This window comes from Embiotoca jacksoni, unplaced genomic scaffold, assembly GCF_022577435.1.
Source record: "Embiotoca jacksoni isolate LCO1_2020_lvr unplaced genomic scaffold, fEmbJac1.0.p SCAF_13, whole genome shotgun sequence".
NCBI lineage: Eukaryota > Metazoa > Chordata > Actinopteri > Embiotocidae > Embiotoca > Embiotoca jacksoni.
The window spans coordinates 15,035,373-15,107,461 of NW_027185263.1; the positions used below are offsets into that span (position 1 = coordinate 15,035,373).

A 72,089-nucleotide genomic window follows, 5' to 3' on the forward strand; every position below is an offset into this window, starting at 1 on the left:
AGCTGTCTGCACAGGCTTTGTAATGGCCGGCGTGTTGCGCATGTAGCCGCCACACAACGTGTGTTTTTTACGCTTCAAGTCTATTTTCCTCTGTTTTACACGTGTACCCCCAGTGACTGTTAGATACTGAGTGCTGCCACAGTAATACTGCGCCTCAACACATCCTGTGTAGATACTGATGGAAGACTGAAGCTCCTGCCAGGCCACTGATGTGCTTGCTTTCACTACGCCGCCTGGGTAGAAATGTTAAAGCCTGAAGTGACTGCAACCCAGAAGGGGTGAATGAGCAATTACTGTGGAAATATGGCATATGGAGAGTGGGGAAAATGCCCACCCAAGGACAAACAGTGAAACATGTTTCAAGCTGAATCGTTAAATTTTCAGAAGTATGCCATTATAAACAAAAGGTCCACGCTGTGAACGAGAAAGACTCGGGAGAAGATGCTGAAGGACTGACCCACTGCTTTCTGTGACTACTTGTGTCTGAGGTTTTGACAGTGGCCAAGATATATGCACTGAAAATCAGGGATGAATAAGCAGACGTTTCCAGCAGTTTTCCCTGGTGATCTATGAAACTCTGGCTGCATGAATCTGAGTTTTTGAGATTGTCATTGCTACACTGCAGTGCCAAAGTGGAAATGCTGAGCTGTGGTGTTAACTGCTTATTCCGCCATTTCTTGTATCATATAAAAAATAAATTTAAAAAAAAAACACCATGTGGACCAGCTAGCAAGGTTAAAAACTTAATTTCCATTGGAGGGAGTCTTTAAAACACTCATCAGCAATCAGAGAAGCTGAAGAAGGACAACGCTGGCTCAAGCAACTCACTGTTTCTGGCCCACTCCATCCACAATGTTATAAAACAACTTCATCAACCGTCGCCCTGTCAGTCCTGGAGGGTCACGTGTGCTCCCACTGCACTCTTAGAAGGCTCTTACCTCCTTCCTTATCAAGGGTTCAAATAATCCTACCAGCCCATCAACAAGCGACACACTAGCATCCTATATCACAATAGTTACCAACAGGCCAAAGCAATCGATAAAAGTCACAGAGAACAGACGATTGCCTAATTCATATTAAACATCTCGATCTGTACGACTCCTCTAAAAGCTGCAAAAAAGATACACTTTGTTTTTGTTTTTTTAACTGCAAATAATGAGCAAAGTGAAGTATCACGATTACAGTTTCCTTCACTTCTCTCACAGGAAGCCTGGAAAGGCAACTGATGTCTAACAACATTTTAAAACTTAAAACGGCATCTTTCTGGTGACCTTTAGAGATGACGTGCCTTCCAGCAGTTTACCATTCTCCTGAACTAAAATAAAGCTCTTTTAAAGAATTTGGCATCTTGTTTTCTAAAATCACGACTGATCCTGGCAGCAGGGAAATTCAATATTTATTTCGACAATTAGCACCAATTCAAAGACAAACGGTGTATTCACTTGTTAGAACTATTTGGCACTGAACTCCAGTTTTGTGTCGTTTTATTTGTCACAAGGTCCGGAGTTGATTTGTTTAAATTTATTTCAGTTCTTGATGTTTGAGATAAATACCCATGTTGCAAAGAGCACTTCTCAGAAGATAACCTCAAATCATTCCTTTCTTCCACAGTCGAAAAGTCAGCAACACTGTTGTTTCCTTGAATTTGAAACCGTATTAAGTGCACATCATAAACTAAATGATATATATGGTTATAATACTGTTGACCAATGATTCATTTTGCAAAAACAAAGAGAGACCTGCACACTCGCAGAAGCATCGTTACTTTGCATATTTTGAAAAATAAATCCAGTCCCACGAAGACACATTAAGCATCAGAACCAGATGTTTCAACTTAGTCCAGACATCCACTGATATGATCAATCTGAGAAAATAAAGGGCAGAAACTCCAAGTCCCAACACGACTTTATCTGCACTGTTTGTGATGACAAAACATCCGCCGTATATCTGCAGACCAGCTGGCGTTAGTCTGTCATGCAGGGACACTAAATAAAGTAGAATCCAAACAAAGTTCACTTGAACTCCACGGTTTCATATCTTGTCAAAAAAAAAAAAAAAAAAAAAAACATCAACACTCGTATGGGTGTACGGGGTCTTTTTTCAGTCTTTCCTTCTTGTAAACTTCTTCTAGACACAAATGCCCCGTAAACTGTGGCAGGTGGAACTATTCCCATCACAGTTTACAGGTATGCCATATAGTCCACAGACTATTGTGTATGAAAGGTGCTTTACAAATTCAATTCACTAAAGTATGTCACCTGTTTTAGACAATGCTGTAATAATTTAAGCTGCATTGATTTATAAAATTGTCATTTGTAACCATCTCTCAACCTACAAACCTTTTTACTGTCGACACTCCCAATATTTCTCAAGATGCTTTCTGCATCGAGACCATGAATTTATGTTACTTTACTAATGTATCGTATTTGCTCTACTTGTTATTAATACAGACTAATACGAATTAATCAATTTTAAAAACCTAGGCAAGCATTACAATTATTTCTCAAACAAAAATAGCACACGTTTTCTATCTTCAGTCACAAAAATGTACTTGGCTTGGCAAACTCTATTGCGAGCCAATCTTGTCCATTAAGATCCAACTGGGATGACAGAAAACGCTCTCCGGTGAGAACTCATTTGATTATTGAAAATCAAACTCCATAATCAAAGAAATGAATTTAAACCCAGGCGGCATCCACCCCTATTCCCAGTAGTATTATGGTCCACACAAACAACGGCATAAACAAAGGGTCATGCTGTGCATCTAGACAACAACAAAGGCCACGGGGGTCACGGCAATATACCTGTCAATCACACGACAGGCTGTCCAGTCCAGAATGGGTTTAATAAAGCCCACTGACTCCTGTACTGAATGGGATATGACTCCAGTGGAGCATCTGTTCTGGATTACCAGGCTTTGCTCCAAGAGTGTATTTAACTTGGGGCTTTGCTGGATAAAACATTTTAGTGAAAACATACCTTAAAATCTTCAAAATATCCCTAACTACAGAAAAAAAAAAAAAAAAAAAAAAAAAAATATATATATATATATATAAAAACAGGAAGATGAATCTGTGAACATTTATTGACAAATAATTAATCTATTCACTCATTAAGAAATGAATGGATTAATCAATTCGAAGATATTACCAGAGAAGAGTTCCATCATGTTTTGTCTGATAAAGTGTGACAGAGGGATGTCAAGGTTCAGCAGAACTACAGTATGTGTGCCGACTGCCTACAGTTTTCTTTTTTTAATCACCAGTGACTCATAACCCAACTCCTTATTGCTGCTAGCTGTTTAAGTCATTGTACAAAATGTCCCCTTTATTTCATTTGGATGATTTTCCGAACTTGCTGTGATTTGATTTGTAAAGAGTGGTGTCGTAACTAATCACAAATCACAGCAAATCTGAGTCAGCCATTAGCAGAGTAACAGACACCCCAGCTGCTTTTCAGGGTGGATGATCACCACATGAGATGCTGCTTGGAGTGTTGTTCAGCAAATTATAATCCATGTCAGCACTTTTTGGCTGCAAACAATGTCATATGTGACAAATACTGTGTTGGTGAAAACATAACTTCTGCAGTTCAACACCTCTTGCGATTCAAGATGAAAGTAAAGACACCCTGGTACAAAGAGGTTATAAAGGAGGCCAGACGTTCTGAATCCACCATTAGAGGCACAATTTCTGAACATGATGCATTTCAATAGTGATGCCCTCTCACCTCAAAGACAACGTCACTGCATTGATGTTCAGGTACAAGGTCATTTTTCCGAGTTTAAAAGATGTTGGATTTTTTTTGCTTTGCATATCTTCAAAAGTAAAGCCGCAGTGCGTTTGTTGGCAATATGTTTCTGTTTTGTGTTGCCCTGAAATGTCTTTACAACTGCTGCTGAGTACATTCAGCCTTGCCTGAGCTTTTTGTTAGTCCAAAATTGCATTTTCAGATTTTTATTCAGAGCCGGAACAAAACTGATTCTTAGTCACAAATTATTTTGTCAGGTTGTTTTAGATTAATATTCCAATCATCTATATTACCATATCACTTTGTAAGGGACAGTCACCATGTCCTTAAAATTGTAAAATATAGCACCAAAGTATAAGTTCCTACCTCAGGACCTTGTTATTATCAGATGCAACGATTATAAAGAATCCAATTTAAAATCAACCATTAAGGAAGTGAATGCGGTACTGTCCCTTTATGATGAGGACTTAAAAAATAATTCTCCCTATAGTGAGTTTAGTGTGAGTAAGGACTGGCGTGTCTGGTATATTTGCAGGTGCTCTTTTGAGATTTGAGCTGCCTCTAATCAAGTCTAGCGTGTGACAACAGCTTGCAGTTTTCTATCTGAATTTACTAACACATGGGCAGCTTGCACATGACAATAAACACCTTGGGCTCTTTCTGAGTGATAAGAAAAATTTAAAAGAGATGGGCAAAATGCTCCAAATATGTTTACAGACAATCTGGGAGCACCTTTAATTTGCAAGAGTGAATTCAGTGTTCATAACTGTAGTTTTAAGTTCCAGTGACTTTAGGTGCAGGGTAGTCTGACTGCGAAACGATAACAGAATAAAGGCAAAGCTGACAGTGTAAATTTAGGAATAAGATGAAAAGTACACTTATGCAAGCCACCTTAAGTCAGTTTAATTGACAATAAATAATGCCTCAATGTATATTTTATGAGACAGCCATTCTGTCATATTATTACAAGCCAGTCTTACATTCATCTGCATCTATGCTGCATTAGCAGTTTACATTTAATGGCACAGTTTGGTAGTAAAGGAAATAATGGAACGTTCACAGAGTATAGTGCAGTAAAAACTAAGGGCGGAGCGCTCGGGGAGGTGGTTGGATTTATAGTCTCTTGTCCCTACAACTGACAAGTCAGTTTTGTATCCCTCTTAGACTAATTGTGAGCGTTAATGTTTTTCTGACAAAATGCATGCTCGGTGCATGTGCATACTCTGTCTCTTTGAGCATTCCCAGGAGCAATACAACCTGGAAGTGTGAGGCTGCGCTTCCATCTGCTGTCGGGGAGGCTTCTCTCAACGTACCGAATGTGGACAAATCGCATGTAAACATTGGAAAAGGCGAACAAGACTGAGATGAAAGACGGCTTCGAAGATGTGGTGTCGGTACACACCCATCCTGTTACTGTGTGTCTTTACTGAGAAGAAGCTTTTCATTTGGCCCTCTCGCCATAAAACTAAAAATTGGTGGGTAAAAGTTGCACTTGATGGCAAGATAAAAATAATTCTCTCAATCGAGTAAAAGTTAGCCAGAAACAAACTTTAAATCATAAATCCAGCTATTTTTCTATGAACAGCCAAGTCTGTCTGTTTTCACTAGGAAAGTAATACATTGTATATTGTACAAGACTGACAAACTGTTTCAGGAAGGAAGAGAAAACTCTGCCTCCCATGTGTCTTCAGGCAAGAGGAAAGCCAAACAGTGTGGGTACAAAATAATCATCATACGACGGAGACATTTCACACTGCTGGTACTGTTATCTTGCATAAGAAACACTCTATTGATCAAATCCACAAATAAGTCAATATGCAAGTCTATGCCCTTCTTTTCTATAATACTTTAAAACTTACCAAAAAGCTGAACTGAAACATTTTGCCTCAGCTCTACTTAAGAAAATGTTCACAGGAAAAGAATGTTATTTTTTTGTTGCCACGCAGTCCTGCATGACTTTTTATCTGCTTTGTGAGACATGAACAGTCACCAAGGCAGAGATATTATTAGCTTCCCAATTAGTAGCACTAGGATTATCACTGAACCAACAGTCAAACACATAGATTTTAATTATGTCTGAGGATGCTTGTTACCTTCTTACCTTAAAAAGAGAGGCTATGTTATTATTTTAAATTACCAAGAATATCCGGGCTACAGATTTGAATGTCTCCCCAAACCCTGGGACAATCAGAGGGAAGGTGGGTCTGCAGTAAACCATTTATAAGTGTACTAAAATGGCTTAGACAGTATACTATCAACGTATGGGTTGTTGTTTTTTTCGGGTCAAAACATCTTATTCATTTGCATCAGTACTTCAACGGAGTCAATCCAAGTATCTATCTGACTTAGAATTTGTCTCTCTGCATTTCAAATGTTGGAAATTCTCCAAGCCAGAGGCTTTGTTTCTGATATTGTTTTTGGCCATGACTTGAGTAGGATTTAAGATACAATGAAGAAATTTTGATATCCAGCCAAGAGATAATCATTAATATGAACTATATGCGAGGTCAAACTTACTGGAAGGGGAAACAAAAAAAAAATCACCATATATGAATACAAAAATCGGTAGAATTCAACAAGATCATTTTATATCATACAAGTTTATGACATGACATAAGTATACGGAAAATCTGGACAATATTCTATGCCCACAGTTTTACAAGGGCTCCAACAATTAAGGAGAAACTGGAAAGGATTTATCTCCGTTCAGCCTCAGCCTCATTTCTGCCAAACCCACGAGTAGCTAATTCGGCAATTGTGATAGAATGACTGGTGATGGCACACTAAATAAGCTCTGCTAATTGCAGCACATTTATACCAAACCGGAGGTTTGATTGTGGTTGCTGTACGTTGGTCACACACTCAAACTCTTATGCACCAAATATAAAAATGCAGTTTGATCCCAAAACTTTTAACTATCACACAGTACAAAACTTCAAAGATTCAGGTCACAAAAAGCCCAACTGACCTAAAGTTCAGCTTACTGAAGCAATTCCAAAACAAGTCGGGGGTGAGGGAATGAAAGGCTCGAAATTCTCCTCCAGCCGGTGACCTACTCGATAGAAACACTTAGAAAAAGCTGTTCTTCTGGGACAGAATACAGGAGTTTAGTTGAGCCTTTTTTTTCCTGATTTTAGTTCTGCTTGTAAATTTGGATATCTGACCATTTAGTAACTTCTTTTAAGCTACAAATGAAAAATATAGGTCGCATCTACAGGTAATTAGTGAAACTAAAGGAAAATAGTCATACACTGATTGACATCACTTTTTCCCCATAGAATAACTTTATGTAATCTACAACACAATATGTAGGAGACATGATGGTTATTTTAAAACATGCATCATGTGTCCTCTGAAAATGTTTCTTGCTCGGGCAGACCACTTTATAGTCTGAAAGTTTCAAATGTTTTTAAAGTTATTCATAATGCCATGTCCCTGTCCAACCACCTCATCTTTTCATAACTGTATAATGGAGACACTGTGATGGGACCTGCAGTTCAGCTCATTTCAGAGGAACACAGCTTGTGACAAAACAAATCCCACAGCACTTCTTTTCAAGGAAGCCCTATAAACAGATTTAGAGTGAGGGAGGGGGTGGGTGGCAGGGGGGACTGCCTGATTATTGCCTGATGGGATGTTAACAGGTAGACAAGCGATTTATTGTCCCGTGGAGGATTCATCGTGGACCCCACAAGATGGGAGATGCACGGTTTGTTACTGCTTTGAGCTACAAAGCAAAGCTGCCAATGTCGTTTTCTCCAACTGTACTTTGGAAAGACACAACGAATCAGTCATCACTGTCCCTTAGCTCAGTCCAGGCTGTCACAGTCTATGAGAGAGTAAATGAGTTATGGGGACATAAGCAAGAACAAGTATTGGGATAGTAATCATTACTGGCCATAGAACCATCTCTTGAAAGGGGCTCCAGGAGGCAGAACTGTGATGTGTTGCTCCACAGTCTCAGATTTATAGAGATAAAAAAAATAAACATTATATAACCTCCACACACTACAAATCTGAGGGGATGGAAGAGGAGGGAGAAAATTGTTGCTGCTTGCAATGTTATTTAAGTGAATGCAATGTGGTGCCACAACATCACCGCAGCACTATTTATTACTAGAGATGTTGGTGCATTAGTAAGAAAACAAAGGCAAAACAAAAAAAGTAACGCAAGATCATCTGCCATGTATGACCATCCTGTTTCAATCAACAGTGAAATAATCAGGACTTCAATGGAGGCTTAATTTACACAACATGGTCATATGGAAATTTGCTATGCACAGTATTTAATACCGTATGTAGTTCTGTCTGTCAGATCCTGATCCGAAACCCCCGCTGCTTGTACCCTAACCTGCTGATCACAGGAATCATGGTTAAAGAGAAGAATGGGCAATGGGCCCCAGCAAAGACATCCTCACCCTCTGGCAGTGCCTCGTGGAAACGCCGCAAAAGCTGTACAGATTCAAACGTATCAGGGATTATTAAGAGACCTGAGAACAAGGTCAAAGACTTGCAGAAGAACACAGAGCAAGTTAAACTTTACTTCCACTTCATCCCGGAGGCTCTGAAAATACTTAGGAGATAGTTGAGGCAGGCTCTGTTGAAAGCTCCCCCGCCGGCACGCAAAGCTTTACTTTTGATGTTAATTCCTTGAAAGCTGTTTCTTTAGCTGGGGATTAGTGCATGAAGAGCTGGGCTTACCATACTCTGGCTAATAAAGATGAAACATCTAACACAGGTACTTGTACATACACTCGCATGGGAACAGTGCCCATAAAGTTGCCTTAATTATAGAGAACTCATTTTGCTTCAGTAACTATGAGAATAGGATGACATTTGTGGTTTGAAAATACTGTGCTATTAAATGTTGAAAATCCTCTGTATTCTTTAGACACAAGTCTCGAGGTAAAATAATGAGTATATACGCACATCACTTCCTCAGCTCATGCGATCAAAGCTGCCTTCATGGTATGCTCTCAGTCCCACAGCTTACGTCTCCTCGTCATACCGCAGAAGAGTGACAATTATGAAGTGTGTCCATTACAGCTGCTGATTAGCCTCTGTGTCTGTTCTGGTTTGAGCGAATGTTGTAGCTAATGATTCCGTGGCACCGAGCGTAGGAAAGGCGACACCACAATTCATCTGCCTGGCCAAAATCTCCATGATTAATAGACGTTTCACGAGAACATTGGCCCCTTTGAATATTTGAAATGGTTCTCCCCATCAGAGAGTCCTCTGCTTTGACAGTTTAAGAAGTAAATTAATCAATCCCATCGCTGCATCTATCCTGCTTTCAAGCACAATGAATGGCTTTCCTTTCATCACTTGCTTGGCTATTTTCCAATAATTAATACCGGGATGATTAATTCCGCTGACCTTTATTTACTAAAATAACAATTATTATTTAACATCACAGGCTACATATTGACAAGGCGGCGATACGAGCTAATTACCTCTGTAAGCTTTATAACCGGTGCCGTGCATTAACTCTGTAAAAGGAATGAACGGTAAGATCAAATTAAATCCTGTTATCACAACTCAGCTTAGTGGAAGTTCATCAGCTGTTCGACCACACCTTTGTTCTACAGCAAGTGCAGCTGTTTACACATTCTCTGGTCATCCTTGCCATTTGTGACAACTTCTTGCACAAGGTATATTTTGATTATGGAAAAAACTATGACCCAGTTTGCCCTTATGGGAAATGTGTTAATACACTGTGGTCACGGTTGTCAACTTGCATACAGTTATATCATAAGGCGGCCAGGCACAATTATGTTAAAGCCAATGAGGTCTGTAAAAGGGTGGTAAATCTTATCTATCTAATCTATAATGATATGGCTGCAAAACACATTTGCACCACTTGTCATCATGCATATTTTGTCTGGCTAAAAAAAAAACAACAAAAAAAAAAAAAAACATTAACATCTGCATAAAATACCCTAATGGAAAATGGTCTCTCTGAAATCCCTGTCAAGTTGTAAATTAAAAAATGAATTAATTAAATCATTCATTTCTTTGTTTCATGGGACCAAATTGCCTCTCTGGCAAATATTACCTTAGAGTTTAATAGTTTATGTTGTAATTACTGATTGTCAACAATGTTGTCCTTGTGTAATTGTCACAACTTTGTCTCTCTGGGAAACAAATCTATCCATCAGGTATCGTTCACATTACACTGGCATTCTACATTCTGAGTTGGAGTGTTTCACAATGAAGAAAAGGTTTGGTTCACCTGTAAATAGATGATATTAGAGTCCATTTCCTTTGCGCTCCATAGAAAATACAAATCGCCAACCGTCTGTCACTGTAAATGGGTTCTGTGGTGCAATTTCACCATCAAAGTCAGGCACATTTGAATGGCTCGCTTAGTGCCCCAAGCAAAATTTTAAATATCCCCTCCAGACATGTTTTAAGATGTATATTAAATACTCTGCTTTGAATGCTAATGTGTGTTTCATACGTTTCATTCCAAATATTCAACTACCTTGTAAAAGTCCTGAAAATGTCATCTACTCCGTCTCACTCAATAAAATTTCCAGAGTTTACGAATATGCAAATCAATTTTATTTCCGAAGTTTACCTGCTGGACACTGTAAGGATTATCCTTGGTGTGTGCATGTGCGTGTGCGTGTGCGTGCACTAGAGGTTTATGTTTTTCTAATCATACTTGTATCAGTTGAATATTGGACCAAGCCCAACTTCCAAACTATTTGTGCGGTCACAAATCATGCTCGTAGTCTCGCCTCTAAGAATCAGATTCTCAATAAGCACAGAAACTTTCCTTCTTCAACAGATGAAAGTGAAAACCGCCTCCGAGCATTAAACTCTGCACAGACATCGTTCGGCAAAGTGAAGCTCAAAAGGAACAAGATGAAAACCACAAATTAAAGTGGAGGGGGACTTAAAGACTAAGCAACCCCAGTTCATTCTGTGGCTTCCAGCCTTTACCAGTCACTGCTAGTTAAATCCTCAAAACTATGACTGTCTTCAAACCTTACTTTAACGTTTACTGTGTAATTCATCTAAAAGACAAAATGTAGTGGATGTAGTGTAACAGAGATAGGGATAGCAAAGAGTGCATTATCTGTATTTTTACACACAGAGCCTGGAGGATGATATTTTCTCTGACCCCTCAGGACTCAAACACAAATGTCACCCATTAGGGTATCATGGCATACATCAATACACATAAAACACACACAAAAAACACAAACAAAACATACAGAAATGGGATAATGCAAGGAGCCGGTTAGATGATTAGATGCCGGGGGACGCCGAGGCAGTGGGTAGATAGTCCAAAATATAGCCAGTTATCTGGTACATAGTGGGAGAAGTCAAAACCTCAGTCTATTTTGATTTAGCCTAAAGTCTGTCCAATACCAGTAATCTTTCCTGCGTGTTCTACAGCACCGGATATAGACTTGTGTTGTTGTTTCTTTAAAACTTTCTGTTAAACTGAGAATTCCACCTCAGGAGTGTTTTTGCTAAATCCACATAAGAATGTGACTAAAATCTCACCTACAAAGATCTATATTTTTATACAGACAAATAATATTTTGAAGCATACGTTTCAAAGACATACCAGTGATTAATGGTTGCTGCAGGTGTGATATCGCAATACACAAAACCTTAAACAAAGACAAGCAGTTCATGAACTTCCTCAGAAAAGGTAAAAAAAAAAAAAAAAAAAAAAAAAAAATACCAACTGGCTTTGGCTTGTTTTCAAGAGAATATAAATCTAGTTTTATACTCCAAAGTAGTTTTAGTCTACATAATTTTTGGATTCTTGTAATTACTTTATTTTTCAATCGTATAAACCTCCTTGCTTAGAATTGCATCACATGAGAATTCAATTGTTACACGGAGGCAAAACAAGGGGGAGAATTGCATTACTCAGTGATGTCATCAGATAAGTTGGCAAGGAGCGGCACTATTAAAACAGTGGGGATGAACGTAGCTTGAGTTACTGAAACATGTCATCAGCACAAAGGTAGCAGGGATTCTATCTGCTCTTTTTCCATCAGGTGTCCAAGTAAATATGGAGCTATAAAAACTGATAAAGGCAGAACTTGTCTCAATAAAAGTCTGAACCCACAGACCAAATCCGGTGTGTGTAAAATATACATTCCTCTTAGGATTTTGCCCCGAGTGTGAATAATGTATAGTGACATGTAACATGATAACTGACGGTTTGAAGAGAGCAGCAGTAGCTTTAATGTTGAAAGACAGTGGCCAAATTCCACATACAAGTCCAAATGTGCAGAATTATTATCTATTCAATTTCTAAAGTTGAAATGTTCTTTAACAAAGGCATCGAACTTGAAGTTAACCAGAGTGTTTATTTATGACCATTGGAAATGCCAGCAATTTAGCTGCTGCAGTCCTACCCACTCCCAAACAAGTGTAATGACCTGGGTCGAAAACAGACCATTTTACAGTCATTAAATAATGCAATGAACAATTCCTTGTTGTGCTAGCAGCTTGAACCTTTGTGTTGAATCATTATGTCTGCATGTTTTCTGACGCAGATTAAAAACAAGAAGTATGTATTGTTTAGTATCGGGAGGGGGAGTTGTTGTGTTCTGCGTTAGTGTACAAGTGCTGCTTGCCGTTGTGAAAGTGTGTGTTTAATGTCTGGTTCAAAGAGCATGTTAATTCACCTGGCTTAATTAGCCTTGAATTACTGTAAAAGAATTACATAACATTATTGGACCATTTGACCTGCATCCATTAAAATGCTCGTTGATTTTATTGGACAGCACTCAGTGTCACATCGTGCATACACTGACTGTTAAAAGGGTGGCTTCCACTTGCCAAAAATTCACTGAGAGAGTGCGGCTTGTTGTTTGAGGATATAAAGGTGAACGCTTCGGGACTCGTCAAGCTGTTTGCCTTCGAGACCGGTCGGGCAAACATGAAAGGTGCGCACCTGACATGGACGTGTACCTGCTGCGCAATACAAAACGCCATTGTAGCTGTACGCGGGATAATCCCGTCACTTACCAATCCACCACGACTTCTGTCCTTCAGTCTTTCATCTGCAAAATTCCTACAACAAGCATCACATAGATAATTAATTTTAATGACAGTGCATACTTTGCATTACCTCATTAAGTAGCTACATTTGGTTTTATGCGAGAACTGAGTGCTGAAATGGCAGCTAAGTACCTTGTCAGTTAATTGCAATTGTGTTTTTTAAAGCAGCGCACAGATTTACTTGTTGGGGAGATTAATGTTTTCTTATCTAACCTGGTCCCCGAGCTGTTGCGTTGGAACCGAGATATTAATAGCATCACTGCTGATGAACTGTCAAATGCTCAGCATTCAGCGAATGGACATTTGATAACATGTTTGAGGCTAGGAGCCATGTTCTATTTAGAGAGCTGAGAGATAGTGTATGCACTCTATCATACCCAACAGTTGCATCGAACATTCATTTAGAGTTAGCACATGTTGTTGTTGTCATTACTGTGTGATGTGCGTTAGATTATGAGATTAATATCCTACAACCACACAATAAATCATCTTCTCTTTATGCCTCGGTGTGAATCCACCTTTGCGCGTGCACAGGTGGATTTCTCGAAGACTTAACACTCTTTGTTTGCAAATGAGACAACAGAAAGGCAGACAACACAAGTGAGCTAACCCTCTTTCCCAGCTTTAACACTGCTGTCACTGCAGTAGTGCCCAATCAGGATAAGTGCTTCATATCGATTTAGCAGTCTGTTTCAGCCCCTGCTTTTGATTTCCTCCATTAGGTCAACAGAGAAGGTGAACCTATTATCAGCATGCTTCATCTTGGTAACTAACATTTGTTTTTTTGCTTGTTGATACAAGTTGCTCCTGAACAGGATCGTGTGTGTGTGTGTGTGTGTGTGTGTGTGTGTGTGTGTGTGTGTGTGTGTGTGTGTGTGTGTGTGTGTGTGGATGATGGATGGATGGATGGATGGGTGGGTGGGTGGATGGATGGATGGATGGATGGATGGATGGATGGATGGATGGATGGATGGAGTTTATTGATCCTGCAATGGGACTTTTTTTTTTCCTTACAGCACAGAGAGCAAAGAGAGAACCAGCGATTGCTTCAGTCTTTCCAAATGTGACATTTAGATGTGCACTTCATCTATGAGAGTTATGAGCTGTACTCATCCGTCTCTGATATTTAGCTTTAAGTCTCTAAATACTAGAAAACGAAACGAAATAAGAGTGAGTAATTTGGAATGAGGACTGTTACGAAGAAGTCGAATTATAATCTCATCAAGGGCCTTTAGATAATCCTCTATACGTCAGTTCATGAAAAATCGAAGGCCCTGGATTTTGAACTTCTGTCAAATCCCAGGAACTCACTTTTTGCTATTACACTGGAAACGTTTTAAAAAAAAAATTCAGCCGACTTCAAACATTTAACAGTAACAGCATGTTTTGCAAACAACAATCACGCCGTGTGAAGTCATATTTTGATTGGAGGGATTTAAAATGTATGACACCTGAATATAAATGTAACAGCGGAGTGGATGAACATGCAAGTAAATGAGTCTGTAAATTGGCACATGCGTAGTAAAAGCCATACGGCATTTCCAGGTTCTGGGATAAGCTGATATTTTGAATATTAATTAGCATGTCAACACACTAATGGGCGACATTGTGTGCAGAAAACATTATGGTCAGCACGTCAAACAGCAGAAACAATCCCCGACTAAGCTTGTGTGGTATCATGGCGTTCAGGTGTTACTGCGGTATTTAGAAATCCCACAGGTTTGAACTTTAGCATCATCAAAAACATACGCTCGTATTTGTATTAGACAGACACGGAGACACTCCAGCAACACACCAGAGGTCAGCCATGATGCACACGAGTGGACGAAGAGGCCAGCAGCCGAGCAGACAAAGAAGGTGGCGGTCAGTGGGGGACACAAGAACTTCTTTTGGTTTGTTCAAAGCAGGAAACATCAAACCGGATTTGCACCGGGTGGCCCACGAATACCTCTACATGTGTGCTTTGTGAACAAATATTCAGGAAAGTGAGGAACAAAGTGATCCCACACCACTAAAGTTGGTAAATATACCTTAGTAAAAAAAAAACTAAAAAAAAAACGGGTTGATCGGGTCCACTGTACGTAACGAGGCGACCGGAAGAACTGTACAATGTTTGGGTAAGTAAAGTGAGCATCCCAAAAAAATATTGCTATGAATTCTGTTTTATTTCCCAAAGAGAAGACGGTTAAATCGAATCAATATTGGCCTATAAAACAGCACTAACACATGTTTTCTACATACTTCGCAAGTTGGTTGTTCCGAGCATCTAAAAAAAAAAAAACGTCAGTTCTGCTGTGGATTTAGATCGTCTTGTTTTTTCCTGTCATTCCGGATCGATTCCATGATGTCGCAGGACTCTTGTGTTCATCTTGTAACTGAGGGAAGCTCTGTACCTCTCTGGCTGTACGTTTAGGGATGTTCTCCTGCTGCAGATTGAATGTGGAACCAAATTAGACACCTACCTCACAACATCATATGATGGAAAAGAAGCTGAGCACCAGAAGTGCCTGAAACATCTGCACAGAATTGTACATCTGCTAAACCAAACGATGATCCATTACTTTTTGGCTGGTATGTACTTGTGGCCTCAGGACGTAATTAGAATGAATTATTCAGCATTTTTTATGTGATTAGTTCTATTTTTAGATCTTATTATTTTTCTTATTTCTTTTATATCTTATTCTGCCAACACTCCCACAAGACCACCTGAAACCGAAGATGATATATGGCTGCCCACAGGTCTGTGCCTATTCCTGGTTTTGGGTCGTGCATTCTGCAAAGAATAGGCTATTTGTGAACGCCATAAAAGATCAGTCTGGTCATTTTGCGCCGTTAATGGCATTTAACTTTATTCACAGTGCAGCAACATAATGTAGGTGAAAAGTTGATCGCAGCCAGCCTTGTCCAATTAATTACTACTAGACTGCACTGGAGGCAACTACAAAGCCAAAGATGTCAGACAATGACTTGTGCTTAGGAAATTCATTTATTTATACTGTGGTACAATGTTGGGAAAGTATTAAGGTATGAAAAAATAAGTACCAACCAAGCCTGTGCCTGACTTTTGTACCCATGTAGACATATTGTCAGAGAAATGTTCACTGATAAACCACCCGGTGAGCTTGTTCCAATAAATCCCCGGCTTTCTTTAAAAAAAAAAAAAAAAAAAAGGCCAACGGTTTTCTCTGTAACAAATACAGAGGATAAACATATCAGAACACATCCTGTCTAAGGATAAAGATCGACCATCAAGACTGTCCTGATATCCTCTGCAGTCTGCCACAGCTCCATTTCTTCTTGCTCCAGGGAAAAAACTGCAGTGTGTCATCCAGCTGAGAGGGTCATTGCTTGCCAGTTGCTCTCCACTGAGCAGTCGCCTAATGCCAGAGCACGGAGGAGGGCAGGGAGGATTTCCTCCGACACTGCCCACCCAGGCAATCAACTGTTGGAGGATTTGTGGGAGGTGGAATTAGTCCATCTCCACTGGCTCTGCCTGCCACCTCCACAGCCTCTTCCCAATACCTGTGTGCCTACTCAGCCAGCCCTCCAACCTGAACTACATCTCTCAACTGACTGCCTCCATGCAAACCCGACACGCTGAATGATCTTTTGCTGTTTATCCACCGAAACTAGTTACACTCCCGTGTTTGCTTTGCAGCGCTGTCACCTTCCGAGAAAGAAAAGCATACCTGCGGAATGTTTACAGTTTCAGTGACATTAGAGATCTAATTTAATATACTCCTTTTTTTTTTATTTTCATCTGAAGTCTGCAGTCTTAAGCCCGTCTCTCTCCTGTAGGTTTCTGTATCATCTACTCTTGTAGTTCCCAACCATTTTTTTTTTTGTCTGACGACGCCCACATCCCTGTCAGATGAGCTCAAGCAACCCTTCGCTGAGGCCACCTGTGAAGTTCCTTTGTCTTCATATGAATTCGGTTTGAAATGTATGACATATTAATTCTACAAAGTGGATCCTGCTAGAGATGGGAAAATAATGTCATACAAATAAAGATAATATATATATCAATATGCGACACCTGAATACAGACAAGCATTCTAGTTGAGCAGAGCTTCCCTGTGCGTGTGTTTGCATTAGGCGGCATAAATCATTTGAAAGAATAAACCCGTCTGTCAGCTTTAACTGGAAGATCATGCAACACCTACGTGCTTTATAACAAAGTGAGGAGTTTATCGTTTTATTCACCTGCACTTCAAAACCGAAGTCCTGCTGACAACTGGCAATGAAAACTCTCCTGGGGCGGCAGGCTGGCCCGGAGGACGGGATGCTGACTGAAGACTGAGAGGTTGCGGTTTTGATTTCTGGGAGCAGCAACCTGTAGGTGTACTATGTTCGGTACAAGACGGCGAGTGATATTGCATCTACATTACACACTATGAAGTCCCTTTGAACATGATGCTGAAGCCCAAACTGCTACAGCAGCGCAGAGGCAAACCTGCTTTCTGATTGTGTGCGTATCCATGAGGGATGTTCTTATTAATCAGAGTAGTGTAGATGATGTGATGTTCATTTCAAATAATATACTTCCTTGGCTTTCGTCCAGAAAAAAAGACAAAGTGCCACTTTTTCACTGGGAATTAAACAGCAAAGAGTGGTAATTAATTTAGATGGTATAGGCTTTACCTGAGGCATTGAACACTTACAAATTTAGATATTAATCCATTTTGGCATGTTTTGACATTGAGGGATTTCAGCTAATTAGAATTGGTTAGAGGAAGCAGAGAAGAGAATATAAAATGTTTGGGTGAGGGACGTTGTGTTGAATGGTACACGTTTACACTATCCAATGTTTCAAATATTTAGAATGACCCACTTTTTAATGACTAATCAGGAGTGTTACACGGCGCAAATGCCAGTCGCTGCAGGGCATTTTAGTTTTGACAAGTTTTGCCTGTCAAGCTTTTGAATCACGACAGAATGTTGAGAAATGGCACCGGGATGACATGGACATTAATGACAACTGACAAATAAATACATATTTTGGCATGCAGTTGCAAAACAAAACTGCTTTCTCACTTGCTTTCAAGATCTATAAATATATTCTCAAGCTGTTCACGTGTCAAAGTGTTTAAATTGACGACACTAAAAGAGGCGGCTTGTGCAATGTAATCTATTTGTTTCTAATTGTTAACTGAGCAGCAATAATAATAATAAGTCAACGTTATTAGTTTGCACCAAAGACACAGATAGTTACAAACAATAACCCCAAAAACAAGATTGCTGAATCATGAGCTCATCTGTTTGATATGTTGCAAATGTATTATTTCCTGAACCGAGTATTATGTATCAAACCCTGCTGGGAAAGCAGCGGAATATTACAGCCTCGGAGGATATTTCATCTGCAAGCTGGATCAGCTAATTGCTCACTTTTTCCTACATCGTTTTTAAAATCAAAAATTGCAAGTGGAATCAACAATCTAGCATGAGACTGCTTTTGGTTTTTGGTCCTCTAAAAAGAAGGGCTTGGCAGATATTTTTGGTATTTTCTATATCTGTGATAATGGTTAAAAAAAAAAAAAAAAAAAAAAAAAAAAAAAAAATTTAAAATAGGCCATTTACCGTATCATCCTTGTGAGAATACAGTTTTAGATACTGAAGGGGAAGGCTGATAATACTGTATACACCGTTATCCATATTCCATTAGAAAAAGATTAGAGAGATGCTGACCTCTACAGGTGTGATTTTGCCTTGCATTCTTGATAGATATCACTTCACATTATGACGCACATTAAGGGTCTTTTATCAAAACAAACTGCCATTATTTACAACTCACAAACAAGCCACTGTTACTGCACAACGTGTGTAGGCACGCATGCCCGTATAGATGCTTCACGATATGATATATAGTCATTACATTGAGCAAAATGATGAGCATGAGGCACTGCAGAAATGTGGTCTTGCTGAGGCACTGATAGATAATGAAATGTCTCACTGGAGCCAAAATGTAGTGGCAGAGCAACAGGGAGGCAGACAGCTAAACCAAATAACTGGGCTATCAGCCTCTACTGACAAACAGCCACAAGCCTGACTGAACTGGGAAAAATAGAGCAGCAGAGAAGACATGGTGGCAATGGAGCACAAAGTGGAGATGACAGCCTTTAGGACACAAGTGACAGCAATTGAGGGTAGACTGAGTACAAGTGAGTGTCGGGCAGAGGGAAAAGCCATGCTGGAGCAACAAGCATTAATGGTGACTGGCACATGAGCTAAAGAGAAACACAGGGGTCTCATTCACAAGGTCCTTTCAGGCTGGAACTTGCTGCTTGCTGGTCAACTGAGGAGTATATCATGGTTTTTTAAACCTTATTTAGAAGAGGAAAGCTGACAGAGTTTGCTGGTACTCTTTTTCATGACCACCGATCATCTAGGTCCGAGGTCTGCAGGAGCAATTTAGATTGCAAACCAAGTAAAGGGCATCAGACAGCGAGACTGACAGTGGTCATCTGAATCATATGATGCAAAAAGTACCATAAACGGTACTCGCGTAAATCACAATGCACTGATGCTGAAAGTGTTTGACGTGTGACAGGGTTTGCTGAGGGACTTCGTGGTATTAAGCCTCCGACCTGAGAACTGTCACTCACAAAGTTCAATTTTAGAAGAGCAACTGCAGAACAATTCAAGAGTGTGTGACCACATATTGGAAGACAAATGGGTCCCAGAACACTTTTGAAATGACCAACCTCTCACACTGGCTTGACTTCAGAAATAAAAATGGTGACACATTTCCCGACACTATGAAAAATAAGAGGACGAGTAAAGGGAACATCCAAAGGTGGTGATGGAGGATCCTCTGAGAGAAAAGAGAAACCCCCTATTAGCACTCAGACATGCCAAGACACACATAATCTCACACATCGACACTACTGGTGTTAATTAATCACGACTTCCACATGATTCAATATGAAGTTACAGTGAGACTACATTTAACAGGAGAGACTATAAAACCAGAAACAGGGATCTGCTGCACCACACCAGCGCTGATACGACCGCTTTCAGCATATCAACGCAGTCGGATATTATCATACCAATTTCTGTGCCGTTTTTCCCAAATCTTTTCATAAACTAACATTATGCTGTTTGTCGAGATGGATACTTCATATCCTGGTCAATTCACACACCCGTGTGATGCATGCAAATGAGAAACCTTTAACCGAGTTGATAATGAGAGCACAACGATTGTAAAAAAAAAAGATGACGTTAGATGTCAACAATGAAGCAGCACAGGTGATCAAGATTTTAGGATTATAATTCACTGAAGGGAAAACAGTCCAGCAACTTCTCGTGAGTGTTGCACAGTAATGTTACAGCACACACACACTCTGTGTATAATATATATACATATATATGTAATGCCAGATAACGGCAGACCTGAACTTCCCAAATCAATCAATCAACTAAACGTTGTTAAAAAAAAAAAAAAAAAAAAAAGCAACGTCTCGTTCCTACCACAGGAAGGTTGACAATTAATTTCAATCAAAACAAGTCATCCTCTAAACTCGACAAAATAACACCAGTCTCTGTGTGCAGACAGCTGTGCAGGCACCGCAAAGTGCAAAATCAAAAGGAGATACTTCAGTCTGATTCAGTGTTGGGTCACCGAAAACCCCTCGCAAATCAATAGTCCGCTGTTGGTTATACTAAAACGCTGAGTCTGGGGGGGAAAAAAAGAAAAAAAAAAAATCGCTTTTGCATAATTTTGAAAAAATATATTTGGACTAACTTAACAATAACTTCCGTGTAGTATCACCAGAAACAATTCACATATCAATTGTTAGGCAAAAGATCTTTTTTTTTTTTTTAGAACCAACAGCAGACCGTTTATGGGTGAAGTGATGCGGAGGTATTTCCGGAGGAAAAACGGGAATGAGGAGTGAACGACACCAGGTGGATGTAAACGGTCAGCGGGTGAAAAGAGTCAAACAAAAAAACAATAGCTTGTTAGTCAAATCGCCATCCTGGGGGAAACACTGAACATGCAAACTGTCCACCCCTCTACCCCTCCCCCCCTCTCCTTCTGCTGCCAGATGCAAATTGGTTCATCAGGTATGTGTGAGTATGAAACCCTGGCCGTCTGAGTCCAGGGTTTCTTTTTGTTTTTCAAATCAGCATTGGTACACTGCAGTTCCAAAGTGGAAAATGTTCAGTCCAGGCAGCGACTGTTTATTTTTGCTCCTCAAATGTTTTGCAGCGTATAACATTCTGTTTTGATTGATTTACTTCTTATTTATTTTCATTATGCTTTGTATTCAAAATTGTAAGATTTTACAGCAGGGCTTGTCTGAAAAAGTAACTGTTCTTCTTGTGACGTCTTAAGATGGGATTTATCAGTTTGTTGTTCAATGGTACACGAATTTAGCATTTATATCGCAGCCTAAGTATCTTACAGAATGCAATTTTCTCCGATGCACACAGATGTTTTTCCTCTTATCACAAGTGCTTACTGGATCGCTGATGAAAACAAGGGTAAAAAAAAAACCACATCGTTTCGCTGTTCAAGTCAGGCCTTGAATGTCCAAGGCCTGACTTGACATAAAAACACAGGAAGATGTCCCTGCTTGTTTGTTTCATACTGTTCACCAGCACAGTGGAGAAAGTACATGTTTAATATTAGCGTCAAGCCCTAAGAGTAGCCACACAACATGACACCAGCATAGGCTAAGAACAAATGGTTAAGGATTCATAAAATACTGCAGTAACCAAATACTCTCATTACATTAAGGCATAATAATTTGGACATCTGACAGTTTTACTAATCAAAAAATAGAAACTTGCCACTTGCTGAATGCAGAAATTAGAAATACAGGGGGAAAAAAAAGAGTTAAGTGCACAGAAACTGGTGTGTTTTATAAATGTGTATGTTTGTGTTTTATCAGGACAAGCTGCTGCGCTGTATTCACTGAGAGTGTGCTTACTTTGAGTAAAAGCGGCAAATCACATTCAGAGACATAAAGGATTTGCCACTGAAGGAATGATAATGTTTAACAGAACCAAAAGTAAGTGAGGACAAAAATAATTGACAGGTACCGGGTGTGCTTTGTTAATAACTGATATATGTTGATTGGCTCATCAAAGAGGAGTGCCCTCTATTCTAATATTAGGTTTGGGTCAATAGAGGACGAGAGGAGAGGGAGGGGGAGTCGAGAGGGGTGGGGGGGGGGAGCATCCTGTAGTCTGCAATTGAAATACAAATTGCAGAAAACAAACCAGCATGTAACAAGTACAAAGAAGGTAATAGACCCAAGCGGCAACAAACCATGACATCACTCATTGGTTTGTAAACTGCCGTTCGGCATTTCGGCCGTCGCCATCTTTCCGTTTTGGAGCCAGAAGTGACCAACGCTAGAAAGTCTGATTAGGACCCGTAGGACATTATGCCCGCCCACCTATAACAGAAACCTGACTGCAACCAAGGCCTGTCAATCAAACAGACACGCCCCAAAGTTAGCGCTTTTTGAGGCCTGGTATCTAATTAATAATGGGATTCATTTCAGATGGACCGGCAGAAAACTAAAAAGGAGGAGCCTTGCTTTTCAGACCCGGAAGCTGCATCCACTTTTATACACAACGTATGAACAGACCAATGCAGCAAAGCTCACCCTATATACAAGGTGACATTGTTTGGCTAAAACGCTGACATTTAGAAAATAAATCGATTTAACGGTCAAGAAAACATACAGATGATGAGACATACTGGATTTCAATTGCGCTGATCATAAGGCACAGAGGTATGATGAGGGCGGTACACATGATAAAAGAGCAAGACGAGGACTGCAAACATTTTATTTCCTTACTAGGAGAAAATAAAGTGGCAGAGAATTGTTCCGGTCCACTTTGGCAGCACTACAATCAATCAACCAAAAACAGGAACATTTAACGAAGCCTGTCTCGCTTTTAGTTTCAAAGTGAACGTGGCGGGAGGTGAGGAGAGGCCAGTGTGTGACTATTTGTCTGAAAGCTCTGGCGGCAAACGTCACCAAAACCCAACAAATCAAGATCACACTAGTAGACAATGCGCGCGGTCGCGTCAATAAGCCACTCGAGCTCCTTCAGAAAAGACCTTGGCGAATTCTGTCAGCAGAAAACATCGCTTAGTAAAAGCTGCATCAGTGCACAACAAAGCTGACGGCATCACACCAAGACCGCGCACACAGCCGCCGAGGAGCTCAAACCCACCACAGCGGAGATACGGTGTCGACGATGTCTGATGAGACAGGTGCTGCAAAATTGAAGCCTGTCCAATGACACCGGTGCAACACACATTTGACATTTCAAATGACCTTGAAGAACCACTCACAGAAAAAAAACCAAGACAATGTTTGGCCTCACGGGGGTACAAAGCTACCGACAGATATTTGGACTGCTTTCTCGTTGCTCATGGTCGCTTTGTCAAATCAGAGTCGGTGTGGGATGATTTGCTGTTTTTGCAAGTGCTTCACAATCAACAGCTGATGAACTCCTTGGGATTCCTGAATGTCCCCTGAAAGAACGTGGGCTGGAATAAGAGAAGTGTGTGGGCGTCTGAACAGCCACTGGATGGACTTCAGCTTGGGGACATAATTGTGTTTTGGACCAAACAGGATTTCTACAGTGCTCTTTAATTGTTGTAATGGGGCCACACCAGAATAAACTACCAAGTTGCACTGTGCCCCCCACGCACACCGCTGTCCTATTACATCCGCAATTCATCACCACAGAAAGCGACGAGCTTGACCGAAACGCAGACGGATGCAGAAAATGTTTCACAGCAGTACAATCAACAACATCAACAACAATATCTTACTCACCCCCCAATAAGTGATGGCAGCGTGGACAATCTTAGGATAATATTGTTGCGGTCATCAGCGCACTTGGGGAAGGCTAATTGGAAGTAGGGGTGTGCAGGGTCATGGAGCACCCCCTGGAAGCTGGCAGAGGACCTGCACGTCCACAACTTGAATAGGAAAAAATCAACAACAAAAAAATCTAAAATCAAAAAATGATATATATATGTATTTATTTATTGGTTATGCACATATTACAATCATATTTTGATTTCAGTAAGAGGTCCCAAAAACAACACACAAGTCGTAGGTCTCCAGAACAGATGACCACAAACAGGTGTGCCAATCAATCAAAGAGGGAGGCAATCGCAAACCTCTATGCCGCTGTGATTGGTTGTTTCAAATGTCAATTATCTGCTCCCTAACCCTATCCTTAACCCTAACCCTCCCACAACATAAAGAACCAATCACAGGCAGACAATTCCTGGCTGCTGATCCAATTTGGCAGCAACCATATATCATTTGAGACATGGCACCGAGCTGCATCTCCAATGAACTGTCACCTATTTCGCATCTCTAAAGAACTTCTGTCCGCCACTACAAACTGAAATGGGTCTCCGTGGGGGGGGGGGTGGTGGTACCTCAAAGGATTTAAGGCATACAAATACAACAAAAACAAATAGAATACAAAAACAAGACACCCATGCATAGGTTGCCACTACACAACTGCCTAAAAGAATACTAACTCTTGTCAGTGGGTGAGACTCTTTATCATCAAGACACCTTGCAAATCTGGCTTTTCACAGCAGTCAGTAAACAACCGTGTTGGTGGTCACCGTTTTATCATCAACATCTATTGTGTGAATCTGAGCCAAGACACAGCCAGATCTCGGTTTGATCGTGTTTTCTTACATGACTCGTCCCTTCATAGACAAATATTGTTTGTTGTGAAGGGCAATATTTATACATGTGAGAAAACACGCTCAGCCAATGTTCGTTTTGCAGCATAAATCATTATTACAGATATTTTTCATTAAAAAAAATTAAAAAAAATTGTAAAAGATTCAAACACACATTGCGTCATCCCCACATCAAAACATTTGACCACGTGCGCGCGGTTAAGGTTTCTCTGTTGGGTAAGCAGCATAAAATGTTCTTCTACGAGCGATGGAGGGCTCACCTGTACGTGTTCAGTAAAAAATGGGAAAATAAAAGTATGCTCAAAGAAACCTTCACCCGTGGTAGTTCAGGCAGCAGGCGGAGAAGTAATATAGCCGTACGCAAGGTTTCACTTTAGCCCGGTTCTTACGCGCGCTCCCTGTCTGAACGCGGCTGCTTTCCCCACCTGGGTGCTCGGGTGCGGCAGCTTTTGCATGGCACCCTCATTATGCTGGTTTTAACGTTTGTGCATTTGCATGCGACGACAGCGAGCAAAGATTTACGCGTTGTCAACACTGGATGAATCCAGAGTTGAGTGGACGCGGCGGGTTTTGCTAAAGAGGCGTGGTTTAATTTGGTCACCTGATTAAAGGGCGAGTGTCGTGGACCTCAACGGAATACCACATAAAGTACACAACGTGATTAAAACCACAGAGGAGTAAATGTTTCTTTGACATTGTGTGCCATCATTGTATCCCAGCAGAATACTCCTCAGTACTTGGTAGTTATGTTGTTGTTGTTGTTGTTGTTGTTTAATTGGGCTTGCCTATTGCGGGTGTACAAAGGTCTGACACCACATCAAGAATCTGATTCAGAAACATTTAAAAACATATAAAGTTGTGACAAATGATGAAGAAATATTTCAGATTCTGCACTATTTCTAGGTCAGCGGCGTTACGACTTGGCCTAGGGGAAGCCCTGGCGCAACATGAAGAAGTCTTCTCAGCTCCCCAATACCTGCAGCAATAAGAGGATTGCAGCCCTTTAAAAGTTGTATTTAAATCATCTAACTTCAGGGGGGGATTGACAGCTAAATAACCACAAGCTGAACAATTTAGACACAACTACTAGGGGCTAATCTAACTCATAACTCATCTAAAACAGGAGAAAACAGATTGAATCTAACTGCAGCCACCCCATCCAAACCTGAGCTGTTACATCAATTTACAAAATCTATTTAGAGCTTTTCACAGGGAACCATGTTGGCTGGCGGGCTGGTTGGAAGCGGAGGGAGAGAAAAGCCCGCAGGAACTGGGGAAAGCTGGCCTTTGATCTGCAAGCTTGGAGCAGCTCCCTGGAACAAACTCGCAAAGACGCATTCAATCAGACTACCAGAAAGCGGGAGCGCCAGGTGCACAAACACAAGCAAAGAGGGAATTAAAACACATTCACAAACACATAAATGTTCATACGACCTCGGGGTCACAACAGCAGTCAAATTATAGCCACAAATTTGTGGCGCTGATTGTGTTAACTCTTTTCTACAAAAGGTCAGATTTCCCTGAGTTGTATCCTTCCATTGGAGTGGATGACACTAAGGTGGATTTGAGCTTCAGAAGCTCGTTCAGGCAAATCAACCTCCCACCATCATTCACCATTTACAAATAAACGGTTTCCAGCAGAAAACTGCTTGCTTGGTATTGTGATCGTGGGAAACACAGCATCCGAACTAAGTGAAAGAGTCAGAAGTCAGATTGTTATTCGAAGCTGAGAGGGACTTTCTCAGAGTCAAACCACAGCTAGACTGAGGTTTCTAAAGAGGCCGTGTTTGGCAAGAAGAAGCACGAACAGCAACTTCATCACAGATACAGAATTTGTTGAAAAAACAACAACAACAACAACAACACCAATCCAAAAAAAAAGTTCTATCAAAGAAAGGCTGACTAGTTGTGGTCTCAGAGGATTAAGAGCATCTCTAAACCATTTCTCAGAAAGGGAAACAAGGCCAAACACTTGTGGCGGGCGCCGACATACCAGCATTTCACAACGGATGATGGGAAAAAACACAGATTTTTCTGAGATTTGTGAAGAGGTGGAAGAAGTATTCAGGTCTTTTACTGAAGTAAAAGTACTGATACCACACTGTGAAAATACTCCACTACAAGAAAAAATCCTACATTCAAAAGTATGAAAGTATTATCAGTGAAACGTACCTCAAGTATCAAAAGTGAAAGTGCACACTGCATGAATGTGTATTTTATGGCTTTAATTATTTAAGGTTGCACTAATTTAAACTACTTTATTTCCTGTTGGTTAGTTTAATCTAAAACACTATCTCATAATCTATAAGATCTTAATATGTTTGTAGTGTCACCGTACACTATCCACCTATCTCTGAAAAGCACCTAAAATGGTCCTTTTGTTCAGCTTTGTGATGACGCATTTTCCAGCTGATCCAAGTGAGTTTTTAATATATTTTTTTTAGCCTAAGAAGTAGAAGAATAACCTCAATCCATGAGGGACTTAAAAGTGGAGACACATGGTTTTCACTGGACAGGAAAGGTATGAAAAACTGTGATCTTAAAAGTACCTATAAACTAAAGCCATCAGACAAATGTAGTGCCGTACAAAGTAGCTACAATATTTGCTTCTGTGATGTAATGAAGTAGAAAACTTCATGAAATGAAAATACTCAAGTCAAGCACAAGTACCATTCATTTGTATTTAAGTACAGTACTTGAGTAAATATACTTAGTTACATTCCTCCACTGGATTTGTGGCAGTAACAGAGGGGTGTGCAGAATGTAAGAGGACCTCCAGGACAGAGAATGATTACGCAATTTGTAATCAGTAAATTATGGTGCATTGTGTGTCTATATTGTTTAGGTGTTCTACACAGCTGATGTTTTAAACTAGTATCACAGGGCTGTGTGTGCCAGCGAGGCAGCATCCACAACACAAAGACCCTCGAAATGAAGCAGCTCAATTCAGACGTCTTTCGTTTCATTATTTCTGCCTGTGCTTTTCCGACGGTGACACGTTACTGTGTCAACATGTCTTCCGTGACAAATCCCATCACTACTTTTACTTAACGACCGTACACCGCGGAAACCAACATAAGTGTTTGCAATAACTTTGGCTGATTAAACCTGTGCTCATGTTGAAGGCAGATGGAATTACATGAGGTCACAGACAGGCCACGGGAGAATAATGAAGGGCCCGCACAAACGTGTGCGGCAGCACTAACAGGAGAACGAGGGAGATGTGAATCGAGCCCGATCTGTGCAACAACAGTCCAGATAAAGGGTCTTAATCAGCCAGAGTAATTAAAACCACCTGTGTGGCTTTACCATGGAAACGGTGAATATTTTGACTTTTCACAGCAGGAAAGGCGCAGGTGGAATTAATAACATTAATAATGCCTCATTTCCATTCAGTGTCCCAGTAAGCCAGAACAGTGAGCCAGAAGGCACAAGTGCAGGATTTCAGACAACACTGATGCACCTGTGGTTTTCCTGCGATGACATGTTGAAACGTCTGTTGGTGATTCCAGGGCAGAAATCAAAGTCAACCAATCCACCAGCTGATAGACAGAAAATTAACATGGCGCGATTTTAAAAAGAGATTCATTTCTAAAGCTTGGTTTCAGCTTTTTACATGGTCCTGTTCAAGTCCACCTTCATTAAATTGCATCCATTCACTGTCATCCTCTCTATGGTGTATTTGATCTTTTTGTTGCCCTCTCTTGGTGTCAGTTCATGATGTTAGTCTCCTTGTCCATGTCCATGTCCACTCCTGTGAATTATTTTTTTTCCCTCTGTGCCTCGTTCTCTTTTTGTATGTCAGACTTTGCCTGTTTTTGTACTCCAGCTACAGATTTTTTTTTGGAGCAGTCCTTTTTGCCAATATTGTAACTTTTCTCCTGCTTTTGGATATTAAAACCTTTTGTTTGCCTCCGGGGTTGTGCATTTGGGTTATTTCTCATCCTCACAAGACCATGTGAATAAAAATAATGAACATATAATCCATTATGAAAATGACTGCAGCCCAAAGTGTATCGAGTGGCCTAATTGACAGTTGTATCGGCCGCTGCAGATTTGATATCAACCTCTACAGGTTCAACTGTAACATCACAGTTCTGTGCACACATAATGCATTCAAATTGCAGCCAATGTCAAAGAGTATATTAAAAACGTTATATAAATATGAAACTGGAACACAACTTAATACCTACTTCACTGGTGCTCTACTTGCAAGTGCAGCTTATAATAGACCGTCGTTTTGTAAAACACATTTTCCTCTAATGTTAATTTCTAAAGATTAACCTTGAAATCTCCTATTTCACTTTTTTGTAATGATAAACTAAGAACATCATAAACAACATTTTGAATATAAACACCAGACTGTTTTGATAGGTCAGCACTGCAGGTCCAAGTCAGTCAAGAGCCCTCTCAACTAAACTCCTGTCTGCAGTCTGTCTCTACTTTCCCTGCAGAAGTGGAGATCACAGCAAGAGAGGAGAGGCTTCTCAAACTGGCTGTCTAACAGTCCGTCCTCTCAGGGAAGAATACTGTGCAACACAGACCGAGCAGTCTCTCTATTGAAGCATGATGGTGCGCTGTGGCGCAGAGACATCTGCTTGTTGGTGGGGTGATTGTTTAGTCTCTCCGTTGCAGTGACCTGAATTACTCTGTAATCTCTGAGCCTGAATTTTAAGAGCCATTTGCTTCTTAGTGGGCAAGATTGTCCTCATTGTCTGTCGCTGATGTGCACATGTTTCTTAGCCGAAATTTGGAACAAACAAGGTGAAGGGGGATTTTAGGGAGAAAGAAAAGTGTAACTACAGACATTGTGACTTTTTAAAAAGTGGAAAACACCATGAGTACTCACTTATAAATGTTGGTAAATCAATAATAAATGTAAGTTACAAAAAAAGTGGGTCACAGGTTTCTCACTCGTAGTCATCTGCAAACAAAACTTCAATAATTAGAAAAGGTTTTAATAGTAATCAGTCGAGTTTGTAAAACTGGTTTGGATCCCCACTGTGATTGAAGAATTAAGATGCTAGATGAGCTGCAACATTCGTGGACTCAATATAGCTGGGGACCTTTGTTGCATGTCTCAATTAGTTGTTTTATGTCATTTCTCCCTTAATGATATATAACAAAGGCATAAAAGGTATCCAAAAAACAAAAAAACAATAATCTATTTGTAAACAGACAAGCCATTCATTTAAAGGGGTCATCCTGATGAATTCAAGTTATAAATCCATAACCTGGCGACCCAAAACTGCTTCTTGTGAATGGCTTTTAATTGATCTGTAAAGCAATCAATAAATTCACCAATTAAAACTTGAAAATTGACAACAGATGGCGCCTTATTGTGCCGTTTTTGAGGCACTTAAGAGGACATGAAGTACTCTATCAGTGGGGAAATGCAACAATAAAGCCTGATATCATCTGTCAGCACTGATGCCCTGACAACAACATTCTTGTACTCTGGCAAAAATGTAGCACAGATGATTGCAATGTGCCAACTACCAGCGTCAGGAGGCTCCCATGTGACTCTCCTCTCACCTGCCTCTCCCGCTCTCCTCTGACATTCATGCCAAGTTTTAAAAAAAAAACACACACACACACACACACACACACACCGAGCCGAGTTTAATACCTCAGGTGATGAGCTCATGAAAACCTGTGTGCTGCTTTATAAGTGGGGGGCAGGGAGAAGATGTAGTTTCACATAAAACTGTCAGTGTATTTTATAGACAGCAGAGAGCCAATCTGATTTTAATGTGAGTAATAATAGCTGTTAACATTCTATACAAAATACTGGCTCCATGGCAATTTCTGTAGAAATCAAATGAGGAAAAAACCCTTAAAATCTCATTTTCTCTGGTCTCTTTTTTGTCACAGTTTTTGTTTGTACTCTGGGGTGGTGGGGAGAGAACAAGATTTTTGTGGTGCAACTGAGACTTAAATTATAAAAACAATCAACCACACACATACAGTAATATCCAAATAGATTTTTTTTGCTGAGTGTTCCCAACATTTTTTATGAAAATTCTCTCGGTTTACAGATGAATTACCCTCTTTTTTTCTGCGCATTTGATGATCTGAAACCATCAATTTCTTTCTGACCAACCCTCACTGTATGTACCAGGTCAGCATCTATAGCCACAACCTTTCCCTGTTCACCAGACTGCGGAAATTCATCCGATATATTTAATGTCTGTCTTAATCCCCCTCTCCCCTGCCCGTGCTTGCTTTTAATGTAAGAAGAACATAAAAGTGGTATTTATATACTGTATTACAAGAGAAACAGGATACTAAAGCTGTCAGCTGAGTTCCAGTCAGTGAATTACGTGAGAAGACGCCGCTGTCAGTTTGCTGCTGGCACATCATACCAGGTGGTGCGGCACATCTGCAACGCCTCACAAGGGGTTAAAAAAAATAAAAATAATAATAATTAGTTGCACTCAGAACATGTTACATGACAGACATTTTAGCATTTAGCAGAATGCACAACACTGTTTCCAACTAAAACCGCTTAAGTGTTAAAAGCTGGAGAATAGAGGCTAACCTATTCTAATCCCACAGTTTTAAAGCTGAAAAGTAGTTAAAGACAAAGGGATTGATATTCTACTTTTGCCCTTGAGTGAGGGAAAGAGGGAGGGGAGAGAGATGGAGTGTGTGTGTGTGTGTGTGTGTGTGTGTGTGTGTGTGTGTGTGTGTGTGTGTGTGTGTGTGTGTGTGTGTGTGTGTGTGTGTGTGTGTGTGTGTTTGAGAGAGGGGAGAGCAGGGGGGGAACAGAGAGATAATCTCTTTTGTATTTTTGATCCCTAAATGTGGTGGTTGTGTCCCCTTATCCCAGCTACTTAGTTTGTGCAATGCGTAAGTGATGCCATGCACTTAGGCTGTGAAAAGCAGGTCAATATGACCACTGAGAGAAAACCACATGTGCATCACATGGATAGCCTTGGGATTATTCCTCACAAAATGTCTTAATTCCTCTGTTCACTAATGATCCAGGGAAAATGCCCTCTAATCTCCATTCCATTAATTAAAAAGAGCATGAGCCCACGGAAAAACCTCACCATCTGCTGCAGTTTCATTCCTGCAGACAGATTGTGTTTTCGGTCTCCAAACAGGGGAACTGGGTTTCTCAGAGTAACTGGGTGGAGCGTGCATTGAGGTGGATGGTAAACAGATACAACTGCTGTGTTTGAGTATTAATACAGAGTTATGCTGGGGGGAAAAACAAAACTGTTTTAAATAGGGTACTGTGAAGATATGTGGGAATTGGAGCTTCTTCCTGAGGACAACTTACAAATGTTATGACCTTATTGTATAATATGAGTCTTTAGATACTTCTTTTATAGTACATTTGCAGCAGCAAAACATAAAACAAGGACTTTTTCTCTGAATTTATAAAGGTTTCCAAAGATATTTCACATCCTTTGACACCATAAAACAAAAGGTAAGATTTGTTATACTGATTTATTTTCACAGTTCAGGTTTCTAATGAAAATAAGTTTATCAAAAGTTTCCACTTCTTGTTTTTCCTGCCTTGCATTGCAATTGTAATAGTTTATACAGCATTTTTTTTTTTTCAAAATAAAAGTAGCTTTATTTAGAATGAATTGTCTGCAACTGTAACTTTGTGCCAGTTTTGTGCGTTATACACTGCAGGCAGGTGTTTTTTTTTTAGCTTTCGCAGTGAGGCAAAAAAAAAAAAGAAATGATGAAACACTCCCATAAGAAATTGAATGGAGAGCTTTTGACCAGTGGTCAGAGCCTGGAGACTGTGACATGAATTTGATCTGGGCTAGTAGGCAGGAGAGATTATCCGAGCAGATGTCGTTTCCCCTCTATTGGAACAGTAGGGCCAATAATAAACACACGCACACGTAGACACACAGGACGCACACTAATCTGAGATCGGCAGTAGCCCTTGCACATCCCTTTCTCTCTCTCTTTTCTCTCGGGCAGACGGTCGCTGTTCCACTCCCATCAATGTCAAGTTTTTTCCTGACCGTACTTTGCACTATTCGTATTTAATCATCTTCTATGAGTACACTAGAGACACGGTCCTTGGTGTGAATTGCTTCAGCCTCCAGATGGACACACGGGAAGCGAAGAAAAGACTGTGTGGGAAATGGCATGCAGTGTGTCGTTTTGCGTTGTTCACTTGTTTCTTGGATGCAGTCTGGGGACAGATACGCTACTCTATCCCAGAGGAACTGGAGCATGGAGCTTTCGTTGGCAACATTGCAGAAGACCTGGGCTTGGATTTGAACAAACTGTCTGCGCGCAGATTCCGGATAGTCTCGGGTGCCAAGAAGCAATATGTGGAGGTAAATTTGGAAAATGGAGTTTTGTTTGTCAATGAGAGAATTGATCGCGAAGAACTGTGCGAGCAGAGTTTGTCCTGTTCCTTTCACTTGCAAGTGGTGATAGAAAACCCTCTGGAGCTGTACAGGGTAGAGATGGAAATCTTGGACGTGAATGATAACTCTCCTAGTTTCCCGTGGACCGAGTTTAACCTGGACATATCGGAGTCCGCTGCGCCAGGATCCCGTTTCCCACTTGAGAGCGCACAGGACTTGGACGTGGGATCCAACTCTCTCCGCACTTATTTGCTAAGCGTAAACGAGCATTTCTTTTTGGATATCCAGACGCGCAGTGACGGCAGTAAATTTGCAGAGCTAGTGCTTCAAAACCCACTGGACAGAGAGCAGCAGAGTGCACATCAGATGGTGCTGACTGCAGTAGACGGAGGCGCCCCGGAGAGATCTGGCACTGCGCAAATTGATATCACTGTTTTGGATGCAAATGACAACGCGCCCGTGTTTGACCAGTCCTTCTACAGAGTGAGGCTCGCTGAGAACGCACCCAAAGGCACAGTTGTCATCAAACTCAACGCGTCCGATCTGGATGAAGGTCCCAACGCTGATATCACCTATTCGTTCAGTGGCCACGCTCCCATCAAAGTGCGCCAGCTTTTCAGCGTAGACGCGCACACGGGAGAAATCAAAGTCAAAGGAGTGATAGACTATGAAAAAGCCAGGATGCATGAAATTTATGTGCAGGCAAAAGATAAAGGCCCCTCTGCTGTGGCAGTGCACTGTAAAGTGCTGGTGAACGTTTTGGATAAAAATGACAACCTCCCAGAGGTCATTTTGACATCAGTGTCGACTCCTGTGCAGGAGGACGCGCCCCCGGGGACGGTGATAGCAGTCATCAGTGTAATGGACAAAGACTCGGGTGAAAACGGGAACGTGGACTGTGAGATCCCTCATCAAGTCCCATTTCAGCTCCATTCGTCCTTTAAGAACTACTACACATTAGTAACTTGTGATTTTTTGGACAGAGAGGCTGTCGCAGAGTACAACATCACCCTTACCGCGCGAGATATGGGCTCTCCACCTTTATTCACCAGGAAAACTATTTTAGTTCAAGTGTCTGATGTGAACGATAACGCGCCTCTCTTCAAACAGCCTTACAATACGGTGTATTTGACCGAGAATAACGCGCCAGGTGCATCCATTTGCTCTGTGACCGCACTGGATCCAGATTCAGGTCAAAACGCATACCTTTCCTACTCTATACTTGACGGTGATATACAGGGAATGCCCGTGTCCACGTATGTGTCCATAAACTCAGACAACGGCAACATTTACGCGCTGCGATCTTTCGACCACGAGCAACTAAAAAACTTTCAGATCACAGTCCAAGCGCAGGACGCCGGGTTTCCGCCTCTGAACAACAACGTGTCCGTGAACATCTTTATTTTGGACCAAAACGACAATGCACCTGTGATCGTGTCACCCGTCCCGCAGAACGGCACGGCGTCCAGCGAGGCAGTGCCCAGATCAGTCGACGCGGGATACCTTGTCAGCAAAATCAACGCGGTGGACGCGGACGCGGGTCAAAACTCGCGTTTGTTTTATCAAATGCTCCAAGCGACAGACCCGAGCTTGTTCAGCATCGCTCTGTACACGGGCGAAATCAGGACGATACGCCAGTTAGTGGAGAAAGACCCCATGAGGCACAGACTGGTCATTCTGGTGAAGGACAATGGTCAGCCACCCCTCTCGGCCACAGTTTCCATCATCCTGTCAGTGGTTGACAGCCTGCCAGATTCGCAGCCCGATTTGGGTGACCTGTCACTAAGCCCACATCACAGCTCCAACCTCACCCTGTACTTAATCGTGTCTCTGGGCGCGATGTCCTTCACATTTCTGGTGGCTATTATCGTCCTCGTCGCAGTGAGGCGACTGAAGGGCAGGCCGTCCAACAAAGAGTCCAACTTCCCCTCCATCAGCGGCTGCTGCTGCTGCTCTCGCTCCGAAGAGCCCACCACCACCGAGGTGTTCCAAAAGTCCAACTTAAATGTGAGGATGTCCGCGGGCGCGTCGAGCTGCGCGGAGGCGAACGGCAACGGCGCGCTGCCTCAGGTCTACTGCTACAAGATGTGCCTGACGCCGGAGTCCTCCAAAAGCGACTTCATGTTCCTGAAGCCGTGCAGCCCGGTCATGTCGGTACAGCAGAATAACGCAAAGAGCACAGATTACTTGACCTCCGGCTGGAGCGCGCTGGACCGGAATGAGCTGTCCAGCAACAGAGCGGCGACCCCGAACGAGGTAACATCACTGCCAATCATAATCATTCACTTTAAAATCATACTCATCTCATAACTATATTCACACAGACATGTCTCACTTTCACTCACAGTGAAGGATGGCACAATGCAGTTCACACACTGGGTGGCGCTATAACGTCGTCTGTCATAGGCTACTCTGTTAATTAAAGTTTGAAAAACACTGCATGAAGGCACGTTAAACTGTAAAAGTATCAAATTAACTCAACTACAGTAGTGATGTACATTTTAAAGGTACTTGTACTTTACTTGAGTATTTTAATTTGTTGTTACTTTATTCTTCCACTTACTTTCAGAGGGAAATACTTTGTATTTAACAGCTTTAGTTACTTTTCAGGTTAATATCTTACACCTATAATATATTGCTATACATGCGAACATGAAACATAGATCAGACACTTCAACAGTTACATGTGATAAAAAATTAACCAACAACATTGAAATGCTGCTCACCTGTACATATCAGTGAAGCAATAATCCAGGAATTGATGATAAATATGACACCTATGGACCACTTATGCCTCTGATACTTTAAAGTATATTTTGCTTACAGAGCTTTATGTACTTTTACATACGATTTTGAATGCACAACTTCTACCTGTAATTGAGTTGTTGTTTTTTTATTGTGGTGTTGTTACTTTCACTCCAGTAAAAGATCAGACTCCTCCTTCCACCACTTAAAATCATGCTGATCAGATGATAGCTATATGAAAACGTTGGTCCTTGTTGGTTTTATTCTAGAAAAAAAAACGGTTTTCACTCTATGGATAATACAGCATCAAACCCACAAAACACCCACAATCTGACAATAAATGTGTCACATGACTCCTTTCTGATTTGTCTCAGTTTAACAAAATGTTTCAACCAAATGCTAAAATAATTTGTGTTTTAATAACATAACATTATTTGTCATATTTTGTGGGAATATCTAGTGCACATAACACAAAGTTAGTCAACAGCATCACATTTTTTTATTGTCTGATAAAAAAAAAAATCTACCCCCCTCCCCTGAAGTTCTGGCTCTTTCACTAAAATTCTTATTATGTGGCTTTTCCTTTATTGAACTTATGGCAATCAACATGACTGCACCTGGACATGAATGCTGTACAACTGTTCTACTTGAGGTGGTCACTGATTTACAAAGTGTCTTTATGTTTCTTCTCTGCAGCTTAAGTATTCAAACAAGGACTGGATGTGGACCAAGAACCAACGAAACTCAGCATACAAGAGGTGAATACACAGCCGAAGCAGCTGCCCACACACACATTGACACACAGCACACCAACATGGAAAAGTATGTACTCCTGCTGCCTTTATCTTTTCAGGTATAGCTCAGGAAACATGGAGGGCACGCTCTCACGTCAACAGAAATACGATGCAGATGGGTTTTCCTGCTCCGTGGCTCCACAATACTGGACCTGGGGAAACCACATGAGTGGTAGGTGGCAGCTGTGCATTTTCTGGCACACTATTGTTCACTTGAAAGCGGGTGGTTGGTGGGGGGCTCTCTCTCCGTCTGTGCCTGAGGATTTAGACTGAAATATAAAATGGTAAACCAAAAAGAAGATAATACCAGGCCTGACTGGGGGGGTTTTAATGCATCAACACGAGGATTATTCAAGTCCCTGCAAGAAGTGTTTTTGGCGAAAAAGCCCAAAATTAAGACGATGCCTTTAAAAGCACCTTATTCAGATCATACGGTATTTAAATATGAGGCCATAGCAGAAATAATCTCCAGATACAAATTGTAATTTATGCACATTTTTCCCCTTTTTTTTTTTTACAGACTGTAAGATGTCTCTTCAAGAGGGAGCAGCTCCAAACTACTCATGGACTCCAAAGTACACTCAGCCTCAGTCTGAAGCACCAGACTACCAGCACAACGTGTACATCCCCGGCACCACGTCTGGCTACAGCACTCTGAAGCTGGCACCCAGAGGAGACCTGGACGTGTACAACACCTTCTCTACTTTTGGGAAAAAAAAGAGATTCATCTCAAACTATGAACAATCTTTTGACAGAGACGACGGTATCATAAGCAATTCCATCTTTAAATAAAGCACACTTTATATTCTGATAAAAGCTGGTGCAGTGAGGATAGGTTGTCTATGTACTGGTAACTTGTCTGTAGCCCGACCTTTTAAAGTCTTAAAGTGGCAGCTGTAGGCTACTGTGTGCACTGTGTGCCAACTGACTCTCCCACCAATAAACGTTAAAGCCTTAAAGAGGTTTCTATCGGTAGCTGACACATTTAAAACACTTTATATATATATATATATATATATATATATATATATATATATATATATATATATATTAAAAAAGAGGTAAAACTAGACACTAGATACTCAACAACAAAGACTCCCTGTGGCCATTGTTATTCACAACTACATCTTGGCTGCTTAATCAAGCAGTATTTTCCAATCAGTTTGACTCCAATCATGCCTGAGCGCATTTCCTGTAGTGCCATATTGTTTCTAATAAGTCTGCAATCTGGGCATAATGCACAAGCAATGCAAATAAGTTGAGAAAGGCATGGAGAGGTGTAAAAAAAAAAAAAACAACTGCAAATGCATCTAACTTACACTCAAACGGATGAGTGTAACCATGCAAACTGTACATCAGGCGTATTCAACCAGCGGCCCGCGGACTGGATACGGTCCTTTTGAAATTTGCTATGGCCTGCAAGAAGTGAATTAGGCTAAACAGGCTCAACCACAGCACTCTAAAATACAAGATTGGTGCCCACAAAAGTTAACAATCTTTGTGAGTAACCTTGGCGCCTGTATGGGACAGGGAGGTTGAGGAAAACCCTGTATGCGAGCCCTCAGTGATTTTCCGGTTTGGCCCGCTTGCTACTGAAGTTAAAGAGCCCTGCTGTACATCTTTCTTCACTGAAAGATTGTGTTGTCGGAAACAGCATCTGAGCTGTGATCTGACCCCTTTGCCTTGTGCAGTATACCATCACACTGACACATCCTGATGAATTGTTGATGACACTTTGGAGGGCAGTAACACAGGTGAAGTGATGTAGCTCCTGTAAAAGTGTACTCTAAAAGACACACACCTCTAGAACAACACAGAGAGAGAATAAAGGGACTTCATCCAGACACTGGATGTTTGTATTTATCATTATTTGTGATTTGTATGTTGGCAGATGATAACATAGTTATGCTTTGTAGGTCTCATCACTTTGTATATACATAGTCTATGTACAGTATATATTCATATCAATAAAGTCATTGTCAACTCTGTAAATGTGGTTGTTTTTCTAAGTTTGTTTTTTTTCTTCTTTAACAGAACATCTATACACTGACGTGATAATTGGACTCTGAATTAACTGCAAGAGTGACAGGAGTGTTAACATCACCATAAATAACTAAATACACGATTGTACATGCTGTAAGAGTAGAGCAGAATTTTTAAACTGACTGGATTCATTTTAAAAAGGTCACTCCCAAAAAATGACAGCTAAGAGCACAGCAGTGTATTATAATTAAAGCCCAAATACAGTTACAAGTAAGACGTGCAGAGACAAGATAAAAGCTGATTCTGTGAACTTCATGTGTCAGGAGCTCAAGAACGAGTAAAAATAAAAGATATTCTTTGCTCAGATGCTGACATTCAGACTTCAGAGTGGAGGGAGGTGAGCTAACAAGTCCAGTTTTTGGGGATATGAATAAGACATTATGCCCAATTTTAAGACAGTTTTTTTCCCCCTGTGTGAGGTGTCATCTGTAAAATACAGCCTGCTACATAACAGCTAAGAGGTAAGAGTGCAGTCATGGACACCTGTTCATATGAAGGTGGTGGGAGAAGAGAAGGCTGCTGTGCTGTGACTTGTAATGCAACTTTTCTCTTGACATTCTAGGTCAGTAAACTCAGGGTTTTAAGCTACTGTGGAGATTATTCTCGAGATCCATCGCCTCTTACCATCTAACTGAGCTATTGCAGGCCACTGGGTTAATCTTGCACTTGGGCCTGCATGCCTCAGTGAACTGCTTTATGTTCAAAAAGCTGTGAGCTGAGGGAAATTTTCAGATTCATTTTTGAACTCTCTGAAAATGGATAAAATCTAAGAGGAAAAAAAAACAACTTAAATTTATTACACTGTCATTTAGGCACTACCGGGAATATAAAACACAAATCCAAACAGGCCCACAACAACATCCTGCCAATAATTGCAGATAATCAAGCCAAGATTTATCTTTCATTATCAAAAACAGCCGGGTTTACTGTCATTACATGTCCCTTGTGCTATACGCAGGAATAGATAACATATGTCCAGCTTCTGTGCCATGTAAAATCTATTCAGAGTCCAATCTGTGGTGCTGAGTCTCCCTGATACTCCCTTGATAGTCTGTCTCCCACTAATGCATAGCTTCCACATATCTGGGTGGGTGAAGAGGTTTTCTTTGATTCCCACTAGAGGGCGCCTTTCCCTTACTGATACCTACTCTGTAGAGACGAACCACCCCTGTGCATCCTAACCATGTTGGTATAAGTCTCAGATAATAATTCTCTCTTTTATTACTCTTCACCTGATAACTTAGTGTATATCCATGAATGTTAAAAAAAAAAAAAAAAAAAAAAAAAAAACTTTTTTTTTTTTTTTTTTTTTTTTTTTTTTTTTTTCATATTTTTATGTTAAAGGATTTGGACTAATGTGTTTAAAAAGTAAACTGTCCTCCATGAAAATAACAACCTGCAAACTTTGGTAAAACACACATTATAGTGAAGCTGTAGTGGCTTAGGTGCTGGGAAAAATGTGGGTGCTGCAACTAAGTGTAATAATGGTGGGGTAAACCCTGCATTCATATTGCAGTGGGTGCAGTAAAAGCAAGACAATTGAAAAATCACTATGTTTTATGTTGTCCAGAAGCCCCAACCTTTCTTCACTCTTCTTTAAGATTGATTCTGTATTAAACCTTACAAGGTTAAAAAAAAAAAAGTTCAATGTCTTTACATCGTTTGGTAAATCTGAGAGACGGCTGATTCTATCACATTGAAAAAGGCAAGTCAACATATGTATATTTGCATATTAATGAAATACTTTAAAAGTATGTATATAAAGCTTTGTACTTGGTTGGTTTGAAGTCATATTTTACTTTCACCACCAATTAATTATGAAAGAAAAAGAAGGCTTACTATCACAACTTGTGTTGTCCTCCCTGACTGCTTTCCAGGGTTGGAGTTCAGTGAAAGTCCATTTGATTGTGGGATAAAAGTTGAAACAAGTAGATCAGGCCAAGATTTAAGTCAAATACATTTTCATTAAAGTGAAAAGTTGAACCACTCTCAGGTCTAAATTTGGATCCCTGAAGGTGAAAGGTAACACTGTGTTTCTCTGCTTTATAAAAGAATCAGGGGCAGTAAGCCAGGAGCTGGATCTCTTCCTTCAGACCACTCAGTCAATTTGAGTGTGTTTGCAGATTTAATGCTGTTGCAACCATTTCACAGACACGTAGCTTTAACTGTTATGATGCTACTCCTTTGTTCAGTTCCGCTGAGCACTCGTTGGAAACTAATTCATCCTATTTCTGCAGAGATTAGCAATGTTTTATTCAGTTTTCTTTTACCATGAACACATAATAAGACAGTCATCCTTTCTAATAGGACATGGGCCAGAGTAAGATGACTTTACCATCTTTGTCTTGCGATGAAATTATAATGAAAACCGAAATAACTGTAATTATAAAGAATGCCTTTTTCATACAGTCACCGTTGTATGTTTATAAACTACAGCTGATTTCAGATTGTGCAGACTTCTTGGAAAGTGTTGTAAATACCCGATGACTCGAATATCTACTCTAACCACAACAGATGCATGCACTTGTTTTTTAAAGGGGAAGGTGCCCACTGAGTCTGCAGATCTGGGCCCAGATCATCTGGGCTACATCAGCACTAGCAAGAATGACAGCAACAAAATACATTACATATTAGACTACTGTAGTATCAGGCAGCAATCGTCACAATTAATCAATTAAAGAATAAGCCAACACAAAACTTTCGCAATCAATTATATATTAACTGCTATATACATTCAAAGTCAGCAAAGTTTTTGTGATGGGAAAAATATGTTAACTTTTAATAAGGGACACAATGTCGGAGTTCTAAAACTTTACCACTGAGATATCTCTGTACAGTTAATGCAATGCTTTTTCTCTTTTCTTTTCTTTTCTTTTCTTTTCCTTTCTTTTCTTTTCTTTTCTTTTCTTTTCTTTTCTTTTCTTTTCTTTTCTTTTCTTTTCAGCACAGAAATGACACAGAGGAAATGCCGATTATATTAAAATTAAAATTAAAAGGCATTAGAAATAATCTGGTGTGTTGAAGTCCAGAGCTGCCTGTAATTCTCTGAGTTGTCACTGGATGGAGCAAAAGGAGAGGAAAGTTTAAGGACCATCCTCTGCTTGTTACCATGTCAGCACACAATCCCTTCAGTTTGCAGGAGAAGCAGAAATGTAAAAATATTGCAACAAGCAAAAATAATGAATGAAGGGGTATACGCTGCGTTGGCTGTGGAACATGGCATGATGGATCGGCATGAACAGGCTTCTTTAGTGGAAAATAAAAGTAAGAAACGTCTGATTATTGCTGTGGATCATTAGTGGCAGAGCTGGGCTGCCTGAGGGGCAGGATATGAAACTATAAAGAGCACCAGACACCATCAATGAACCCATCAGCAGAGAACAGTGATGGATGTAAGGTGAAAAGGTGAAGATGAACATTTTAAAGGGTGATTCAGTATCGGGACAACTACGCCTGTATTAATAGGATTTACCTTACAATTTACGTGAGACTCTCATAACAGGGTGATTTTGAAACACCTTTTAATTTGACAAGGTTTAAGTTTAACTGGGCATCCCTCTGATTGCTAAAGGCGAATGCATATGTACCTTTATATCTCACGTTCTCCTTTGATTTTGCTACCTTCGATTCAACCATTGAAGAACTGCCTCCTGCTGAATTTGGAGATCCCTTTGAATTGCTTTCAGGTTGTTGTTTTTTTGCTTCCTCTAATCACAGCAACCAAGTGCTTTTCTCTCTCCATGTGCATGTGCAAGTTTGTCCATGCTAAAGAACACTTCAGCACAAGGTTGATTTCAAAATTGTACCAAATGCAGGATTTAGTATCGACGTAGCAAGCTAATCTCCATCTAGCACATCTTCAGCATACAGCTACAGGCCTACAATTAAAACCAACTTGGGGAAATATAGTCTGAATATATTTGTCATGCATTCTTAGTGATATTTAGTCCTTACAATTGTTTTAATTGCAAAATAGCTTTGCTATGTAGCAAACCTCACATCAAACTGCATGTGGTTATAGGTGGTTTAACCCAGAGACAACAGAACAATCTAAAGGCAGTGTGGCCGAGCAAACTAACACACTTTGCCTTTCCACAAACATTGGAAAAGAAGCAGTTATAAGATGGTAAATAGATTTTCAGAGCGCAACAAACCTGTAAGTTGACTATTTTAAATCAAAATTAAAATTCAAGATTTGATCCATTCAGGCTAAAAGTATTAAGAAAGAATAAAAAAAGTCATATTATCATCTGAGTACCTCAGGAAGTTTAGAGAACTTTTTTAGCGTAAATGAGCAACTGAGCAACTTTTATTCCAATAAAATGAGGGACCACCTTGTAAAATAGTATCCATCGTGCCTTAATACATCCCTGGGGGAACCCTAGAGGGCACTAGTTGTGTTTTTTCCACTGAAAGGTCACCTAATTCTGTAATTCAGTGTGTTAGACTTAAAAGGACCCTTAATGGAAACGTTTATCACTGAAAGGGTGCACAGAGCCTCCAGCTCACCTTATTACAACCTCAATCTTCAATTAAAGTTACTTCATCATGTTTTCTCATTAGTGGGGTACTTTACAGAACAATATCACATTCTCTTCCACTGGCAGGGTGTCCACTAGGGCACTTTTGTTCAGCTTGTCTTAAATGGGTACTTAACCCTGATTTACACTTAACTAATACAGCCATTAGAGAGCATTGGTATGTTGCAGGCATTGACAACATTTGGTCATGTTTAATCTGCCACTGGGTAATTTAGAGGGCACTTTTGCTGTAGTGCGTGCCCCCTGAATCCACCCTGAGCACACCAGTGCTGTAAATATATTTAGGTGCTATATTAGAATATGGGAGGAATATTTTATAAATTTGATCTCACTTGGCTAACTCTTCTCATTAATGTAAATATCTTGTGAGAGTCTCCTGCAGTGTGGCAGAAATGTAACCAGTCAACATTAAAGGACCAGAGAAGACCAGGGATGACACAATACTCACCAAACCAGTGATGTCCCAAAAAGACAATCCATAATTACATTTAACAATATCCTGCAAATGCTCATAAGAAGCATTTTACAGTGAACATATAGACAGACACAACTTATTATTTAAACCATACTTTAAATTGAGATATTAGAGACTTGTCAAGGAAATTCTATTGTTTTCCATCACAAGACTAATAAAAAAAAAATATATATATATTATTTTGTAACAATTTAAGGCTCTGCTCCTGACTTACAAAGCACTTAACCATCAAACTCCATCCTACATTAAGGATCTTCTGGTTCCCTATCAATCAAACAGAATGATGTGCTCTCAGACTGCAGGCCTGCTTATGGTTCAAAGCGTTTCCAGGACTATAAGGAGAGGCAGGGCCTTCAGTAATCAGGTTCCTCCTCTTTGGAACCAGCTCTGGGTTTAAGGAGGCAGACACCGTCTCTATCTTCAGGTCTGAGTTTAAAACAGACATTGGACTGCTCTTTTTAGTGTTTGTTTGCACTTTTATTATTTTTTTGTATTATTAATATTTGAATGTGTGTGTTTGTCTTTTGTTGTGCTTGTGAAGTGTATTATGACCATTCTACATGGCAGTTTTTGAATTAACAATGATACACCAAATTGAGATGTTGCTCACAATCCACCATCTACTGTATTATATTTCTTTGTTTTATTTTGAATTTTACATTTAATTTGCAAAAAAATTCAGGAACCAGGCTTTCCCTATGGACACCCTCTAATGTGAATGAGCCCACCCTGCCAGCCTGCTCAGACGCTGCATACGCCCCTGCAGATCATTGCTGAGAGAACCCCGCTCCTCCAGCGGTATACTGTGCTGTGCATGGCCTGCTGCAGCTCCAGCTACAACTCGTGAAGGCAAGAATGACACCGGCGCTCCCCTCCATCAAGACAACCTGATCGTAAGGACTGTTTTGCTTAATTTCTATCTTTAAAAGAAAAGAGGAAAAAACAAACAAACACAAGGATGGCGCTTATTGTTGCATCTTTGCGGACACGATTAGTCGTGGCTGTTTTTACGTTCAATGCACTGTGGGGATTTGCGCTGTCCATCACTCGGTACTCTATTCCGGAGGAAATGGAAGAGGGCTCCTTTGTTGCCAATCTGGCCACAGATCTGGGTCTGGTTGTTCGCAGTTTGGAGGAGCGCAACGCCAAGCTCGATGTCATTCACAGCAAAAATTACCTTGACATCCACAAAGACACGGGGGAGCTGGTAATCCGAGAAAAGATAGACCGGGAGAGCATATGCACGACTAAAACAACCTCGTGCTTTCTGAAAATGGATGTCATACTCTCGAACCCCGTGCGCATCTTTAACATCGAGCTCGAGATCATGGACATCAATGACAACGCGCCCGTGTTTCGCAGAAAGACAATGCACTTGGACATTACGGAGACAACGTCTCCCGGTGAGAGATTCTCATTGACAAACGCCGTGGATGCGGATGTGGGGGCGAATTCAATCAAGACCTACTATCTCAGCGAGAGCAAATACTTCAACATCGACATTCAAACGGGCAGCGATGGCTCCAAATATGTCGATTTAGTGCTCAGTGGTAAATTGGACAGAGAGGAGCAGGCAGTTCATAATTTGATTTTAACCGCTGTGGATGGAGGGGTGCCTCCCCGCTCCGGAACAGCCAGCATAATAATTAACGTGCTGGATATCAATGACAACGCCCCCCTGTTCAGTCAGCCGGTGTTTGCAGTCAACGTTTCAGAGAACTCGGCAGCAGGCACAGTGGTTATGACCTTAAATGCAACAGACTTAGACGAAGGCACAAACGCCCAGTTAGTATATTCCTATACGCTTTACACCTCAGAGAAGACGCAGGAGCTTTTCTCGCTCGATCCAAACTCAGGTGAGATCAGGGTGAAGGGGGTGATCGATTACGAAGAGATTCAGAGCTTTGAGATGCACATCCAGGCTCAGGACAGAGGGACGAACCCTCTGTCAGGGCACTGCAAAGTGGCTGTGTTCATCACCGATCTGAATGACAACTACCCCGAGGTGACCATCAAGTCTCTGAAAAGTGCCCTGGCTGAGGATGTCTCTGTTGGGACACTGATCGCAGTGGTGAGTGTCAGTGACAGGGACTCCGGAGTCAACGGGAAAGTGGAACTCTCCCTGAGTCAGCAGGAAATCCTACCCTTCCTCCTGAACAAATCCTCGGAGGGTTACTTTGAGCTGCTGGTGTCAAAGCCGCTGGACAGAGAGTTGATGAGCAAATATGAAATCACGCTGAAAGTGGCAGACAAAGGCTCGCCGCCCTTAATTGAAAACGAGACCTTCACCTTAGAGATCCTGGATGTCAATGACAACGCGCCCACATTCTCCCGGTCCTTCTACACGATCCATGTTGTGGAGAATAATCTACCAGGGTCATTATTAACATCTCTGAGTGCATTTGACCCAGATCTCAATGAGAACCAGTACTTGGTTTACTTTATAATGGAGAAAGAGATTGTGAACACGTCTATGTCGATGCTGTTCTCCATCAATCCTGAGAACGGTGATCTTTATGCCCTCAAGACCTTCGACTACGAGAGAGAGAGAGAATTTCTTTTCCACATTGAGGCTAGAGACTCCGGCGTTCCCCCGCTGAGCAGCAACGTCACAGTTCATATCATCATTCTGGACCAAAACGACAACACCCCTCTCATCGTGTCACCTTGGCGGGCGCAGGGCTCCGTTGTCGAGGAGGTGATACCGAGGTCGACGGATAAGGGACACTTGATCGCCAAAGTGATCGCTATAGATGCAGACTCCGAGCAGAACGCCAGGGTCACGTACCAGCTCCTGCAGATCAGTGACGCAACCCTCTTCAGCCTGGATCAGTACAACGGCGAGATCCGGACAACGAGGATGTTCAGCTACAGAGACCCGAGGCAGCAGAGACTGGTAATCGTTGCCAAAGACAACGGCGAACCGGCTCTGTCTGCTACCGTCACCATCAAGATCTCAACAGTGGAACACGTCATGTCCTTCTCAGAGACGACAGAGTTACCGCTAGAGTATGACGTCTTCACGGACCTGAACCTGTACTTGGTGATCGGTTTGGGAGCCGTGTCCTTTCTGCTGCTGATAACCATCCTGGTCATCATCGTGCTCAAGTGTCAAAAGCCGAAGCCGAAGGCCATCAAGATGCCCCCAGTGAACAGGAACAGCGTGATCAGCAGGAACAGCGTCATCAGCCAGAGAAGCTCCACCATCGCAGATTCCACTTTGATCTCCAGCGATGCTTACTGGTACAGCTTGTTCCTCGCCGAGACCAGGAAAGGCAAAGTGGTCGTGAGACAGCCCATAATTCCCAAAGGAGCCGGGTATTTTGTCTCCAGTATACCCAGGAGCATAGGGCCAAGCGAGACCACAGACTCCAGAGCGTCCACATTGGAGGTATGTTTGAAATGGTGGCTCGGTAGCGTAGAGTTTAAGACATGAGGGAAGAACAGGTGCAGGGCTTTATTTTCCAAGGCAGCTTTTAAAGGAGCTGACGTGCAGTAGATTGAAAAGTTCTCACATATAATTCCACCTCCCCCTTCCGGTAGAGCAGAGACGTGTTGGGTTTGATTTGTTGATATGACTGTATCTATCCTACCACCATTTTATAGATATAAACACTTTTTAATTTGCCTTAAATGCTAAATTAGTAAAACAATTATCCCAGAATCAATATTAAACTGATCTGGTTAACCTTTTATGAATCATTTTTTTTAAAATCTTATTTAAATTTTGGGGAAACTGGTAACAACTTTATTTTCAAGTTTCAAGAATGTCTTTGGCGGAAGTCTGGTGTGCACAGTTTTAACTCTTTAAGTGGTAGAAAGTTATTGCGTTTAAGTAGAAATTAGACTGATCCCTGGTCCAGTACCACGCTTAAATACTTTAACGTATTTCCATACGTTGTACTCAATTTCAGATGGAAATACTCCATATCTGACAGTTTTAGTTACTCTAGCAACTTCTGAGGTGAAGTTTTTGACCAGGCTTAGGACCATCTGAAGGAGGCACCCAGGTTAGACTAAAGTACTGAACTGTATTTAAAGCTCTTAATATACAGCACAGGTTGTGATGTAAAGTACTTAGACCTGGTTCCACCCCCATATTGCAATACACATAGATGCATAAGGATATTTTTTTTTTCTTCTGCAGAACAGGTACTTTTACTTTGAGTACATTTTCTTAATATAACTCCTGTGCTTTTATCTAAGCGGGATTTTGAATGCAAAACTTTTTTTTTTTTTTACATTGTGAATGGCTGCTTTGTCTTAAGTAAAGGATCTTAGTGCTTCCTTCACCACTGTGGCTCCTCGTGCACACTTTGAAATGCATTCAAGTTGACAGCCCTGACTGCAAAAAAAAAAATCAAAGCAGTTTTTATTATTTAGTTTGTGTCTGTGTTATGAGTTGGAGGTTCGGAGTGTGGAGTGTTCACCAGCTGATACGACTTTGCACTTCAACTTCTTTCTCTCTGCACTCTTGTTGAAACTGAAACGTGATAAGCTCATAAATGAAAAACCAGAGTGGGAGCGAAGAGTGATTGAGGATAATTACAGCAACTTATTTTTTGGACATTATGCTACATTTACAGTAGATGGAAATATACTGTATGATGGGCCAAAATGCAGCTATTTTCATTAGACAAATGAGTTACGACTAAGATAAGAAAACAGTCCTGCTCATCCTCATTATCTATCTGCACTTTTATTACATAATTAGGTCAAAAACACCCCCTAATCACCCCTCAAAAATATGCCACTGTTTGATGTCTTATGTAGTATGTAGGTCATGTATTGCAAATGCATAACACACTCATAGCATCACTGGTAGGCGCAAGAGAGAGAGAGAGAGGGAGGGAGGTTGGGGGGGGGGGGATGAGGGGGGGGGGGGGTGGGAGTACCGCAAAGAAGCCCAGACGTGGAAGGGGTTCTCTTCAAGGACAAGAGTTATCGCTGCACTAAGTGAGAGGCATAATGAATCTCTAGCAGCACTCTGGCAGCCAGCAGACTGTCATCGATGTGAAACTGCTGAAAATGATCCAGATGTCGTTTGTTTTTGTGCAGCAGGACCTTCAGAGTAAACAAGCAAACCGCTGAAAGATTAAATAATATGAATATGCATAATGTACACATGGAGGGAGAGCGGCTTGCGTCATGACGTGTACATGTTGTGAGTGTGTGTCTGACTTTCACACATACCACTGAACTTGTCTCTTTTTTCTATTCTTAAGTACTCAAAATGAAAGGAAGTCCATTCTACAACTGGAGGTATGCTGGTTGCCAACTACATTCTGTAGAGCCACTGTAGACCTTTTCTATCCTTTTTTTTTTTTCTATTTGGTGTCCGTGTTTGGTTTCGGCTCAGAACAATTTGGTTTTGATAAACTGTCACATACTGTCCTGATGAAATAGAGCAGAATCAAATATGTCCATTTGCTCCCCGGTCAGACTGACCCCTCACAAAATGTGACACGCTGCTCCGATCCAATGCTGCTGTGAGCACTACAATTTAAATTGGCTGGTCTCTCGAGTGAGAAAAAAACTCAGTTTATGTGGAGAGCTGAGATTAGAATACAATTGGCTCCTGGTCTGATTTGTGGGGTTCACATCTGGCTAGCTTGGCAGAGGTCCAGGCAGGGCAGAGTGATGGCACAGATAGAAAGAACAAAAAAAAAAAGGGATTTAGGAATGAATTGTCCCATTTAGGTTCTCAGCATGTAACATACCTGAGACACGAGCTCTGAAAGACCATGTTTCAGTATTTGGATAGCTTTAATATTGGCCCACCAAAATACCAAATTGCACATTGTGATGCCTGCTTGTGCATGCTTTAATCACACCTTCTGCTTCCCTATTGTAGTCAACGGCTTTGTCATATTTTATTTCAGTTGTGTATATTAGTCTGACTAATTTCTATGGATGATTTGGTGAAATTTGTAGATACTCAAAAAACACTGGTTTGAAAGAACAAACAAAAAAATAATACCCCCAATTATAGAAGCAACTGATTTAAATATAAATGTCCCTGTAGTTTAACGACGTGTCAACGATGGTGGCAGTAACCAGTCACAATCCACTGTTGCATGAGTGAGGACTTTCTATGAGTTTATATTGATGCAGACTTTCTGTTGAGGCTAAATCTGTTTTCTGTCTCTCAGCAGGAGCCCAGGAGAGAACGACCATGATAGAACCATCTCCTCATTGGAATCTCTGTGGTGGAAATTCTTCCCTGTGACTCACAAAGAAGACGTAAAACAAATGTCCTCCGTCAGTCCTTGTGCTCCAACTCTTCTATCTGGCTCCTCCAATCCCACACACACACACGCGCAAACATCGACCACTAATCACCTCAGCGTTCTACCGTCGGTATTCTTTAAGCATGAATCTGCATGATTCTACAACATGCTCCAAGACAGTGAAGTCACTTATGGCAGGATATTTGAACATTACTAAAGAGGCCTCATGCAGTGAATCATTCCCTCCTTTAATGCTTTGAAACTCCTTAATGGACAAATTTGCCTTCTCTGCTGTCGTTCTAGAAACCCTCAGTAGTTCCCTACAGGCTTGAGTCGCCACCGTGCAACATTTCTTTTTAAGCAAGAGTTGGAAACACGCCTAATCATACATACACACAAGAATCAGGGTAAATATGCTTCTTCCATATATCTGATAAAATACCAGCCCGGGATCACGGCACAGTGTGTAGTCAGTCCACTAGAGGATACCGTGTCAGTGTCACGTTTGCCTCACTTCGGCGTGAAAAGTACACGCATGTATGACCAAGGTCGAAGAAGGAGGTCATGTGACCAAGGTCATTTGATAGAGTGCTAAAGTGCTAAAGTCCGAGCGGGGATGTGGGTGAGGGGAGGTTGGTTGGATCAACCCTAGTACTTCCAACCAGGAGACCAGCGCTATGTTCCAAATGGCGTACTTGTGTACTAACATTCACTATTTTGAGTGCATAAGTGCATTCACACTGTCAAGTACAGAATCATGCAGTGCACTGCAAGTACCAAGCTGATGCACTCAAAACAGTCAGAAAAAGAAGTGTAAACGCTGGACACTTTCCACCCTTAATGGTCACTAGAGTAAAGGGGCGGGACCACCGACGTAAACATTTTCAAATTGAGGCGTCTGGTGAAGCTGCCGTTGTTCCTGTACGCTGCACAAAGGTGTTTCTTTTTCACTACTGCTGCTAGACAGAAACCACTAGTGTGTCAACTGAGTGTGTTAAACGCAGGGCACAAAAACACGTTGGTTTCTGGGTAAAATGATTAAAGCTGGAGATATTTGTGTGATCCGTTCACATGCTTAAGTTATTTCCATTCAGTGCTTTTGAGACAACACTATCCTGTAGAAATTCCTGAACACAAGCAAGAGTCCTAACACTTAAGAACACTATTTGTTAGTGTGCCCAGGGAAGTATGTCATTTGAAACACAGCACAGGATGAGTCCATGAGAAAGCACCTATAGGTGATGTAAAACATGAAACTGACACGCTAGTGGACTGGAGGGCGTATTCCACGCTTTGGCGTGATACCGGGTTGCAAATACATAACTGTAGCTGGTTATGTCACTGATTCAGGCTTTGCACTTGGTCTTTTTCTTGTCTTTTCTTTTTCTAAAACATTTATACTGTCAACTAGTAACTTTCCGATAAAAGTAATCAGTGACTAAATTGTTGATTTTATTTTATTTATTTTTTTTTTACAATGTTGTGCTTATTAACAAGTAATGAATGTGTGAAAAGGACAAAAAAAGAATGAAAGAAAATTTTAAAACAACACAAAAAAAAAAACATTGGAGATTCATTGTTTTTCCTCTTTTTTGATTGTAGATATCGTAGTTCTGTATAAATGATAATGAGGTCAAAAGCAGAAATGTGCAATCGATACTTTATCTGACATGAATGACACTACGGTATTGATTTTCTTCTGAACCATGATCATGTTGAAAATCTAGTATACACTGTTTCAGCATGTCTTCTCTTGAGATGTGTGAGCGAGGGTAAATGGGGGAGGCGTGTCCTCAGACCTCATTTCTATTTTCAGAGGTAATTACAAATTGGAGTGAAGGCAGAGTGGGGAGCATATAAAACACAATGAACCATACTTTTCAAAACAGGATCAAATGTCAATTTAACTTTCTGTGGAAGAACTATAAACTAGTATAAGCTATTAACATCTTTTCCCTAAAAGCTAGCAATTCAAATAAGAACTGCACAAAAAAAAAAAAAAAAATTACAGTAAAAAAAAAAAAAAAGAATATTTTATAATAATAAAGGGTAAGAATATTAAAATGTATTTATCTTTGCTGGGGTGCGAGGGGATATAAGGTACAGACAAGGTGTTGTTTTCTTATTCATGTTTTTATAGATATTTTAACTTTTAATGCTGCTTTTGTGAGCTTCTTCAAGGGAATTTTGTGTTGCATACTGGTAGTTTTAGTGCATACGATGTTGTTTTGATAGTGTACATAGCTTCAAATTTAGAAACGAGACTACTTTTCTTGACCTCAAAAGGTAGCGCTGTTGCACTACTGTTAAGCCCAGGACTTTTCATTTTCTCAGAAACAAGGAGCTTATTAAGACAGCTCATTAGGGTGCTAAGTGATAAAAATGTAATTGCATGAGGTAAAACGATTGGATTATGAGAAGAGGAACATAGTGTTAATAATTGTTACAGAACTCCAGTGCTGACTCTGCAAGAATAAAAAAAAAATAGAATGCTGAATCCATAGACAGTGCATCAGGAGTATTAAGCAGCACTTTGAATCAGAAATATGCACTGAATCTAAATGTGATCGCAGTGAAAGTAGAATATTTCTGGATGTATCGAGCTCCATATTGTGAGTCAGTGAAATCGAACCTCTCTTTTCCTCTCTCTCTCTCTCTCTCTCTCTCTCTCTCTCTCTCTCTCTCTCTCTCTCTCTCGCTGCAACACCAGACGTAAACACATCTGGCTGTCAGACTAAAGATGTCACCTAATGAGGGATCTCTTGTTGTGGAGCACGTGTGCGACCCCAAACCGATTGATTCCAACACTGTTATAAGAATTAAATTGCACATACGATGAGCTCCTTGCGTGCCTTCTGCATTGTAAAAGATACATGTGACTGTTGATGAATGAAACAATGGCATTTCCTATAGTATTTCAAATTCCTCCCATGATACAGTAACTCAAATTGCTTGCTGGATCGGCACTCCACCTTTTGGATTCAGAGCAAACGTTCTATGAGGAACCAGTAGATGCATTTACTGTAAATTGGACTGCTTTATACTTTGTGTTTTTTATACAGTTAGACCTTTTTGATATCTTCTGTATTCACTGTGATCCAATGGCACAGGAGGTGCTTGTGCTCGGTATCGTAAAAGTCAGTATTTTCTCATTTGTGTGCACAGCTCTGCTTTTTTTTTTTTTTTTTTCTCCACGGCTTATTTGCTAGTCAGATTGTACAGTATGCTTTGAGAGTTGCATCAAACGTAATCCAGTTCCATCCCACTTAGTGGATCAAAGATAGTACGGGTGAGAATGGTCTTTAATTTCAAGTCTAGTTAACTGTCGGATTTTGATGTTGCTTATTTGGCTTAAATGTCCTGCCTGATCATGCTAGTTTGAATAAAGCTTTTTAATCTGTCTCTCTCTGTTGTGTCTGTGATGAAGAGTGAAACTGAAATGATCAAAAATGACTTCTTGATTGTGACACTCATGCTCTCTCTCTCTCTCTCTCTTTCTCTCTCTCTCTCTCTCTCTCTCTCTCTCTCTCTCTCGGCTTCTCTCTCGGGCTGAAATTCCCTCCCATGCACACATTTTGACCCAGTTTCTCTTTATAACGCTCTGTACTAATTCTTGGAAATTGAAAACTAAATAAAGGAGATGTGCCTGCAGTTCAAATCGCAGAAGCAGACAAATAATAGCTTTGTCAGGATTAGTAAAAGCCTTGAGCCAAATTGCAGTAGTCTGCTCTTTGCTGTGACCACACAAGGCTTTCAGTCTGTAGTCCTGCAGGAGACTGATGTATGAGGGTCCTGTGGATTTTCTATGACAAGCTACTGCCATTATAATCAACAGCAATGTATTTGCCTGGGCTGTCTGGCTTAATAACAATAATCATAATAAGTATTAATAATAGTAGTAATATTTCTTATCATGCCAGCATAATAATATGGTGCCAATAAGGTTTGAATCAGTCCAGAACAATATCCTGATATTGGCTTCTCTCCACGAGCTCTCAGTAAAACAAATAATCAATTTTAAAATACTTCTTATTGTTTTTAAATCTATGAATGGACATTGTTGACATGCTCAGTGAGTATAGACCAGACAGATCCCTCAGATCATGAAGCAAAGGTCTCTTCACTATACACAGACTCAATTCTAAAAAAAAAAGCTTCAGTTATTACGGTCCTACGATGGATTTTTCTAAGTTTAGCTGCAACAGTAACTTCTATTAAAGGTAGACTAAAAACATCATTTTTAGCTCTAGCTTTTAGCAACGTTTAAAATATATAGTTTATAAGTAAAACTTTTAGTTTCAAAGCAGTATTATTGTTATTTTGGCTCTTTTTATAATAGCACATTCCTATCTTATTTTATTCTATGTATTCTTATTTTATTCTTTGTAATAGTTTATGTTTTTATAATGTATGATCATTGTGAGTTTGTTTTGCTTTTTTTTGCCTTTCAAATGTGCTTTATCAATAAACTTGACATAATAATAGTGTGAAGTGCAAAACTGAGATGTACTAATGTAGTAATCAGCAAAATTTGGGAATATGAAAATTAAAGCATGTCTAGCTAGGTGGTATTACCACTCACATCAGCATTCCAACATTTTGCTAAACTCACAATACCATATAGAAAGCCTTGAGGTATTTAAGTTACTAGTGCTTTAAAAGAATCTGAAGTAGGTCGGCAGAAATAAGCAGTGCACCTGTGGCTACATTCATGTCTGCAGAGTGTTGCTGCCATCAATTCTCCTCCCCAGTGGGCTGCATTTTCAGAACCGATGCTGGCCATGATGCTGACTGTGTTGTGCATCCCAGCTGTGATAAACCAGAACACTGAGGTGCAAAAGTCTACTTTTTTTTTTTTTTAACATTGTTTACCATGAAGGTAGAATTGTATTTTGATATTACCTAATTCACTTATGCTGGGCACCCTACAAAATTTCTTCATTCATTGCTTCAAAAATGAGAGTTTTTCTCTAAAGTGCGTGATAGACCTGTCAGTCCACTTCAAGATACCGTGTCAGTGTCACGTTTCGCCTTTCCAAAACGTGAAATGTACACGCAAGTATGACCAGGGTCGAAGAAGTCACGTGATAGTCAAAAGATAAAAGATATGAAGGAGGTAGGTAAGTTGCTTAACAGCTCACACTTGTGACTTTTACCGAGGAGACAATTGTTCAAGTCCAACGTGGGTTACTTTAAAGAAATGTTTTTTGTTTTTCCCTAAACCGAATCACTTTTTGGTTTTGTCGGCAAAACTTAAGACACTTTACTTTTCAAGTCTAGATGAGGCAAAACGTAACTGTGACATAGAATCCTTTGAGAGGATTGATGTGTGTATTACACACTTAGATCCAGAGCACCACAGCTCAGATTTGTTCACTAGCACTAGTGTGATCAAAGAGCTGGACGTGTGTTGAACTGGCGACCTGCGCGGGGTCTTTTCTTCTCCTCAGTGCTTGCAAGCTTTCCATTCCTGCCTCAACATGACCCTGACAACAAACAAGGAAATATAGAAACTCAATGGATAGAGTGTGCATGTTGTTGATATTGTCTATATATATATATATATATATATATATATATATATATATATATATAACAGTGCAGGAAGGGACTACGAGCTTACTGACAACCAAAAACATGTTTTCTAGTTGGCAACAAGAACTTCTGTAGCCTTTAAGTGTTTCCACAGTTCCCTTTATCAATCACAGGAGAGCAGCAGCACTGACAGACATTCCCCTCTGCACTGTAAAGTAGTAGTCCAAGCTTTCTCAGATGATCATTGGCTGTCTGGAAGAAATGTGCAATTAAGCAACCCATTATACCTCATCACGATTTCTTTGTGCAGTGCTCTCATATCTAGTCTTTGGGTTTCAATATAAATCATTTTAAAATCTGTTGCCCTCAGTAAAAAAATAAAATGCTTTTTTTTTTCTTTTTTTTTTCTCACAGAGCCAGGCAGTGGTGTATCGATCTAGTAAATGCACCGCAGAGCAGCCTACTGTGTGCTTTCCTATTGAGTACTAACGTTCAAAACTGAGATTTTCAGAGACATAAGCTGCTTAAGCTTATTTTAACCAGATTATGTGGATTTGCTCAATCTTTTCTGGATATTAGTCATGATAAAAGTCCATGTACGCAGTAGGTATTTGCAAACGAAAACTTAAAACTGGTCTCCTTTTGGTCTCAATTCATATAACATTAGTTTAGTCTATAATAGTTGTCCACTGCATGGTCACTTCCGTGCTTAAAGCTTCAGATGGCAACAGTCAATTCATGCTTTGGCATGTAGTAGAGTTTTAGCAGCTGTGTTCTCTGGTGCCCTCTGTCTTTGCTTCTAGGCCTGAAGGATGTGGAGGATGTGAGGTCAGTGTGTCATTCTGTGTATAAAAAGGGATTTATGTGCTATAATAATCAGTACAAACTGTGTTTATTCCACTTTTTATTTCCATGTGATTATTAAGAATCGATTGTGAGGTTTTGGTTTAATTAGGTCATAAAAAAAAGCAGCTTTAAGTACTAGACTAGTCCTGCCAGTATTTAAAAAAAACAAAACCATTTTGCTATCAGAATTGCACCATTATCAGTCAAAGTGTCAGACAGGCTGCGAGTGCTTGACCCATTTGTGTGAGTGAGTCAGATCAGGGGCAAAGACACCCTGGCTGGAGCCCATGCACAACGGGTCATGAGTCGTATCACCTAAAGCTTCGGTTAGCGTTACAGTCGGACGGATAAGGTCTGCGACAAGCGTCCGGTGACGTGTGGCGGAACAGCGGGACGATTGATGTGTCACTTGTTTGATTTTGTGACAGAGGTTGCGTGGAAAGATAAAACAGTTATTGCAGCGCGGCAGAAATTGATATGAACAGGTTGTCACTCTGATTTAGAGACACACACTGGACAAGACAGGAATACAAATCTGCTGCAGCATCTGCAAAATCTACCATAGAAAAATGCAAGATCTCCACAGACAACATCTGTCTTGTTGCCTTTATAATACATCAGTGAGCTTTTAATTTGATGAGGCAACTGCCGCCACAGATCAGAGAGAATTTATATTTTGTTTACTGTAATACTGTCATGAAGAAGTGTGTATATGAAAAAAAAAAAAAAGTAGATATCACTCACTTTAGATTGAGTGAGTGAAAGATAGTGGATGCTAATCTGGAGGCAGATCTGATGGAGTGCTCGGATGAAGTTAAGTGCAGTGTGATTTAGGCTCCATCTTGAGTGAAGCCTGTGGCAGGTTATTTATGTGCATGGCTGCCCTTGCCATGGGGTCACTGCTGCACTAGTTTGTACTGGCCAGTCTGTACTGGTTGTTTTAGATGACTGCGTGTGAGCTGGAATCCATCACACGCTGCAAAAAGACCAAAACGAGTGTGTGAAAACTTCTCTGTACTGCTGTGATTGTTTGCTCAGATGAATACACAGAAACAGAATTTCTCGAGGACTCAGCTCCATCCTGCTGCAACAACTTCAGTCCAATTAAAATGTATCTTTGGTTAAAGAACTGGAAAAGTATGTCACAGTATTTTCTTTTGGCTTCCACTGACATGGCATATAAATAAGCATAGTTTTGTGTGGGACATCAAATTTTAAAATTTGGATCACAGCTCACACATTCATCAAATTGCTGTTGCTATGGAAACACAAGTCTTATGCAACAAATGCAAAATGGTTCCTATAAGCAGGCAGGTGAACAATCAGCACTGAATGAATGGGGAATATCTGTTCGTTCAAATCTAATCCCAAACATGTACTGTCCTTTTTGCTGTCCAATCAGTGTGTAGGTGAGTGTGTTTTGGCAAAATTTCAGAGGTCGGCCTCAAATACCAGAAGGTGAGCTGCTGCCTTTTTTCAATGAGTCTGCACTATGTCTTAATGTTTTAATGCTTTCTTGTTTCCATCAAGTCATCAGAAAGGGCAACAAACCCAGGCACAGCTTCACTTTGCAAAGATCTGTTGCTGGATTAGACTCAAGTCACATTAGCGGGAGATAATACTTTCCATTTTTGCTTGCTGACATCAGCACAATGCAGGCTGAAATGTACAGGCATGGGAAAGCCCAAATTCAAGACTGAAGACATGCAAGGCTGCAAAACCTCTTGTTTTGAGACTTATTCATATGAAGCTAGTGGAGAATCAGTATAGTAAAATCTGTGTAATCGTTTTAGTGTATCTTTCAATAAAAAAAAGTATATTTGACTGTTTTTTTACTTTAATTTTGATTCCTCAACATTTTTTATTTTTGTGATATTTCATGTTATTTCATGTTTTGTTGAGGAAAAAAAAATAAAACTTTGATTATTAACACCCTGTGGTCCAGCTGACTGTGCATAGATTATTCAAAGGAGCCGTTATGGCTCTCCTCCATTAGATGCATTCATCCAGTGATTTATTCTGCTTAAGGCTGGGACAGCCTTGCCCTGCCAGCTGTTGTGACCGACTTTGCTTGTCTGTTTCAGACGGATTTCCCAGACCTTAGCTTCACTCTAAAAAAAAAAGCTTCCCTTCCACAGACAAATGTTGGTCCTGGCTCTTTATTTGCAGCGGTTCTGTTGCTTATATTTATTGCTACTATTCCTTGTTAGTCAAAGCTTTGTGCTCCAATTTCAGTGTGATCCCTCCAGTTTCCCTTTTGGCACATGAAACTGTGACTGTTAATTTTTACAGTGTCTGGCCGCTGTTATCACTAGGCTCAACCCCAAATTTTACACGAGGGAGCTGCGTTTACTGACCTAGTAATCCCTGTTTAGTCTCATTTGTTATGACTCACTTGCTCCTTCAATATGTTCCATTACAATTCCTGTTTAAGAGATAGACAAAAATCATGCGGGAATACTTCTTAAAATGTTCTGCAGCAAACCTGATCTAGGTAAACATTTTAATATTAAATAATTAAAGAGTTTAAACCAAATGACCACCATTTCTAACCAAGACACAATCAAATAACAATCAAATGGCAGAATCTACTGACAGAAAGCTACTGGTGTCAGATGGAGGTTAAACTGTTTATGTACTTTTTATGTAATGAGATTTAACCCTCCAGTTTCTGTTCAAGTGTGTTCACATGTTATTCCTTTGATTCCTTTGTAGCAGAGTTATATGAGAATAATTGATTTAAATTAAATATATTTTTCTTTGTTTTGTGTCCACATGAAAATTGTCTCCACAGTTACTCTTGAGTTTTCACCGCCAATCGAAACCAAAAAAGTCTACATGCCACATTCATCCACCCAATATTGAAGAAAGCTATACTTCACGTCTTAATTCGGTTGTGGTTTTACATCTAAAACCTGGTTAAATACATTATGATGAAACAGACTTCTATTTACATGAAAGCATAGCCTGTAATTATACAGTTGTGCAAATTGTTTTATTGTGGCTGTAAGGGAGGAGCTGTCTGTGCTGCTGAAATACTGCTGTGGCTGATGCTTCCTTTGTTGTGTCACACATTCCTGGTTTGTGAATATCAAAAAAATACTCAACAGTTAAGAAATGTAGCCAAACAGAGAGTTTCAACTAACATTATATCTTTGAAAGGTTTGGGATCTAGTTAAAAAAAAAAGAAAAAAAAAAAGAAAGATTGATTTATTTCACGCTGTTTAGACTATTGTAATTGTGTGTTAAGTTATTTTAGCAAATCTTCCCTGGGTCCGTTATTAATGGTCCAGAAAAGCTATTGACCGATTCTTTTAAGAAGTCTCATGTAACTTCACATCTGATTGTGATCATTTTCACAGCCCTCTATGGTAAAGCACCAGCCTAAACTAGAAATCGTCTGCAAACATATGCCACCAGAAGGTCTCTGAGGTTCTACAGATCAGGATTTGTTGGTTGTTCCCTGCTTCAGACTCAATATAATGGAGACCGTGCCTTTGCAGCTGTGACTCCTAAACTTCGCTTGAACTGCAATTTATCCAAGATCATCAGAAATATCAATCCACCAAATATCTGCCTTGTACTTTTCTATGGCTGCTAAACTAGTGGGCAGGGTCTCAGGGGGACTGGAGCTGATCCCAGCATGCACTGGGTGACATACATGTTTTTCATGTGTTTTCAGTCTTTTCATTCACTAACAGGGAGAACATGCAATTTCTACCACAATTTGAGTGTTAGCAAGAATATATTTTGTCGGATTAGAGGGTTAATTCCAAGAAACTCTGATTTCACAAGTGAAAAAAGAAAATTGAAAATTGTTCTGCTGTTTCTTCATGAAAAAAAGCGAATCTATTCCTCCATCCTGTGTGTGGATCAACACAGGCTCCGTATTTATTTCTTCATCAGCCTCCTCGCCTCAGTGCCCATATACAACCCTATATCATGTGTCTCTTCGGGACATATTCTATAGACAGAGGAAATGAGACCTCTGCTTTATGGGGTCCACCAACGGGCATGTTAAATACGATTATGTGACCTGACAGTCTGAGGTCTACCACTGACAGTGATCCATGTGGAGGGAAGGTTGTGATTGTCAGTGCGATGCTTTCTTTCTCCTGCGCCTTGCCCAAATGCTCGCCATGCGGTAGGCTGCGCCGCAGAATCGCTACCGGCAAATTAACCATCCTTGCGACTCCGGCTCAGACAAAGGACGACAAGCATAAGCCAGTCCCCTAACCATGTGTCTGTGTCTGTGACCACGTTTTTCTCCCTTTCTATATCGTATATCATTTAAGGAGAAGTGGAGATTTTGAATAAAGTGACCTTCACGTGCAACAGTAAGCCTAAACAAGCAGTGAATCTGGTAAATAAAATGTTTGAGCCAAATCTTCGGGCTATTTCCTCCATTTCAATAATCCCACCATTAAAATTTCAGCCACGTGCTGCACAGCAAATTTGTATTGTGGATTTTTGGAGTCACTGGATGCAGGGATAGTCGTAGTATACAGGCTGTGGTCGTTTGGTGCGGTCGCCATTCCTTTTTTTCTTTTTCTTTTTTTCTGGAGGTGCTTTAATGTGTTGGTCGTCTGTTCGCTCCCAGACCCTCCACCGACATCGCAATGGAGGGATGAGAGGAGAGAAATGGGTGGGGAGGGAGGAGGGGAGCTGCGCCACAGCGGAGAGGAGAGCTGGAGTCTGAGTGCGCGCTAGGGTGGGATACGGTCCCTCCGAGGTCAAGTCAGCTACATTAAGTCATACATCTTCCGGTTATACATTCAAAATAAATCTTCTCATATACAGACTGATGATACATTTTTAATAAAACACATACTGTAAACACATAGGGATCCATGGTAAGCCTAGATATTTCGTGACAATATTAAGGCTAAATGTAATATGTCAAATTAAGGGTTTGTCCATTATATTTGACGGCTATACTCCATTATAGTGATATAGATTGGGTCAAAACCTGTTCATTGAATTACAGCGCACATAACAAACTACTCCAGATGGGACATCTCAACGCGTTCCTCCCTTCTCCCGTCTACCAGAACAAATAAACGTATAGTATGATATTATTTTGAAAGGCACACTCTTCCTTTCCGGTTTTATGGGGGCAAATTCTGACTGCCTTGACTATCTCACAGCTCCAGCGGCAGGGAAACACACCCGTCAGCAGCGCGCATTGGAGACAAAAAAAAAAAGCGCATCTTGGACAAAGGAAATATGGGCGCACTGGAGAGGATTCACCTCAGTCGGGTAACACAATGGATGAGCCGCTTCTGTTTCATTTACCGGGAGACCAATTAGCCCACCTTAATGAGGTGCTGGGATGCAAGATACTGCAAGCTAAAAAGGCGGAAGGGTGCGTTTAATCCGTCTGCGGATCCTATGAGCTTGCAATGGCTGTGGCGGGGATATGCAACTGGATAGGGAATAATGTGCCTTTTTATTTTGTGATATTTTCCTTATTTTGTGGCCTTTCGTTCGGACAGTTACGATATTCTATTTCAGAAGAACTGGAAAATGGAGCACTGGTCGGTGATCTGGCGCATGACTTGGGGCTGGATATTCGAAAGCTCTCCACCCGAAAAATCAAGGTAACCTCCAACAGCGGTAAACGTTACGTGATTGTCAACCCCAAAAATGGGAAATTACTTGTCAATGAGAGGATCGACAGGGAGGCGCTGTGTGATTTATCCAGCACCTGTCTCATTAATCTGGAGATGCTGGTCGAAAACCCCACTGAGGTGCATCATGTCGTGGTGGAAATTGTGGACGCCAATGACAATGCGCCGCAGTTCCCCAGAGACGAGTATCAACTGGAAATCATAGAATCTGCTTTACCAGGGTCTCGTTACCCCATTGAAAACGCGCAAGATCCAGACATTGGGTCCAATTCTGTCCGCATGTATCAGCTCAGCACAAACGACCATTTCGCGCTGGTATCCAACAAACCCTCCCTGAATACAAAGCACATCGAGCTTGTGCTCAAAAAGCCCCTTGATCGTGAACAGACGCCTTACCACCAATTAATTCTAAGTGCTGTGGATGGTGGGACACCAGAGAAAACAGGGATGGCTAAAATCAATGTCCGGGTCCTGGACTCAAATGACAATGTTCCAATGTTTGACAGCTCAGTGTACAAGGTGAAGCTGTTGGAAAACTCGCCCAAAAACACCCTGGTGATCAAACTGAATGCAACTGACCTGGATGAGGGCACAAATGGAGAGGTTTATTACTCTTTCAGCAGCTACACTCCCGAGAGAGTAAGGCAGATGTTCAGCATGGACACAAACACGGGAGAAATAAGAGTGAGGAGCAATGTCGACTACGAAGAGACCAACTCCTATGAAATGTACATCCAGGCCATGGATAAGGGCCCTGGGGCCGTGGCAGCACACTGCAAGGTGGTGGTGGAGGTGGTGGATGTGAATGACAATGTCCCTCAGATCGTGCTGTCATCCCTGTCCAGCCCCGTGAGGGAGGACGCCCGTGCAGACACAGTCGTGGCCCTCATTAGTGTCACTGATCGGGACTCTGGCGCGAACAAGCAGGTGAGCTTAGAGATCCCAGCAGGCCTTCCATTCAAGATCAAGTCATTCAGAAACTACTACACTCTGGTTACCTCAGCCTTCCTGGACCGCGAGACCACTGATGCCTACAATGTCACTCTGAGTGCCACAGACGGGGGAAACCCCCCCCTCTCCTCCCAGAAGACCATACAGGTGGATGTGGCCGATGTTAACGACAACCCTCCACGATTCGAACAGACTTCGTATACAGTCTATGTGGGGGAGAACAATGCCCCCGGGGCCTCTTTGTGTACTGTGAAAGCTCAGGATGCAGACATCAAAGAGAACGCACGCATCACCTATACAGTGCTCAATGACAACAACCATGGCATTCCTGTCACCTCGTATGTGTCTGTGAAGGCCGATACTGGGGAGGCCTATGCCCTGCGAGCCTTTGACTATGAGTCACTGAGAGAGTTTCACTTCCAGGTCAAAGCCCAAGATGGGGGCATTCCCCCACTTAGCCGCGTCGCCACCGTCTACATCTACATAATGGATCAGAATGACCATGCGCCACTGATAGTCAACCCTCCTGGCAATGGCACGCGCTCCTTGGAGACGGTACAAAAGAATGCTGAGCCTGGTGCCTTGGTGACCAAAGTGGTGGCATACGATGCAGATGCCGGTCCGAATGCTTGGCTGGTGTATGTGATGGAGACGGCCACTGACCTCGACTTGTTCAAAGTGCACGAGCACACCGGAGAGATCAGGACCACTCGGAGGATCCTGGAGGACAACTCCACCTCCTTTGCTCTGACCGTCGTTGTGAAGGACCATGGTCAGCCTGTTCTCACCTCCACCGCCACCATCAATGTGGCTGTCATGGAGGTGCCGCCAAAAGTGGCTCCTGACCCTAAGAGGATCATCCGGCCTCACAGCACACTGCTTTTATCCAACGTGACCCTGTACCTGATCGTGGCTTTGAGCGCCACGACCTTTGTTTTCCTGGTCACTGTAGTGGTGCTGGCCATCGTCCGCTGTCACGCCTACTGCACCCAGCCTGGGTCCTGCTCCCCTTGCTGTGTGTCCCAGAAACCCCCTCCAGATGGTGGGAGCAGCAGCGTAAGTGCCGGTGGGGGAGGCGGCGGCGGAGCCGGGGCACAGCCCAATAACAACGTGGTGCTTCGGAGAGACCTTAAAGTGGAGCCTCACTACATTGAAGTGCGTGGGAATGGCTCCCTAACGAAGACTTACTGCTACAAGACCTGTCTGACCGCCACCTCCGGCAGTGACACCTTCATGTTCTACAACACGGGCCGGCCCATCAGTGGCACCTGGGGGAGTGGCGCCGACCGCTTCTTCACCAGTGGAAGTGGATTTGTACGGAGACTGAGTATGCCTGATGCCTCGCTGCAACTCTGCCCAGAGGTGTGTCATGAATTTTTTATGTTTACCTTTGTCTGCATAACTGGAAGGTCATGAGTGTTTACATATCAGCAGCTTTGTAATGACATTTTATTTAGTTGCAAACAATATAAGACGCTTACACCGAGCCAGACTTTTCATTAAGGTTATTGCTACAGTCTGTTTGGTTTCCATATATTATGCGAGTGTCATGTTATTGCTGCAGGGACAGGACATTCCTGTAAGTCAAGTCTGATCCCTTCCTGCAATGAACCGATTCCCTGCAACCTTCTCTCCTTTTGTTTAGTTCCCACTTGTACTGTGCAGTCGGTCAGCCCAGCCCAGCTCAGCACTCATATTGAATTAGTGTCAGTCCGGATGCTTTTCAAGGGTCCTGTGTTATTTCTGATGATTCAGAGATTTGTGTTTCACTTTGAGGTTGTCATCACATCTACACTGAGAACGGCTCACACTACTTTGCTCACTCTCTCTGCATGTAAGGTTGACTTGTATGTGGGTGAGTGAGTAAATCTAGAACAGTTACACTGGAGCAGTGGGGTTAATTGACTTGGTTAGAGCCACCACAGGTCTAGTTGTTGCCAGCGTGGGATAGGAGATGTATGGTTAGTGTAAATGTTTGTTTTTTTGTAGTCTTAATGGTTGTATTAAATTTGCATTACAGTGAGAGTTTTCTTACCCTCTAATGACGTCTAGATGAGTAAAACAGAAAACACTTTGATGTCTACATTAAAATGATTTACCTTCATTTCAAAAGTATTGCTGTTTAACATCCAGTAAGATCCCAGTGAAGGGTTTGTCATATTTTCTAAATAAAATCCCCGATTGCTTTGCTCTTAAATGTTGAAAACTTCATGTCTGTTGGTTGTAAGGAGTCTGGGTTTGATATTAGAAAAGATTTTTTGGTAGATTTATTCTGCTTTTACGAAAGAGGTTTGTGATTTAAATATTGGTAAAATATAATTCCTTATTGCCAGATGGTTGAAGCAAAGGTTCCTAATAAGGTTAGGAGGTTGCCTGAATGCATCATCTTAATTATCAGGTGCCAGTCACTGGTACACTAGTTATGAAAAAAAAAATCTCCTACCAAGACAAGTGTAGCAGAGTAAATTAAATTAACCTCCAGCCTCTGTTCCTTAACCCTGCAAATTAGATTTACTCAAAGAGGCTGTGTCTACCAGCAGAAAATGCTCCCCTCTGAATTGAACTGAGGAACATAATGTGCCATCTTTATCTGGGACACTTGCAGCTGCCTGAGCAGGTTTGTGCCTTAAAACACAGCTTTTCTCATTCACTCTGTTCCTGAGGTCCGCGGCTGCAGCGCACATGATGCTGACAGATTTTAGGCATTAGCTGGAATGCAATGTTCACAATCATTTCATTGCTGTGCATATGCACCTACTCATGAAGAAAATGATTGTGAAAGAGTCAGGCATAATTAATGGCAGCGAAAGATTGGCTCATTAAAAAAAATAGGACCCACCCCCTCTCCTACGAGGGTCGTATGGTTCTTTAAAAATATAATCATCAGCGAACACTGGCATTATCAAAGGTAAATGAATGGAAGTCATGGCAACCTTAACATGGTGAACAGCTCCAACAGTCCAAAAACTATAAGCCATATATTTAATAATATTAAACTAATAATATTAGTTTTAGTCCATTTTCACTGATATTGATCACTAATAGAATACGTTTTCTGTGTTCTTAGAAACATCTAAATATCATATTATTATCATGTTTTTTTTATACTGCACAGTATGTATCGTACTACCAAAATAGGTGCCCACACAGTTAAAACTTTTAGGTGAGATATACAGTCTTATAATTAAATCTATTTTAAAAGAACAGAAGATGAAAGATGACATATCTAAAAGACTTTACAGTGATAACGTGTTAAATGTTGCTGATGATTTGTCTCACTTTGTCCTACATCACCAACACATTTTACATTTGTGATACCACATTTGTATGTAACACTAGTTTAATACATGTCAGAGATATAGGCTGCAGTTGCCCTGGTGATTATGGCTCTTGCTTATTGGATTTTTAAAGGCAATAATTCACCAGAAGGCTGCTGGGAATTTCCAGCACTCAGCCCATGCAGGTTCATCAGGAGCAGACAGATTTCCTCAGTTACACACAAACACAAACACAAACACACATGCACACACACACACACACACACACACACACACACACACACACACACACACACACACACACACACACACACACACACACACACATCATGTCTGTACAAACACTCCAGCACTCGGGGAGAGGGCGTAACTCTCCCTGCTCTCACATTTATAGAGCCATGGAGTGAGTGACTTCAAAAACTGTCAATATGGCTTTCAGTCACTGCCCTTTTTAAAAAATCCTTGTGTGGCTATCAATATGTGTGTGTGTGTGTGTGTGTGTGTGTGTGTGTGTGTGTGTGTGTGTGTGTGTGTGTGTGTGTGTGTGTGTGTGTGTGTGTGTGTGTGTGTGTGTGTGTGTGTGTGTGTGTGTGTGCTTGCAATGTGGGACATAAGTGCAGTGTTCCTATCACGTCCAGAGCTGGGATGTGTATCATGATTAATTGATGAGACTATGGCCCAGCCGGGCTTTGCACAGTATGAGATCAAACTAAACTCTGTGCCTCTCCATCTTTCTCTTTTTTTTTTCTCCTCTCCTCTCCTCTCCTCTCTCTCTCTCTACCTCTTGCTCACTCAGCCAAAAGCCCCGAATGCTGACTGGCGATATTCTGCGTCTTTGAGGGCAGGGATGCAGAGGTAAGCATTTTTCCCATCTTGAACTCTTTTGCAACTTTGATCACCTAGAAAAAGTTACATCGTTTCATCCGACCCTCCACATCCAGCGTGCACCATCACACTGACCCTCCACATCCAGCGTGCACCATCACACTGACCCTCCATATTGCCCCTGCAGCTTACGTATGATATCTCTTAGCAAAAAAGTATATTGACACTTTGAACTTCGCAATGACCTCTAGGAAACACAATTCAAAAACTATTCTGCAAAAAAATCCTGCTGCTTACTATCTGATATTTTCCAAAATAACTGCAAGTTTCCCCTCAGCATTTGTTTGAACCTTAAGCCTTTCCTCCTCCTTTGGGGAAAAAAAAAAAAAGGCATGTGCAGCTTCACCAGAGCCTCTTCCTCCGCAGTGTAACACTATATAGGTCATCTACATTCTGAGCGTCGCTTCCCCCACTTACAGTCTTTAAGCAGGAAGCATGAAGGACAAATGAGCTGACGGTGACCTTTCTCAGATTATCAGATGCACACATGCATCAGTGTCTGCATGCACAGCTGCCCCGCATGTACATGTGTGTGTGTGTGTGTGTGTGTGTGTGTGTGTGTGTGTGTGTGTGTGTGTGTGTGTGTGTGTGTGTGTGTGTGTGTGTGTGTGTGTGTTTGTGTGTGTGTGTGTGGAACTGTGTATTTATTGTATTATTTTGGTCTGGAGATGAGGGGAGAAGTTGTAAACACAGACAGCGGAGGACATCTTGGACTTACATGCATTTTAATTTTATTTATTTTTTTAACTACGGCCTTATTGCACAACCAAATTCCCAATTCCAGAAAGATTAAAATAAATATTGATCAATTATAACTACTAATTAGTCCACTGAAACTTGTTAATTCTGTCAGGCTTACACGTTACAGTACAATTGTTGTCTTTCTAAGATCTGGGGCAGAAGCTTGGTATTATTTCAGAGATAGATTGATTGTGTTTTCACTTTGCTAGCTCGCACAACAACAGAGTATTCCCAGCCATGTCTGAGTAATGAAGCACTACACATGTAAGCATTCTCATTAGCTGCAAATCAGCGAGCACTGAAATAGGTGCATTGTCTGCAACAGCAAAAACAACACTGCATTTAAAAAAAAAACTAAAAAAAAACCTGTATCTGTTTATAACATTTTATAATGATCAATTCACAAAAGTTGCATTCAAATATGTAATAAAGTGGTTTTCTAATTTGACATGAGGACAGCTGGAACATGAGGGACTAATGAGTTTCCCCTCCACATGTCTACGCTTTGTACTAAATTTCCCTAATTTCATGCTAACAGTGTTTACCGCTTGCTTGTGCAGTCATCTGCTCCGTCTAAGTTTGATTTAATTTTACATTAGTGTTAATTTCTGTGGGGATCATAATGTGCGCTCCGTCATCAAGTCGTTGTGACATGACATGGATTAACATAAATCGTCGCCGCAATTTGCCGCTGCCATCTTTAAAATGGCAGTGCCTGTAACGTGCACCGACACCGAGATGGCTCGCATTAACACTTGACCCCAGCACACGGTGGCTGTAATGTATCGCGCGACGAAAAGCATGCAGGCAGTAACGTTACTGACCCATATTCCCCCGTGCAGTCGGTCAGTGGAGAATGCACCCGTCGGACCCGTGTCGCGTTCTCGCACGTTAAAACCAGCAGCTTTTTTGGAAACGCTTGAAACACGCTCAGAATGTGCACGGGCATTTTTTTTTATTTTATTCATTAGAAATCAACATTGATCTGCAGTTTCAGAGAGGATCGCTGTGCTGCGTTGCAGCGGCCCCAATCCTGTGGAGGTCTTTCTATAGCGTAAGCTCCTCATACATTCATTATGAATGTATGAGCGGAAAAAATCTTTCCCGGGTTGGGTTTGTGTCTCAGTTCAGTAGTTACAAAAACACTTATATGCGTTCCACTTTCACCTTATTAAAGTAATAGTTTGACATAATTTGTATAGATACCACTGTGTCTGCATGGTAAATATGAAGCTGTACATCCAGCAGCCAATTAGCTTAGCTTCGCTTAAAGACTGAAAACACAGGGAAAGAGCTGACATGGGTCCAAAGGTAATGCTATTTTCGTACCCGCCCCATTAATGCCCCTTTTCTTCAGCCAGGACTAGCTCGGCTCGGCTCGCTTTTTTAGGTTTTCCATTGGGCAGAAGTTTTGGATATTACTATCGTCACTTGAGGTTCCAAGTGAGCAGAGCCGATACCAAAAGGGGACATTCAAACATGGAAGACCACCGATTGGTCAAATCGTGCAGGATCCTGGACATCCTGTGTAAACCCAGCCATTGTTAACTGGCCAAGCTACTACAGCAGCCGCCATTTTCCAAATTCACCGGTTGACTCGATTAATGGCAACCCGCAACCCCTTGGCAGTCTTTTGTCTTGCTGCCTTCAGACTCCTGTGAAACAAAATCTGTGTCCTTGCTGTGACAAACAGACCCATATTAAGAATCAAGAACAACATCCCCTCAATGTCTTCCATCATTCGAGCAAAGCCAGTTTCATGTTACAGGGGACACCGTCTGCAGTGGGAAAAGAAACCCAGAGAAATACCAGGCACCAAAAACAATAGAGTGGGGGCCCCAGCAGTGGAAAAGGGGCTTACATTTTACTAAAACACATATTGTATGTTTAATTCATACAAAACATTTCAGTGACCTCCTTGGATTTTTATTTAGTTGCTAGGCAACTTCACGGTGAAAACACAACTCCAGGAAGTCACTGATGTTTTTATCTTTGGACAGAACCAGGCTACCTAGATAATAGACTGCCAGGTATATAAAATATCATTGTCGAGTCAAAGTCAACATCACGTGACTGTAAACCTCAACCGTAAAATGAAAAGGAACCGGGTGTGCATTTCCATCTCTCCGCGTGCCGCCTGCCCACCAACAGCTATAAGCAGAATGAAAAAGTAGAGCTCCACCGGAAAAAATAAAAAATAATATCCGAGACGTCAAGAACTTCACTTTGGTGCCATATTTAGAATCTGTGTGGCGCTTGCAGGGGGAATTATTTATATTTTTATACACTGGGTGTGGTGAAGTTGTCTAACTTTTTAAACACACAATTACCATATATTATGATATGGGTATGCAACAAGATCAGCTACAAATACTAATATGTTTGTAAAATACGTATATGTTACTGTTAAATTACACGTGTGTCATTTACCTGTCCTACACCGTGCTGAGCGGCTGTGATCAAAGCCGGTGATGTGGGCACAGTACAAACCACATCACCATATAACAGCACAGAAGCAGATGTTAATAGTACATCTCACTCCTGAAATACATCTTCCTTGTATCTCTTCCTCCCTGAAATATTTAAGGCGGGACACTACAGGTGAATAGGGTAAAGATTTAACTAATAGTTGTAACCATAAAACCTTCCCAGTTGATGACTTCTAATAAGATCAGGATTTTTTTTGTATTACAGGTTTTCAGAAATTGTGTATTTTGATATACAAATGAGCCTCTGTCTGAAAAAAAACAACACAAATTTGCTTACATTTCCAGAACAGAAATTTTGACATTGGAAGAATCCAGATTCAACATTCTTGTTTCATTTGGTCAACATATTATTTTCATACCTCCATAAATCAGAAGATGTTGTCAACAACAATCCCTTTTTGCAATGCCTTTTGGAATAAAATGTTCCATAAATGAGGAGCTTAATGATATGGGCATGAAACATGTACTGTCAAATTATGGTCTGTTTTAAAATTATCTTCTTCTCATGCTGAAGAGGAGATTCAGTAATCTCCTCTTCAGCAGCTCCTACATACACCAAACTTTACAGTTTTATTCCCGTCTGAATGCTGAAAGTACTAAGATAGGGATTTCTTTACATGTAATTCATAACGTGATTTATATAGCATTTTATGTGACCCACTTAGCATGAATTAAGGAGAAATAGTGACGCAAATACACAAAGTGTTGTCACCAGTCTAAAGGGAGATATAAATTAATCAAATAGTCCAAAATCAAAAAATATACACTGCATGAAAACCATTTTTTTTGCCAGCAGAGTCTTAAAACCAGCTGAGTCCAAATGTAGATGTGAAGTATGATGACAACAGCAAGTCAGCTGTTATAAGTGGCACCATTTTCCTCGCAACTTGCATGGGCACATTTGTTGAGCCAATCACTTAACAGTGATGCTGTCACAGCTCCATCGATGCTAGGGCTGTTAACATGGCAAAGGATGAAACCCCCCACTGTGAAGAGTCCAGCATAACATGCAAACCCATAATGGAGAGTGATGAAGAGAGTTTGGGTACATTGACTTGACAAAGACTTAACTATCTCCATTTCAATGACTCATATCTCATGTGTAGTGATACTGCACACTGGCTTGGTCTGTATTATTATTCATCCTCGTCCTCAGCAACCAGAAAACAACAGTATTTACAACCAAGTCATAAAATTAGAGGGCAAATTGGACAGTAAATGCTGCATGAATGTGATACCAGGAGACTCAATCAATTACCTGGTTACCTGACAATGAACAACAGTAACAGTACAGCACGGACTCCAACAGAACAGGGCAGTACATTAATCTCCACTAGTTTTATCTGGTTCTCTTGTTTTTCATTACAAGTCATTTCAAAAATAGGGAATGAAAAAATGTCAACATAATGTAAATTAATTAATGAAAGGGTTGCCAGGCAAAGTTAATTCAATTTGTCAAATCATTTTAGTTTAATCGGCAAAGTTAAGAAAATACTCGCTACATCCTTTATTTTTATTTATTCATTGTGAGTTGTAAAATGGCGTCAACAGAGTGGGAACGGTTTGCTGTCATATACTGAAACACTACATTTTTCACTTCTTCACAGGAGACCTGTCACAGCAGGAAACGCTCGGGTGTAAATGATAAAATTCCTGACAGCCAAATTTTATTTTGCGACTTTGCTTTCAAAGTAAAACACTTTTTTGTCACATTGTGTTAAGGCAAGAAAAGTGGTTGCCAGGAGCAACAAGACTACGAGAAATATTTCAAACCTTGTTGTCCCCGACAACCATTTCTGTCGAGGCCTGAAATAGTGGTTAATACTTCCTAAAAAAAAATGGCACACCGTCAAGGAAAAGTTTTACTGACGGTCAAATTTTTTGAATGACCAGTCATTATGTTTGAAAATGATTTTGCTGAATGTGTTCTACTTTTCAGTTCTGTCCACATGGAGGAATCCTCGGTGATGCAGGGAGCCCAGGGGATGCTGGTCCAGAACTGGCCCACTGTATCTAGCGCTGCAGGTGAGGGAAAGTGTTGGGGATGAAGGGGGAAAAGTTCTGTCTGTGT

General features: G+C 41.0%; 3 protein-coding genes across 8 annotated transcripts in view; all 3 read left to right on the forward strand.

The window, feature by feature from the left end:
* Positions 1–32,496: 32,496 nt before the first annotated feature.
* On the forward strand, positions 32,497–37,357 carry LOC138195964 (protocadherin-10-like). Its single transcript, XM_069145617.1, has 4 exons — positions 32,497–35,091; positions 36,277–36,338; positions 36,434–36,546; positions 36,895–37,357. The coding sequence occupies exons 1-4, from the start codon at positions 32,566–32,568 to the stop codon at positions 37,164–37,166; spliced, it is 2,973 nt and encodes a 990-aa protein (XP_069001718.1). The 5' UTR covers positions 32,497–32,565; the 3' UTR covers positions 37,167–37,357.
* A 6,846-nt stretch (positions 37,358–44,203) lies between these two features.
* LOC138196612 (protocadherin alpha-C2-like) lies at positions 44,204–53,065 on the forward strand. 5 transcript variants are annotated; one of them, XR_011178136.1, is made up of 3 exons: positions 44,204–44,326; positions 48,659–48,695; positions 49,586–53,065. XR_011178136.1 is itself a non-coding variant. In XM_069146843.1 (3 exons), exons 1-2 carry the CDS (start codon positions 44,392–44,394, stop codon positions 48,668–48,670), a joined length of 2,445 nt encoding a protein of 814 aa, XP_069002944.1. In that variant the 5' UTR covers positions 44,204–44,391; the 3' UTR covers positions 48,671–48,695; positions 49,586–53,065. The 5 variants fall into 5 exon arrangements, 4 of the variants coding, with proteins under 4 accessions (XP_069002944.1, XP_069002945.1, XP_069002942.1 ...); XM_069146843.1 differs by having other exon boundaries at positions 44,204–46,824; XM_069146844.1 differs by having other exon boundaries at positions 44,204–46,824; positions 49,589–53,065.
* An 8,118-nt stretch (positions 53,066–61,183) lies between these two features.
* LOC138196613 (protocadherin alpha-C2-like) overlaps positions 61,184–72,089 on the forward strand; it is a 22,320-nt gene continuing 11,414 nt past the window's right edge. For both annotated transcript variants that reach the window (XM_069146846.1, XM_069146847.1), the window contains exons 1-3: positions 61,184–63,987; positions 66,700–66,758; positions 71,958–72,043. In XM_069146846.1, coding sequence (XP_069002947.1) covers positions 61,447–63,987; positions 66,700–66,758; positions 71,958–72,043 — 2,686 coding nt within the window. In that variant the 5' untranslated portion in view covers positions 61,184–61,446. The remainder of the gene's footprint in view (positions 63,988–66,699; positions 66,759–71,957; positions 72,044–72,089) is intronic.

Excerpts from the sequence above, each read along its gene's own strand:
- LOC138195964 (XM_069145617.1), top strand. The coding sequence starts at position 32,566 with ATGGACACACGGGAAGCGAAGAAAAGACTGTGTGGGAAATGGCATGCA. Across the intron at positions 36,339-36,433 it reads CGAAACTCAGCATACAAGAG|GTATAGCTCAGGAAACATGG; the intron begins GTGAATACACAG and ends TTATCTTTTCAG. Across the intron at positions 36,547-36,894 it reads CTGGGGAAACCACATGAGTG|ACTGTAAGATGTCTCTTCAA; the intron begins GTAGGTGGCAGC and ends TTTTTTTTACAG.
- LOC138196612 (XM_069146841.1), top strand. The coding sequence starts at position 44,392 with ATGGCGCTTATTGTTGCATCTTTGCGGACACGATTAGTCGTGGCTGTT. Across the intron at positions 46,825-49,585 it reads CCAGAGCGTCCACATTGGAG|CAGGAGCCCAGGAGAGAACG; the intron begins GTATGTTTGAAA and ends TCTGTCTCTCAG.